Here is a 70,929-nt window from a genome sequence, read left to right on the forward strand (position 1 = left end):
GTTGGCATCAATCACCAAAAAGGGGGAGATTGAAAGGGAATTAGGCTTACACCTAGTTCCTAAATAATTTTGGTGGTTGAATTGCCCAACACAAATCTTTGGACTAACTAGTTTGCCCAAGTGTATAGATTATACAGGTGTAAAAGGTTCACACTCAGCCAATAAAAAGACCAAGTTTTGGATTCAATAAAGGAGCAAAGGGGCAACCGAGGGCACCCCTGGTCTGGCGCACCGGACTGTCCGGTGCGCCACCGGACAGTGAACAGTACCTGTCCGGTGCACCAGGGGACTCAGACTCAAACTCTTCACCTTCGGGATTTCTCGGAAGCCGGCGCGCTATAATTCACCGGACTGTCCGGTGTGCCAGCGGAGCAACGGCTCCCTGCGGCGCCAACGGCTCCCTGCGGAGCATTTAATGCGCGCACAGCGCGCGCAGAAGTCAGAATCGCCCATGCCGGTGCACCGGACATCAAACAGTGCATGTCCGGTGTGCACCGGACACCCAGGCGGGCCCACAAGTCAGAAGCTCCAACGGTCAGAATCCAACGGCAGTGATGACGTGGCAGGGGCACCGGACTGTCCGGTGTGCACCGGACTGTCCGGTGCGCCATCGCGCAGACACCTCCAGCCAACGGTCAAGTTTGGTGGTTGGGGCTATAAATACCCCAACCACCCCACCATTCATTGCATCCAAGTTTTCTACTTCTCAACTACTACAAGAGCTCTAGCATTCAATTCTAGACACACTAAAGAGATCAAATCCTCTCCAATTCCACACTAAGCCCTAGTGACTAGTGAGAGTGATTTGCCGTGTTCATTTGAGCTCTTGCGCTTGGATTGCTTCTTTTCTTTCTCACTTGTTCTTGAGATCACAACTCCATTGTAATCAAGGCAAGAGGCACCAATTGTGTGGTGGCCCTTGCGGGGAAGTTTTGTTCCCGGCTTTGATTTGAGAAGAGAAGCTCACTCGGTCCGAGGGACCGTTTGAGAGAGGGAAGGGTTGAAAGAGACCCGGCCTTTGTGGCCTCCTCAACGGGGAGTAGGTTTGCAAGAACCGAACCTCGGTAAAACAAATCTCCGTGTCTCACTTGCTTATTCGCTTGGGATTTGTTTTGCACCCTCTCTCTCGGACTCGTTTATATTTCTAACGCTAACCCGACTTGTAGTTGTGTTTATATTTGTAAATTTCAGCTTCGCCCTATTCACCCCCCCCTCTAGGCGACTATCACACAGAGGATATAGAAAGGATGGCGCATGCATTAGGAAAAACACACATGCCTAGTTTTTTATCACATAAATTAGGCGCCAAAACAATTGCGCCAAACACATCGGCAACAAATGGGTTTCCCCAGCCATATTCTGGTATGCCGATGGACTCATATCCAGGACGACCGTCACCACCATCTTCGCTAAACGGTGAGTCAACTCTGAGCATGGCCGGATCGTCCGCACACAATCGCGGACCGTCCGGCCCTCCGTCAGACCGTCCGGCACACTACGCCGGACAGTCCGGAGTTACACAGAGCCCACCACAAGGGTCACAGGTGTTGCCTGACGTGACCGGACAGTCCGAGGATAGTACTGGACCGTCCGATCCATCCACAGACCGTCCGACTGCGCAGGTCGGACCGTCCGGAGCACCAGAAGTCACCTGTGATCCGCCTAGTGCGGAAGGCCGACATAAATATAACCGACCACCCAAGCCCCAAGAACCAAAAAAGTCACACGTCCCTGAGCTTGTTTGGCCCACTAAGGCCAAACCTTCTGTTCGCTCTCACCCGCACTCGACACAAAAGGAAAAGGTTAAGTTCACATTTAATATTACTAAATGTGATAAAATATTTGATGAGTTGCTTAAACATGGTAATATTAAATTGTCACAGGTAATTCCTCCGGTTGAACAATTAAAAGGGTGTGTTTATTGCAAATGGCATGGCTCCTTTCTCCATAACACCAATGATTGTGTCGTCTTCCGTCGGCAAATACAATCGGCTATAAACGAAGGCCGGTTGAGGTTTCAAAAAGAGGGGAAAATTGACAGGCCACATGTTCCTGTCACCACATTAGAGCCAACGAGCAAAAAGGCCATAATTCGGCCTTGTGCGGCCGATAAAAGTAAAAATAAAAATATCGTCATTGGTGATCCTCGCACACCAAATATTTCACGCAGAATGGTTACTCTGAAGGCTCCGGACAAAAGAAAGACCGGAGGCACCGGGGGGCAAGCACGATCGGACACCCGATCACGGTCACCTGTCCTGCGTACGCCAGACGATCCGGGTACTAAGGCCGAACAGTCCGAGACAGGCGCGGACAGTCCGGCTATGATGGCCGAACGGTCCGCAGATGGTCAGAAGCAGCAACCTCAGACCATCGGACCACAACGTTCCAACACAAGTGTTAGGAAACAAAACACTACTAAGATGTCTGGACGACTCAGTAGAGTCGGCCCTACTTTTGGTCAGTTGCTTGCCAAATATATGAAGAAGGCCGTTCCACACAACCGGCCAATAAAACAAACGAAGTCAAAAGGGCGACCTATGCGAAAGCAAAAGCCGACTAAACAGACCCAAAGGGTAGCACAACCAAGATCGCCTTGTCATCCTCCTCTAGGGATAGCATGGTGTGTCCCGTTCTATCCATCGCCGATGTGTTGTCCTGCTCATGTGTGGGGTGGTACGCTGATGAATTCGTATTACTGGCCCAATCTGTTTGCTTATTTGGGCTGAGGGGCACCACAAGTTTTTGCCTATTGACAGGTTGATCAGGTAGACATGGCCGAAGAAGATGCGATCCGAAACGACCTCTGTGTATTAAAGTCACATCAAGTATTTATATTATCTGATCGCAAGAGCCGATGACTTGCATCGAGCTGAGTCCTTACTTCGGGAACAAAACCTCATGAGGTCAATTGTTTCCGAAGTTTTCGCTGATGCTTTTGGTTCGCCAAGCTCCACCAAAAAGGCAGGGGGCATATGTTGGACACCAAAATGAGCGGACGGTCCGGCCCATGGGTCCGGACGGTCCGCGTGTCCCGAGATTAGATTAACTCGGATGTTTATCCTTATCTCGTGCGTGGTTATCCATCTAATCACGTGGGAGTTTGTTGGCTATCTCTTAGGAAAAGGTCCACACCTCCTCCCCTATAAATATAAAGGGGTACGGCCGATTGAGAACCCCCAACAATCGAACCAATACCACTTCTATTTCGCATTTATTTTCAGCACAATTAGGAGTAGTTCTAGTCTAGTTCTAGTTTAGCCTCTCGATCCCCAAATTCTTCGCCTCTCTTCGACTCTACGCCGACTAGAGGAGTCTAGATCGGCCGGTCCGAGCCTAGACAACTCCTAGGATCTCTCCTCCCCGACGGGGTCCCTCCCGGGAGCGAGATCCAGGCGTCGCCGGCGACCTTCGCCGCCCCTGCGCACGCGCGGACCGTCCGGCCTGTAGGCGCGGACCGTCCGACCGTCAGGCAGGGAACGCCACCCCCTGTACCAGGTCGCGGACCGTCCGGCCCCTGGCCGTGGACTGTCCGCGCCTCTGCAGAGGGCACCGCCACCGGTTCTCACGCAGTGTTTGGCGCCCGAAAAAGGTGTCAACAATGATAAAAAATACTAGACAAGATTAGAGGGGTATCCATGAATTGTCTTATTGAAATATTGCACATGCCAAAAATACCTATCGAACCGTAGGATTTATCAATTAAATGTCCACGCGAACATAAATACACTACTATAATAGCTGTATCTCTTCATAACATCATATCTTATATATTTTAGCCTTTATATAGACAAAAAATACTTTTTTATACACTTATAATTTTTATTCTATATTCCTTTTCTTGTTAAAAATAATACAAATACAATAATATTAACGAGTATGTGTACATAATCTCTACTCGTAAAAGAACAAGCTCGTGTTGTGTGCATTGTGTGTCACACTGGAAGCGTCTTGATCTATAATCTATTTTTCTATATATCTTATCTAACAACTTATATAAGGGTCTGTTTGGATGCCTTGGTTTTTAAAAACTAGTTATGAAAACTAGGATAGTTTCAAACATACTAGTTTTGCTCCGGTTTATAGAAATTGGATTATTGGTTTCTTAAAAACTAAAAAGTCAGTTTCTCTTAGCTAAAACTAGTTTATAAAAATTGAGGTTGTTCCAAACATCATTAACAAATTTTTTTTATAAACCAATTTCTATAAATTGGATATAGAAACTAGATTCTTAGAAACTAGGTTGCTTCCAAACAGGGTCTAAAATAAGTCTTACCTCCTCCGCAACTATGTAACCACAACGAGCATTTCGTCTCCCTCGCTGTTGTTGTTATATATTAACCTCTAACTTACCATCTTTTGTTCTGCAATAGTGTAGGCGCATGAGTCAAATTTGATTTTTGGTTTAACCGGAAACGAACCAAACTTTTTCACTTAACATTGGAGCCGACTTTCCCCTCTTTACATATATCTTTTGGTTGTAATTACTAAAAACGAACTTCAAAAACCAAACCGAAAAAATCGGTTAATCGAAAAACCGAAAAATCGGTTAACCAATTACTAAAAACGAATTTCAAAAACCAAACGAACTTCAAAGACCAAGTTGAAACTAACTGACTGAGTTTGGAACTATTTTTTAATACTATGTGTTTTTCAACTCTTACAATTATCTATTTTATAATATTATTTCTTAGCCTTTATTTTTAACAGCCAGTGCTTTATTTTTTTTTGTGTACATATATTGGTATTGGTTCTTCCTGAGTTTTAATATTATTATATATGTTTAACTTTTTTAGCAAGGAGAAACATAAAAGCAAATATAAAGTAAATATAAGGTAGTTTATATAAGAAGGTTATTCTGGTCTATGTAAAGACTAAAAAATATAAGATATAATTTTATAAATAGGTATAGATATTATAACACCAACTTACTTGAAACTAAAAGGCTATGTTGATGTTGATGAAGGTATAGATATTATAACAAGGATTTTTAGATATATGTCATTATGAAAACCGAGAATTCTAAAGATGTCATTATAATTAGCTATATCCAGTGATTGTCATTATTAATTCTAAAGTCACGGAGTTAATAATGGCAACCACCGAGTATTACAAAATATAATGACATCTTTAGAATCTTCCGTTTTTATAATGTCATATATCTAAAAAAACCCTTATAACAATGATTCAATGTTAGTGTCAATATTTTATAAGTCCCAGGACTTGATGGTTATTTTATGAGAAATTTATAATTTTGTCACTCTCAGTTTTGGCTTCCTATTATTATGTTATATTGTGTCTATGACTGGTGAGACCATATGTTTTTATGATTTATGAGCCAATAGTATATTAGCGAAACTCATAAATGATAATGACAAAATTGTCAATGACTTATTTTATGGTACCCCAAGTATTGCCGTGTGCAATGTGCATTCTTCTATAAATATCTAACGAGAGAAAGGCCAAAAGGATAAAAATTTCATATAAAATCATATATAAATTGTTAGAAATCGGTTTATTTTCGTAGAAAAAATATAGAAAACAGGGGTGGGGAATGCGTTTCGAAAGGGACCTAAAAATCTAAAATTGTTGAAAAGAAGGGAAACCATCCGAAGTCCGAACAGCCGAACTTCATCAATTGCAGACTTGGCAGCTTTTTTTTTTTCTGCCTCTGCGTGCGGTCTCCCTGTGTCTGTGACCCTTCCCTCTCGCGTGGGCTCTCGGCCTCTCCCTATCGCGTGCCTATCGCTCTCTCTCGGCGTGCGTCAGCCAGGCAAACCGCCGGCGCCCTAGCTAGCCAGGTCTTTGTCCCTTCGCCAGGCCTTCATCGGGGACTAGCACACTGCACACGCACCCACTAGGTATGCGGATCCTTACTCTTCCATTCCTGTTTGTGCGAAACCGAGAACCCAAACACTAACTTGAGGTCTTGAGCTGCTAATTGTATTCGGATCTGATCAAATTACAAATCTATGCATGTACATTAGCTTCGTTTTTTTTTTGCAAAAGTTATTGGTTTGTACACCCACGTCCCTTGGCCGCCCCTGATCCAGGCCACTAGCATCTTTTGTTCCTTTTTTTTTAGAATTTTTCGCTAATATGTGCTGCCTCCTGATGAATCCTGATGGTGATGATAAGCTGTTGTTGCTGGTGATAATAATCCAGATGTCTGCGCCGAACGGTCCAGCGGCTTGTCCGATGGTGTACCCTGTCTACCTTACCGGGGCATTCCCCCAGCAAGCAGGGGATGACCAGGCTCAAGGTCCGGGGATATATGCCATACAACAGAACCAGTTAGCGGCTGCGATGGGAATGGGGTGCTATGCTCCAACCACACTCATTCCACTCGCTTACAATATCCCAACGTAAGTTGTTACCCTTTGGTACTGAACAATCTGCTACATCTGCCTATTTTGTACCATCATTGAATTGGTGAGATCTGCTTCCGTGCCATTGCAGTAGTCATCGTAGGTCACTTGATGCAAGCATTATATGCAGTCATAAAATTTTGCTGCTGAAAACCTTGGACACATTTGAGTGAGTGTAAGGAACTAGTGTAATAAGGGGTTCATATTCATAGTAGATTTGTTGAGATCAAGGTGCCTTTTTTCGTCGGGCCTTGGTAGAATTTTTTTTGAATAAAAACATGTTCAGCAGCTGTATACAGTATAATCTTATATCTTACTTCAAGGATGACAATATCCTTAGATATTCATTTGTATTATACTTTATACATACGTTTTAGGGTCTGCTATGAGCTAGCAGCAATCTCGGGTATCTAAAAAACAATGAATCAAATTTCGCTATAGTAGCTGTTTCCATGAATTATTTGACATGCACCTTATTTATTCATTACTGATTAACTCTCTTATTTACCTAGAGATGTTGTAACTTGTAGAACAGGAGCAAGGCAGAACAGAACATATAATGATGTTTACTTCAGTCCTGAAATGATAATATAATTTCCATCATTATGACAGCAGGGGCTTGCTATAACTGACTAGTTAGTAATGACTAATTTGATTGAGAATAGCACAACACAAACACCTTTAACTTTTACTTGAATGTTACCCAAGTGCTGCTTTTGATGCTGCCATGATGGAAGATAGAATGGAACTACAGCTAACATGTAAGACTTGGTTACATTTTTTGAGCAGTTTTAAAAAAGAAAGAACATTTGTTGCAAGAATGATGAAGCCCATGTAGTTTTCTACTATGCGCATTTGTTTTTATTCTGGTTTGGTCATTGGGGAGTGGGGATACTTGGGACTACTGCAAAGCATTATGGAGTTTTGAACTATCAAATTGCTTGCTTATATCTTCCCTTTTGTGCTTAAAGGGAAAGCGTCGGAGCTTCTGCTGGTGAAGAGAATGTACAGGATGCTAGGCAGCAAAATGGACCTCAAAGACAAGTTGTTGTGAGGAGGTTTCACTTTGCTTTTCAGCTTGACTTGGCCCTGATCATCAAACTAGCCGCTGTTGTGTTTCTCTTTAGCCAGGAAGGCTCAAAACAAAGGCTGTTTCTTCTGATACTGTTTGCCTCATTTATTTACTTGTGAGTACTTTGCTCAAATCGTCTCCAAAATAACTAATGCTATTTCACAGTTTACTCTTCATCGTTTGTATAGCCTATATATGGTGCTGCTAGATAACCTCGTGGTTTTGTATCCTGCAGATATCAAACCGGAGCTATTACACCTTTTCTAAGACGGCTTCAGCGGGCAGGAGGTGCAGCTGCTCATCCACCACAGGCTCCTGCTCGGGTCGAGAACCGTGCTCCTCTGCCTGCCCAGAATGATGGCAATGAGCAGCCCAATGGTAGCTTCCATATACTGCTCTCTGTATTGCCTGTGCTCTGTGCATAGTTGTTCATTATATTGCAATACCAATTTCACTTTTTAGTCTGGAAATTGGGTTGCACCATCAAGTTCCTAATATCAAAGACACATTGGAAAATATTTGGTAGCAACTTTGGAGCACAAAACAAGAAAGGAGATGACGCCTTGCCCCTAACAAACCGGCGTGGCCGGTTTCCCTGCCTAGAACTACCATGCTGGATCACCAACCGGCCAGGCTGTCTTCCCTGTTTTAGCCTGGCCACCCCCTTTATTGGTCCTATACCAGCTCGAGAAAACTGGCTCCTGCTGACTCTGAAACAATCTGGTTTTCAAAATGATTTTGGATCTATTTTGATGTGAAAAACTTGGAGAACATGTTTTGGACTTGTTTCCTTCTAGTATAAGACCACCCTCTATATATGGGAGGATCATGACCGGTTCAGCATCAGAACTTTTAGTTGTCAAGACACAACACATACCCTGTTTTGCCTTTCTCTCTATTCTTGTGTTTGTCACGCCTTCCGGTAAGATTTAGTGGCGTTCTAGGTGGTTGTACCGACCCTAGGACAACCTCCATGTGTTCCTCCCTGATGTGTCTTTCTAGGAGGTATTCGAGAGTCTACCAAACAAAGAATGGACTTAACATCGGTGTAACCAGCCCCTATATCGGTTTCGTCAATCCGCTATGTTCTTGGCTTCTTGCTGCGATCAATGTTGTTTGCATCCTCAGGTGTGTTAGCCCTTGCTGATGTGTGGCCCAATTCGGTGTCAACATAGTTTTTGGCGACTCTGCCGGTGAAGAAGAATAAGAATAAGATCCAATTTGCTAGCAACATGTCGGATGATGATAAGACTAAGGAGTAAGGGGTTACACCAATCCTTTTGATCCAAAGAATATCAACCATCCGACTTCAATCGATCTGAGGTCGATTGATGAGCTTCCCATTGATCTTCCTCAAAAGACCGAGGCCAAGTTTGATGTCGATTTATTAGTGTTTCTTGCAAGTTGCACCAAGGATTGACGAGACAAGGTCACTCAATTCCATGAACCTGTCTTTGGTGATTCAAATGCATCTTTTATCTAGGCAAAATTTGATGATGTGGTAGATGATTCTTACCTTACTCATGTTGATTATGCTAAGCTGTTGCAGGATCAGTGGACTATCTCTAGTAATAATTTTAAACTCTAAAGTTACTTTTTTGAGTTGGTGTATGGACAAGAAGTGTTACCCATCAAGATAAATTTAGATGCATATAGGCATGGTAAACAAAATGACTTATCCGTTGTTGTGTATCATGATTTGCTAATGGATAATATTGATGAAGTGACCGACAAAAGAATTAAAGCTCAAGGATATGGAGAAGGACAAGGATCAAGTTGCTAGGGCATATAAGAAGAAAGTTAAAAGCAACCCATGTAAGTTGGGGATTTCATATAGAAGACTATACTACCAACTTGAACGAAGAAATGAAAAGTAATAAGTTTGGCAAGTGGTCACTGAGTTGAAAAGGTCCTTATAAAGTGATCAAAGTGATATTTAGAAATTCATATTTGTTGTAGACATTGCAAGGTGAAAATCTTCCAAGGGAAATCAATGGGAGGTATTTGAAAACATATTTCCTAAGTGTTCGACAAGAATCCTAAACTGCTCTTGAACAATAGCCTAAACAATGGTCGATGCATGTGTCGTCCATTAAACAAATATGGTCAATGTATACATTGTTCTTAGATGCTACATAGTCGATGACTTGGACATCGTTGCTATTTAGCGCTTTTATTGTTTTTAGGTTCATATATTATTCACCTAAAAACATAGGGGCGTATGTTGACACACAAAAATGTGTCGGTATGAAAATTGGTTTGCACAAGTTCCTAATAACAAGGACACACTAGAAAATATTGGGTGCACTAAATTTAGACAAAACAAAACAAGAAAGGAGATGACACACAACCCTGCTAGAACCGGCTAGGCCGTTTTCCATGTTCCATCATGTTTGCCCCCCTCGCCCCCTGTACCAGCCTCTATGGAAACGGGCCAAACCGGTTTTCCTGTTGAGTTCGAATCAATTTAGTTTCCAAATTGATTTAGATCTATTTTAACGCGAAAAACTTGGAGAACATATTTTGGACTTGTTTCCTTTTGGGATAAGACTGCCTTCTATATATATGCGAGGATAAAGACCGATTGAGCATCCTAAATTTTAGTTGTCAAAAACACATCACATACCCTCTTTTGCCTTACTTTCTCTCTATCTTATTGTTTGTCATGTTGTCCGGTGAGATTTGACGGCGTTTTAGGCGGTCTTACCAACTCTAGGACAACCTCCACGTGCTCCTCCCCGACTGGTCTTTCTAGGAGGTATTTGGTAGTCTACCACGAAAAAACGGGCTTAACATCAGCCTAACCGATCCCTTGGTCAGTTTTGACTATCCGTTGTGTTTTCGCTACGATTAAGGTTGTTTGCAACCTTAGTTGTGGTAGTCCTCGTTGATGTGTGGCCTAATTCAATGTTAAGACCTTTTTCACTAACATCTGCTCTTATGGGAGGTTCATGTTAGAGTATATCAGGCAATTCCGGATATGATTAGTCTATGATTGATTGTAATCTCGGGATAACCTATATTAGGTAACTCCGGATATGGTTAGTCTATGATTGATTGTAATTCCAGGATAACCTTCCTTATCTCTAGGATAGGCTACTTGCTCTCAAAGTCATGTACTTCTATATATTCACTCTAGAAGCTAATGCAAATCATCCCACCATTCCACACATTATACAAAATCTCTCATTCCTTCAGTTCATATAAACGTCAGTAGTCCTTGCATGAAATAAAATTGTAAATGGCAGTGATTAGCATCAACGAATGAGACATGCTCTAGGTGTCTAATGTCTATCCTGTTGATTTCTGTTTTGATGGAATGGTGCTTCATGCTTTAACAGTCAGGTTGTTTTCTGCTTTTGATTTGACTACAAGTACCAATAATGGCTCATGTTTCTCCTTTTTCTAAGGAAATGTTGATGCACGAATGTTCTAATATCTAATCACTTCTGCTGTTGGGGAAACGCTTGCAGGCCCTGCAAACCCTGACCAAGCTGCGGAGAACCACGAACAAGATGCTGCAGCTGGTAACGAGAATCCGCAAGAGGCAGAGGTAGAAGGCAATCGGCGCAACTGGCTTGGAGGTGTCTTGAAAGAGGTCCAGCTGGTTGTTGTAGGGTTTGTCGCATCGCTTCTTCCTGGTTTTCAGCACAATGACTAGCCCTCGTGTCGTCACCGTGGAATAAGCTACCAGCAGTGAAATAGTTATGGTGACATACTGACATAGGGGAAATAATTATATGAAGCAGCTGAAAGGTTTCTATTATGCATCTTTGCTGTTAATATTGTTTTGTTTCATGTTCAAATACTTTTTGAACCAATCCTGTCCTTCTTCCAGCAATACTTGCAGCTCACATGTAAATGTAAAGACTAGCCTGACACCCCCATCAATTGAACTATTGTTTCGTTGCAGAAATATTTGATGCTTGCACCTGAATACAGTATCAGTATTCAGAACCTGTTGTAAAATGTCTGAAATGTGATGTGAAAGTTTTTCAGGGCTCCAAACTTGATTTATAATGTGATTCACATCCAGAAGGATTCTCCTTTGTACTAAGGGTGTGTTTGGTTAGATGTATAAGAAGGAATGGAACAAGGCGGTCACAGTTTCTATAGCGTTTGGAACTTTGGATGAGAGTCACGTGTAGTCGAGGTAAACAACGGAGTAATTTTTTGGCAGCGGTGTGATCCCAAAAAATTAAGGGGGCGGTGTCTCCCGTCTCATACTACTTTGACCTCAAACCAAACATATAAGAGTACTAGAAAAATCATGGCAAGAGAGAAATACATCAATTGTTATTTTTCTCGGTTGATTTTTTCGATCTTACCCAGTTGCCCTCATAAATGAATCAACTCAGTATAAGTGTGCGAGCATACTCAGCACAGAAAACTTTTCCCTCAATCTCCAATTTCGAATTCCAGAAGGATTTGAGTTTCCAAGCTGGTCCTAAATAAACCAAATAGCAGTGTGCTGGGAAGACAGTGGAAGGGCTGGGGCAGTGGGACCTGAACATCGAGACCAGGCAGCTCATGACGCTTCTCTATCATCTACTTGAAGCATCGTGTGGTCAGTCTTGGATCTCTTCGCAGCAAAGGACTCGTGCAGGAACTCGTAGGATTTGTTTCCTATAAAGTAAAATTTTCCATGTATCCCTTTGAACCGTGCTTTGGCAGTCAGAACCGAGAACTTGAGGGCAAATACAAGACCATGATCTCAGATTTTCCTATTGAATGACCATTCCTTGTAAAAACAAAGCTTGATGTACATGGTAAAACGCCGCAGCTAAAAATGTGGGTAGAAGAAACTATGAAAGCAACACGAGGCTAAAGGAGTAGCAATGACCAGTTGTGGTATATCCGAAGCCACTGTGTTGCTGCAGCGAAAGCCGAAAGCCTTCTCCTCACCAACTGCTATCCTGTTAATTAATCTCCTATTATGTTCCTAACCAATGTACAAGGATTTCTATAACAAAATATTCCCTGTAGCCTCTAAGCGTCACCTAGAAGCTCAAATAAGTGTGTAATTCGCGAACAAGGTCAAGAGATTGTTTATGGATTCAGGGTAGAACTTCCTCGCAAACAGGTAGCATGGCCTCTTTGCTCCATTCCATAGGCAGGGGTTCTCTGTGACCACTTTCTGCAGAGCAACGGCAAAACATTTAAGCATACTTGTGGTTTTTTATCCATCGCTGGGACAGAAACAGGAAAAGGAGGGAGGTACTACCTTGCCATCACTAGTGACATGGTGGCTCACGTCGATTGACTGCAGCACAGATCAAAAAGGGGTTACGACTAGAAAAGGGTGCCGTAGGCAAATAACCACCAGGAAAATAGACGTAATATGAGCAGGCGAACACATACTGCTATATTCTTCAGAAGCTCCAAATTAACGTGCTTTGCCCGGTAAGCTTTTGGATGCCACTTCCCTTCAGACCAGTCAACATGGGTTACAGACCAATTAGCAATTCCATCTGGGTCCATCATCTGGTTGATACAAAAATGCAAATTTGCAATGTCAACAGGGCTGCGGCGGCATTATAGAGATGAAAGGTCATTGTGTACTGACACGGAATACTGTTGGCAAATAATGTTCGTCAGCGTAGCAGTTGCGACCATCTTCCATCCCAGGCTGCAAGGAGAACAAACAAAAAAACATTGATATGGACACATGTTATGTAGCAGAGAATACATCAACTGTAATTTCTAAATTAGTTTAAAAAGAACAAAATGAATAGAGACTAATACAAGGACACATCTATCTTTTAGATCAAAAAATAGTCAGAACAGAATTTTTTTGCGGTATACTCTGTCAATTCCAAAATATAGGTGTGGTTTGATTTGGCACAATTTCAAAACCTTTAAATGTTCTTTTTTTTTGCACCGCAAAAGGACAAACATGCATTTGGCTTTGATCCTATACTGCATAAAGAAGGTAGTAAATAGAAGACAATCTCACCCTGCAATGAAGCTTGAACTTAGTATAGTAAAGACTATCTGCAATAATCATCAACGCATGTTGGCGTTTGACTGAGAACCACTGAAATAGTTGAAGTCAAAACAAACTCCCATCAGAATGATCGCAGATTTAAAATAATTAAGCAAGATGATTGCAAGATTACCTGTGAACCCTTTCTAAAATCAGTCTCTGTGACCTCAGGCAACATATTTTGTGAATATCTAAAATTTCCATGTGGTCCAGGATCATAAAAGCTGATCAAGGAAACAAAATATGATGTAAGCTGAAGGAATAACAGCCCAACTCAAAACCCAATGTAAAACTAGAACCAAGAGCAATTAGGTAGACTCCAATTATAGTTAGAGATGAATTTGAGATAAAGAAACAAACTTACCAGTCAATAAAACTGAGATTTGCACCCATCAGGTAGTCATATACATAATCAAAACTGTGCAAAGGTACACAGCTGCAAACACGCAAAAAAAAAGTAAAGACCTGAAAGAACAAATTGTGAAATAAAATGGGATGAAAGCAAAACCATGATATGTACCTATCAGATAGCAAAACAAAATGCTGATTGTCAATATCTTGTAGAGCATTTGCCATCAACCTCCTCTCAGCATCAACCATAGAAATTTTACCCCAAGTTACCTGCAATGGGAATAAAATCATTCAGGTTATCACTCATTTAGATTCTGATGAGTTCTTACAAGTATCAGTCATATAGGAAAGAACTTTGTCAAAAACATAGTGCTGAAATTAATCTGTTTTTTTTCACACAGCTTACTCTTCCATGTGTAGAACAAAAGAGACCAGACTAGGAGGAACTAGATGATACTGTTAATAAGAAAAGGCACACAGAATCAAGTCAAAGAGGACTTGAACTTGGGATAGTGGGTGTGTACACCACCTCCCACAACTGAGCTCAGTTCTTCTTCATGTGGAATTAGGGCAATTACCTTTTCACTGTGTATCTCTCGACCAACAAATATGGGACTGACATGTTCAGGCTTCTCCCTTGAGGCATGAATATATATGGTATACCTTCCTTCATGGCCCTACAGAAATAACAGGCGGTCATGGAGACTTTGAGCTAAAGATGATGACACAATGGATTATGACATTCCTTCAAAGATTAACAGGCCTTGGCAATACCCATATTGTACCTTTAAACAAAATGCTCATGGCGTATCATTAAATTATAGTTGTTACAACATGAAGTTAGAATAAATGATCCTAAATAGTAATGTAATATGTCTGGACAATAAAATTCTTACAACATCATACAAAGGGTAGCTTCAGGCTGTAGTAGTTATGTAGGACTTCAAATAAGAACAGAGTTGAACCAAAACATAAGATCAATCATGCTTGTTATCTTGAACTATTGTTAAATTCTAAAATTACATCCTTCCTGAAGTATCAAATACGGATTTCTTTTCTCGAACACGCAGGAAAGCCGCACGTCATTGTATTAAGAAAGGAGAAAAGTATAGCTACAAAGCCAGTTGTTTGCAGGGAAAAAAGAGCGAAACAAATCAACCTACACAACCAGCAGCAGAGCAGTACAAAGACACATGCACCACAAGCAAATGAGTAACGACCACACACAAACACATGACACACACGCACTTGTCAAGGTCTAGTTGTATTAAAAAGCAAAATATTATACAAGATGAATTTTGAATCTCAGAGGTGGTTCTACTGAAAGCCTAGTTGTATGGCATATGCAAAGGCCAATATCAGTCATGAAAGCCAATACTGAATTCACATTGCAGGAGCTATGATAAAATGCATGAATCTACCAACAGAACAAACCGGGGATGTTTACCTCAAAGAACTTTTCCCATAATCTTTCAAATGGCAATGTCCCCGGAGTCAAGAACATGAAAGCTATTTTTGAATTCTTGGATAGAACAGGAGGTGTTGTTAGGATCTGCCTAAAAACAACACGCGAGGCCCTCTCCTCATCGGTCAATTCCCTGGCTGGTTCCGCAGGAAGCCAATCCCTCACAGAAGAAGTGTAATGCGGGGGAGGATACAGATAAGCCCAGACTAGCGCGATGGAGATAAAAGCTGCAACGGCAGGGATCCACGCACGTCTTTTTGGAGCTGATCTCGGACGTGGAAGTGGAACGGCCTTCATATCCTTAACGCCTAACTGCCAAACTTGATGCAGCTTCATCTATTTAGGTCCTGTTTGAAAGCAACATTGTTTTTTAAGAAACCAGTTTTTATTTTTTAGCTAAATGAGACTAGCTTCTTGGTTTTTAATAAACTGAAAATTTAATTTCTATAAACGTAGACATAGACCGGTATATTTAGAACCACATCAATTTTCATAAACCGGTTTCTTAAAAATCTGAAAATATAATTCCTATAAACTGAGACATAAACCGGTATGTTTGAAACCACATCAATTTTCATAAACCAGTTTCTTAAAAACTGGTGCTTCCAAACATGCCATTAAACTTCACAGCTCTCATTACTCTCGGACTCCACCAGCTGTCAGTGAAAATGGCCGGCAGATAATTTCCTCTCGCTTATACACGTCTGTCTGCAATAGTATAACAGTTTGGTTGATCAAAATAGCAGTAACAAGCTAAGGTTATGTACAAAGCAGGGGACGGACCCAATATAAAACACGCGGTGAGTTTTGCAGAGGAATCGAAGTTAGTGGGGAAATTCAGTTAACATGCATTTGCAATTAAATTAAATCAGATCCGAATATCCGATCACCCGAATACGACTACAAGTTTACATTAGGGTTTGGGTGGGTGCTCGGTTCCGCGCAGCATGAAAGGACGAGGAGGGTAGGCATACCTGGTGGGTGGGCGAAGGGCCTGGGCAGACGGCGGCGGCGGCGCGCGCCAATTCGTCGCTGGCAGGAAGAAATGCCACGCGAAAGAGAGAGAGCGGGTGGAGAACAGCAGAGGGAATCAGGAATCAAGTCGTGCCAAGGACCAATGCATCGATTGATTTATGCGTGGCTGGGGATGGGAAGGGGACGTTGCCGGCGCGGCGGCAAGTGACCCACGACCGCGACGAGGAAGGAAAACGGAAAGAGAGGCGAGGAAAGCGACGATGCGGTTTGTTTGTTTTGATACACCGCAGAGGGCGCGCCAAATGTGTGTTGTTGCCTTTCCCTCGTTTCGTTCCGAAAGTTTTAATTTGGCAATGCGTGTTCAGTAGATGGGTTGTCAGTTCCTCCGCTCCTGTTTTTGGATGTCTACCTGCTTAATCCAACATTCTCCAAGGTTTATTTAATCAAACTTCTATGTACTATAACGTCGCCACGACGCCGACGCTTATCCCACATGCACTTTCAAGGTTTTATAATTTTTACGTCCAGTTTTTTTCTTAGAGTAATCAAATAAAATAATTTAATTGTGACGCAAATATGCTAATTATGAGGTGCAATTTTTTCGTAAAACTGAAATGGTGTCTCAGGTTGTAGGTCATGCTATACTCGTTGATCATTAATTGAGCCCCGTTAGTGTTTTTTTTTCAAAAATAAGTGTAAGCGAAATTGATTACAATAGAAACATGTAGACGCCAATTCAAAAAACATTTTAGTTATTTAAAAAATAAAGAATAACATGTTTATAGTACATATAAATACGTGTTCACATAAAAAGGAGATGCAAATTGAAACTAGAAATATCATGCGAAAAGAATAAATATAAGGTTCATATCAACTAAAAGACGAAACATACAAAAATTTGTATATGAACCAAAAATGTTATTACTCCATCTGTTCCAAATCATTACTTTACGTTAGCTCTTTGATTTTATATCTATATTCAAAACACATGGAGTTCATCAATCTATACTACTTATTAAGGCAGTAAGGGGTAGGTTGTCCATTCTCTGTTCTGCCTTTCCGATTCCCACAGTCCATTCTCATTCCCAACAGCTCAGTCTCTCGCACACAACCCATTCCAATTCCCACTTTCCAGCAAGTGCACACAGCACATTCTCATTCCCAGCCCATTCCTCGGACCACACGCTCATTCCCAGCCCATTCCTCGCACCACACGCTCATTCCCAGCCCATTCCTCGCACCACACGCACACGCTTCCTGCGGCAACAAAAAAATTGCAGCTAGGAGGATTCGAACCCTGGCCACGCTGCTTATAGTGTACAGCCTCAAACCAACACGCTACACACGCCTTTTGACTTATATCAATGTTTTTTCTTCACTTTCTTCTGCTCTCGCGTCCAGCCTCCAGTACTCCTCTCCTCACGCCACATACCTTACCTCGACGGTCTCCTCTCAGGCTCTCATGCGACACGAGAGGCCAAAGAAACCACCCGAACCAGCTCCACGATCTCTATGTTCTGCCAGCTAGAGGTGTCATGGATGGAGATAAATGCGGAGGTCCGAGCACGCGCAGATGAGGGAGATGACATCAGCGTGATTCAATCTGTGAAGAGGAGGGATAATAACGAGGTGGAGCTCCGACAAGGTGTAGATTGCCGATGCCCACTCCGACGAGGTGGAGATTGTCGACGCCCACGCCATCGAGGTGGAGCTGCGCCGCGACACCTACGCCGATGAGAACGTCGATGTCGGCGATAACGAGGGTGGGATTGCTTCGGAACGCCGACCACCTCTCCTATCCTGCTCCTCTCATCTCCCCTCATCCTCTACCTTGATGGATATGGTACATCTTGAAGGTAAGCTGTACTGCTCTCCTATCATACTACTGTACTCTGAATTTTAATTATAACTCTATGGCACCTATCGACTTGGATATCAGCATTATGTCCCCATCCGTACGCATATCTCCCTAACAAATGTCAAAAAATTCAAAAACAGTTTCCATGACCTACAACAGCAATAAGAGAATCTAAAATAGTCGTGGCACATTCTAGAAGAGGATCAAAGCAATATAGTTCTACAAAAGTTAAAACATCAAATAATAACTATGGTTGCATGACAATAGAAACCAACATGCAAAAATAAAAATTGTGTAAATTTCTAAAACTCAAGCTTATTTTTTAGGATTTAAATTCTCATCTAGCAATATCTATCATAACAGCACACAGGAGGTCCGTGAATCTACTGGGTTGTAAATGCTAAGCTCACTTTCCTCGGGATAGAACACTTAAATACCAAATCTCTTTCATCTTATGCATGCTATTACAAGCAGATCTGAACTATCTTCGCATAACTTGACTCCTGCATCGCCCTAAAAGGTAACATGCATATTTGTGTTCATTTATTCCACTGTGTGTTCATGATTCAAATTGACTGCCTTGTTTTACATTACCTTCATTTAGATGCTATGATTGTTGGAGTGAACAATTTTTTGTCATTTTTTATCTTCGTATGAGTCGTACCTGTTTCCTATCGTGTTATATGCTAAGCTCACTTGGCTGTAATCACTTGCCTTACAGCTTCCATATAACTACAGTCTAAGACCCTCTGCTCCCCCTAATCCCTAATATTAGTTTGCAAGCAAGGAAAAGTTTTGTGCCAGAGTTGTTGTTTGGTTGTTCAGTACAAAGCAAAAAAAGTATACTTGCATAATTTTGTTCTCTTTTAGTTGGTTGATTACTTATTGAAATCATTCAGTTGTAGGTGTACTGAAGCTGTTGCGCTATCAACAATTCTTCTTGTGACCGTTGCTTCTTACCAATTCATCGATATGAGGTATGGACTATTTCAACATTGGTACTGATGCATAGTTATCCTATTCATGCTGCTCATTTTGCATGAACCGAAAAAACACTATTTGTTTTGCTCATGTGTATTGAATAACAATAACCTGCTATATATTGTAAGACATACATAATTAGAATGTGGATAGGAGCATTCAACTATCAATGAAGCAAAAGTGCAATACTCACTCCCTAGCCTCATCAAGATGTTCACTGTCTTCATCATAAAATAGTGCAACAGACCCACTCCCAGAAAAGAACTAGATCAAGAGCACACCACGCCTTACTGCTTTTTGTGTCGGCCTAACTGAGTTCAATGCAGAAACTTGCTCTTATGACCTCACTATAGTGCCTAACTTAGTTTAATGTAGAAACTAGCTCTTATGACCTAGCAGAAACTTGCTACTGAAATTGCATTTTGTAGATTTCTCTACCACTTGAAGCCTGCTAGAATCAAATAGGCATTTGATTTCAGTAAAGTTGCTATAACCAACAGGCGTTAGCAGGGTAATATGTAGTGTTACTAAAGTTAAAACAGTGCCTCCATGTTCTGCCTTTCCCATTCCCCCGTCCACTATTCCCTGTTCTTTCCCTTTTTTGTCATTCTCATTCCTTATTCCGCCTTTCTCATTCCCCCTCCCCGCAAAGTCTATTCTCATTCTCACGTACATCCCACACCTAGCTCAAATTAAATTAAAAAACACAAATGGCCTCCAGGGGATTCGAACTCGCGACACCTCAAGCAAATGTGCTTGTAGCTACCACTACACCACATGTGTGTTTATGTCTACATCTATTACAGTAAAAACATCTACTACATCTCTCCCGAAGCCTACCTGCTACCCTTGCACAATGTGTAGTAGTAGTAGATAATTATCACCGAGATTCTTGAATTATATTTTGGATGGAGGGAGTAGTATTTAAAGAAGAGCCTAGCTTGCAATTTATTTTGTTTGAATAATGTTTCCAACTTAAATTTCTTTTTTTGCATGTGTGAAATTTATTCTCCGTAATATTTTTCCATGGATCTGACTTGTGAGTCATTTTCATAAACCAACGCTAAAGATGAATCCATGTTTCTTACTTGGAAACTCCGAACAAACACCACTAGCAGGAGGCGCTCGCGTTGGCATCGCTCATCGATGACGAGAAGAAGCTTGGCGACTGTCAGTTGGACCTTTGGAAGCAGTCCTACGTGGCCGCATACGCCGCTGTGTTTGGCAAGCTCCAGCGCAGCCGCCGCTTGGACGCGGTCCAGAGCGGCTGCACCACGCTGTCCATCATCAAAAGGGGACCTCATGGTCGTCGCCAACGCCGACGACTCTCGGGTTGTTCTAGGCACCGCATCCGACGATGGCGCCATTATGTCATCCAGCACATCATCCACCTGAAGCCCAACCTGCCACGTAAGTCACTACTGTCCGGCCAAATTCTTGTGCGCTGGGACGATGACTGTCGGGGACCATAATTAGGGGTACCCTCAAGACGCCTAATTCTCAGCTGGTAACCCCCATCAGCATAAAGCTGCAAAGGCCTGATGGGTACGATTAAGTCAGGGATCAGTCCACACGAGTGACTCGATCACGCTTCACCCGAGCCTAGCCTCGGCCAAGGGCAGCCGACCACGAGAGACTTCCGTCTCGCCCGAGGCCCCCCTTTTTTCGGCGGACACATCACCGGCTCGCCCGAGGCCTTGGCTTCGCTCAGAAGCAACCCTGACTAAATCGCCACACCGACTGACCAAGTTGCAGGAGCATTTAACGCAAAGGTGGCCTGACACCTTTATCCTGACACGCGCCCCCCCGGCAGAGCCGAAGTGACCGCCGTCACTCCACCGCTCCACTGACCAGTCTGACAGAAGGACAGCGCCGCCTGCGCCACTCTGACTGCGGTGCCACTCGACAGAGTGAGTCTGACAGACAGTCAGGCCTTGCCAAAGGCGCCACGGCGAACTCCGCTCCGCCCGACCCCAGGGCTCGGACCCGGGCTAAGACCCGGAAGACGGCGAACTCCGCTCCGCCCGACCCCAGGGCTCGGACTCGGGCTAAGACCCGGAAGACGGCGAACTCCGCTCCGCCCGACCCTAGGGCTCGGACTCGGGCTAAGACCCGGAAGACGGCGAACTCCGCTCCGCCCGACCCCAGGGCTCGGACTCGGGCTAAGACCCGGAAGACGGCGAACTCCGCTCCGCCCGACCCAGGGCTCGGACTCGGGCTAAGACCCGGAAGACGGCGAACTCCGCTCCGCCCGACCCCAGGGCTCGGACTCGGGCTCGGCCCTGGAAGACGACGAACTCCGCCTCGCCCGACCCCAGGGCTCGGACTCCGCCCTGGCCTCTGCCGAACGACTTCCGCCTCGCCCGACCCAGGGGCTCGGACTCGGCCTCGGCAACAGAAGACAGACTCAACCTCGGCTTCGGAGGAGCCCCCACGTCACCCTGCCTAGGGCACAGACCCGCCACGTCAACAGGGAGCGCCATCATCGTCCTACCCCGAATCGACTCGGGTCACGGAGAACAAGACCGACGTCCCATCCGGCCAGCTCCGCCGGGTGGGCAATGATGGCGCTCCACAAGCTCTGTGACGACGGCGGCCCCCAGCTCTCTTACGGAAGCAGGGCGACGTCAGCAAGGATTCGACCACTCCAACAGCTGTCCCTCCGCCAGGCTCCGTCGCACCTCCGACAGCCACGACATCACGCCAGCAAGGTGCCATGACCTCTCCGGCTGCCACATTGGCATGTACCTAGGGCGCTAGCTCTCTCTCCGCTAGACACGTAGCACTCTGCTACACCCCCCATTGTACACCTGGATCCTCTCCTTACGACTATAAAAGGGAGGACCAGGGCCTTCTTAGAGAAGGTTGGCCGCGCGGGACCGAGGACGAGACAGGCGCTCTCTTGGGGCCGCTCGCTTCCCTCACCCGCGTGGACGCTTGTAACCCCCCTACTGCAAGCGCACCCGACCTGGGCGCGGGACGAACACGAAGGCCGCGGGACTTCCACCTCTCTCACGCTCGACTCCGGCCACCTCGCCTCTCCCCCCTTCGCGCTCGCCCACGCGCTCGACCCATCTGGGCTGGGGCACGCAGCACACTCACTCGTCGGCTTTGGGACCCCCCTGTCTCGAAACGCCGACAGTTGGCGCGCCAGGTAGGGGCCTGCTGCGTGCTGACGAACAGCTCCCTGTCAAGCTCCAGATGGGCAGTCTCCAGCAACCTCTCCGGCCCGGGGGCGGTGCTTCGTTTCGGGACTCTTGAGTTCATGTCCTTCGACAGCAGCTACGACATGATACTTCTTCCACCGCCGCGCGACGACGACAATGGCGGCCGACAACCCGCCCGCCGGCGGCGGAATCGACGACATCTTCCCCGCGTGGTGGAAGAGCAACGTTCGAGCTCGCTCCGTTCTCTCCCCCGCCAACGAAGGAGGAGGCGGGGCCATCGAGGCCAAGCGGGAGGCCGCGCTTCGTTGGTCGTCGAGCGAATCGACGCCCCCGACGCCCCGACGGAAGGCACGCCGGACGTCGACCTCACGTTCAAGACGAAGGCAAGCACCGTCCCCCCGCGACACGCTGACCCCGAGCAAGAAGACGACGCCGGCGTGCTCGCGGAAAGCCTGCAGGACGTCGCCCTCGTACCTGAGACGACGGTGCAACCAGTCCCCGATGTGACTACGTCGCTCCTCGTCGACCAAAAGGTACCGACTAACTCCCATCTTACGTCATTTCGACTCGGCCTCAACCCGCCAAACGACCTCGCTTTGGCGGGCGCTCTCATTGAGGCGAGTGCAACCCCACTGGGGTTTCGTATGCGGTCGCCTTGGGACCGGCTGACGGACGTCTCGACCTACGGGCCCTCTGGGTCCGAGGAAGATGACGATCCCAGCGTCTGTTGGGATTTCTCCGGACTTGGCAACCCCAGTGCCATGCGGGACTTCATGACCGCATGTGACTACTGCCTATCCGACTGTTCCGACAGAAGCCGCAGCCTTGGCGACGAGAGCTGCGGCCCAAGCCGCGAATGTTTCCACATCGAGCTAGGGGATCCCTCCAAAGGCAACCATCTCGGCATGCCGGAGGACGGTGATCTTCCTAGGCCGGTGCCTCGCGCCGACATCCCACGGGAGCTAGCTGTGGTCCCCGCTCCGGCGGGGGGTTACGACCCACAACTCGAGCAAGTCCCCGAGGCGCAGGCCGGGCTCAACGAGGGAACAGGAGCGCTTGAGCCGATCCGTCGGGACGTCGGGCAGGTATGGGCGGGCCAACCCCTGCCCGGAGAAATACGTGACCTGCCCCAAGGTCTCCAGCACCGCGTCGCCAACGATGTCAGGGTCAGGCCGCCGCCCGCATCCAGCGGGGTTGGTCAGAACCTGGCAGCCGCAGCGATGCTCCTCCGCGCGATGCCGGAGTCATCAACCACCGAGGGTCGGCGAATCCAGGGAGAGCTCAAGAATCTCCTGGAAGGCGCTGCGGCCCGACGGGCCGAGAGCACTGCCTCCCGAAGGCAGGGATATCCCTCGGAACCTCACGACGCGACTTCCCGATTCATGCGGGAAGCCTCGGTCTACACCGGGCGCACGCGCAACACCGCGCCTGCGGCCCCGGGCCACCTCGGCAACGAGCACCATCGACGCGACCGTCGGGCCCACCTCGACGAAAGGGTGCGCCGAGGCTACCACCCCAGGCGTGGGGGGCGCTACGACAGCGGGGAGGATCGGAGTCCCTCGCCCGAACCACCCGGTCCGCAGGCCTTCAGTCGGGCCCTCCGACGGGCGCCATTCCCGACCCGGTTCCGACCCCCGACTACTATCACGAAGTACTCGGGGGAAACGAGACCAGAACTGTGGCTCGCGGACTACCGCCTTGCCTGCCAACTGGGTGGGACGGACGACGACAACCTCATCATCCGTAACCTCCCCCTGTTCCTCTCCGACACTGCTCGTGCCTGGTTGGAGCACCTGCCTCCGGGGCAGATCTCCAACTGGGACGACTTGGTCCAAGCCTTTGCTGGCAATTTCCAGGGCACATACGTGCGCCCCGGGAATTCCTGGGACCTTCGAAGCTGCCGGCAACAGCCGGGGGAGTCGCTCCGGGACTACATCCGGCGATTCTCGAAGCAGCGCACCGAGCTGCCCAACATCACCGACTCGGATGTCATCGGCGCGTTCCTCGCCGGCACCACTTGCCGCGACCTGGTGAGCAAGCTGGGTCGCAAGACCCCCACCAGGGCGAGCGAGCTGATGGACATCGCCACCAAGTTCGCCTCTGGCCAGGAGGCGGTCGAGGCTATCTTCCGAAAGGACAAGCAGCCCCAGGGCCGCCCATCGGAAGAGGCTCCCGAGGCGTCTGCTCCGCGCGGCGCCAAGAAGAAAGGCAAGAAGAAGTCGCAATCGAAACGCGACGCCGCTGACGCGGACCTTGTCGCCGCCGCCGAGTACAAGAACCCTCGGAAGCCCCCCGGAGGTGCAAACCTCTTCGACAAGATGCTCAAGGAGCCGTGCCCCTACCATCAGGGGCCCGTCAAGCACACCCTCGAGGAGTGCGTTATGCTTCGGCGTCACTTCCACAGGGTCGGGCCACCCGCCGAGGGTGGCAGGGCCCGCGACGACGACAAGAACGAAGATCACCAAGCAGGAGAGTTCCCCGAGGTCCGCGACTGCTTCATGATCTATGGAGGGCATGCGGCGAACGCCTCGGCTCGGCATCGCAAGCAAGAGCGCCGGGAGGTCTGCTCGGTGAAGGTGGCGGCGCCAGTCTACCTAGACTGGTCCGACAAGCCCATCACCTTCGACCAGGCCGACCACCCCGACCATGCGCCGAGCCCGGGGAAATACCCGCTCGTCGTCGACCCCGTTGTCGGCAATGTCAGGCTCACCAAGGTCCTGATGGATGGGGGCAGCTGCCTCAACATCATCTACGCCGAGACCCTCAAGCTCCTGCGCGTCGATCTGTCCTCCGTCCGAGCAGGCGCTGCGCCCTTCCACGGGATCATCCCTGGGAAGCGCGTCCAGCCCCTCGGGCGACTCGACCTCCCCGTCTGCTTCGGGACGCCCTCCAACTTCCGAAGAGAGACCCTGACGTTCGAGGTGGTCGGGTTCCGAGGAACCTACCACGCCGTGCTAGGGAGGCCATGCTACGCGAAGTTCATGGTCGTCCCCAACTACACCTACCTGAAGCTCAAGACGCCGGGCCCCAATGGGGTCATCACCGTCGGCCCCACGTACAAACACGCGTTCGAATGCGACGTGGAGTGCGTGGAGTACGCCGAGGCCCTCGCCGAGTCCGAGGCCCTCATCGCCGACCTGGAGAACCTCTCCAAGGAGGTGCCAGACGTGAAGCGCCATGCCGGCAACTTCGAGCCAGCAGAGACGGTTAAGGTCGTCCCTCTTGACCCCAGTGGCGACACCACCAAGCAGATCCGGATCGGTTCCAGGCTCAACCCCAAATAGGAAGCACTGCCGCGACCCGAAGATGGAGGCCTACTGCGACGAGGTTCGGCGCCTGGAAGACAAGTTCTTCGGGCTCGAGCTCAACCACATCGCTCGGCGCTACAACGAAACCGCAGACGAGCTGGCTAAAATAGCCTCGGGGCGAACGACGGTCCCCCCGGACGTCTTCTCCCGGGATCTGCATCAACCCTCTGTCAAGATCGACGACGCGCCCGAGCCCGAGGTACCCTCGGCTCAGCCCGAGGCACCCTCGGCACAGCCCGAGGTACCCTCGGCCCCCGAGGGCGAGGCACTGGACGTCGAGGAAGAGCAGAGCGGGGCCACGCCAGATCGAGATTGGCAGGCCCCGTACCTGCAATATCTCCGTCGAGGAGAGCTACCCCCCGACCAAGTCGAGGCTCGGCGGGTAGCGCGACGCGCCAAGTCGTTCGTCCTGTTGGGCGATGAAGAGGAGCTCTACCATCGCAGCCCCTCGGGCATCCTCCAGCGATGCATCTCCATCGCCGAAGGTCGGGAACTGCTGCAAGAAATACACTCGGGGGCTTGCGGCCATCACGCAGCGCCCCGAGCCCTTGTCGGGAATGCTTTCCGACAAGGCTTCTACTGGCCAACGGCGGTGACTGACGCCACTAGAATTGTCCGCACCTGCGAAGGGTGCCAATTCTATGCAAAGCAGACCCACCTGCCCGCTCAGGCTCTGCAGACAATACCCATCACCTGGCCCTTCGCTGTATGGGGTCTGGACCTCGTCGGTCCCTTGCAGAAGGCGCCCGGGGGCTACACGCACCTGCTGGTCGCCATCGACAAATTCTCCAAGTGGATCGAGGTCCGACCTCTGAACAGCATCAGGTCCGAGCACGCGGTGGCGTTCTTCACCAACATCATCCATCGCTTCGGGGTCCCAAACTCCATCATCACCGACAACGGCACCCAGTTCACCGGCAAAAAATTCTTGGATTTTTGCGAGGATCACCATATACGGGTGGACTGGGCCGCCGTGGCTCATCCCATGTCGAATGGGCAAGTAGAGCGTGCCAACGGCATGATTCTACAAGGGCTCAAGCCTCGGATCTACAACGACCTCAACAAGTTCGGCAAGCGGTGGATGAAGGAACTCCCCTCGGTGGTCTGGAGCCTAAGGACGACGCCGAGTCGTGCCACGGGTTTCACGCCATTTTTCCTGGTCTACGGGGCTGAAGCTATCTTGCCCACTGACCTGGAATACGGCTCCCCGAGGACGAGGGCCTACACCGATCAAAGCAACCAAGCTAGCCGAGAAGAATCGCTGGACCAGCTGGAGGAAGCTCGGGACAGGGCCTTACTACACTCGGCGCGGTACCAGCAGTCCCTGCGACGCTACCACGCCCGAGGGGTCCGGTCCCGAGACCTCCAGGTGGGCGATCTGGTGCTTCGGCTGCGGCAAGACGCCCGAGGGAGGCACAAGCTCACGCCCCCCTGGGAAGGGCCATTCGTCATCGCCAAAGTTCTGAAGCCCGGAACATACAAGCTGGCCAACAATCAAGGCGAGATCTACGGCAACGCTTGGAACATCAAACAGCTACGTCGCTTCTACCCTTAAGATGTTTCCAAGTTGTTCATATACCTCGCACCTACGCAAAGTTTAGTCGTCAAGGAAGGGTCGGCCTAGCCTCGGCAAAGCCCGACCCTCCCTCGGGGGCTAAAAGGGGGGAGACCCCCTCTGCATCGAATTTTTCCTCGAAAAAGGATCTCTTTTTAGCAGGATTACTTTCGTGCTTCTTGACTACTTCGGAAAGCGGATCCTGGAAACGACGGAGTACACGTAAGCAGCCAAGGCTGACCGAGCCGAGGGACTCCTACGCCTCCGGGATACGGATACCTCACTCATCACCTTCTGCGATAAGTGACTCGCGCTCGGATAAAGCGACTCCGTGAACCGAACAAGTCTTCACGTTCGGAAGCTCTCCTGCCGAAGCAGTCCTTCAAGCTTTCTCGACTAAGTCGAGGACAGGGCCTCATGAACGGGTGAAAGTACGCGTAAGCGGCAAGGCCGACCGAGCCGAGGGATTCCCACGCCTCTGGGATACGGATACCTCACTCGTCCCTTCCGCGAGAAGCAACTCTCGCTCACACAAACATCCCTGTTACCGACAGAGTCCAGATGCTCGAAACAAGAGGAAAGAAGACGCAGCTTCGCGAGCACGGCGAGGGTGTGTTTTCTGGCCTCGGCGGCCGCAGAAGGCACACGCTACAAGACGATCTGATCCTGCAGGCTCGGGTCTTCACGCTGAAGGGAGCCGTAGCACCCTCGGCATCGACGACGTCTTCAGCAAAGTCCGACCAGGCCTCGGACGGCGACGCGGTCCAGGAACTCCTCCGGGAATCCGGCCCGAGCAGGCGGCTCGGCCGGTTACCCCTGGGGCCTCGGCCAACCGGCCTCCAAGGGCGCCAGCCCGACCCGAGGCCTCGGCTGATCGACTTTGGCGTCGGCTCTGCTGACGGACAACACGGCTAGGCTCCGACCAACCAGGTTCCCATTCTCGAGCCAACTCCGCCTCTGTTCATACTGATATCGCTACCCCTGGCCTCGGCTCATCGAAGGGCGGCCGAGGGGCCTCTTTAACTAAGCTAGAGGAGCCCCAGACAACAAGGCCGATCGGGCCGAGGTATTCCTACGCCTCCGGGATACGGATACCTCACTCGTCACCTTGACACGGGGCGACTCATGCTTGGTAAAGCGGTTCAGATAATCAACAGGCGAGACTTAGCGCTCGAAAATGAGGAAAAAACATGTCTCCGTGCCGAAATTACATACATGTTCAGGCCCCGACAGCCGCAATGAACAAACTCCCCGACATTCGAGATGCCATTACAAACGGAACTCCGGTTCCCCCTCCGCAGGTACGAACGACCCCACTCCATGGGGAAGGCCTGCGGAGCAACAGAAGACTGACGAGCGGCTCGCCGCCGCCCGTTCTGACTACGACGACAGTGGACCGGCGTTGCTGCGATCTTGCCCTCGCCCCCGCCGACGCTCGAGGGGCGAGGACAAGTACGCCGGCGCGATGGCCCGGGGCGCGGGTGGTGGCAGTGATCCCGTCGGCGACGAGGACTTCTCGAGCCGCCTCCGCCTCGGCGCCGATGGCAGGGGACACCAGCCCCCCGGCAGATCCCCACTCAAATCCTCCCGGACAAGTGGGGCACCGGCCTCTGCGCGAGGGCGCCGTCCCAGTGCAAAAGCAGGACCACCCCAGAACACGAACGCCGCCCTAACGGCGCGCGGCATCGTGGGTGGTCCTCCCGTGCACGCGGCGCGGCGGTCGCCCTCCGGCAGGAGGGGCCGCCGGAAGCCCGGCCGACGACTCCGACACGCTGGAGGTGACGACGCCCGCCGTCGATCAGCCCCACGTTGTCTAAGTCTGCGCCGTCCGCAGGGCCAGCGAGCGCCTCCACCCCCGAACGCCGCGGAAAAGGGTGACCCGCGGACCCGCGCGGGAGGTAGGGCGCCGGCTCAGCGTGGCCCCCACCTCAGCGAGGATGATGAACATCCTTGAAGCTGAGGGTGGGACCAAGATCGCAGCCCGGCTTGCTCTTCCCCACCCAGAAACTGGTGGTCACCATCCTGGGTGATCGCCGGTGTAGGGGTGCGGCCGGGCCGGCTGATGAAAATCCTTGAAGCCGAACGATGGCTGAAAGGTACCAACTCCCATGGAGTTGCGTTCCTCCAACGAGGAGGCGGAAAGGCGGCGGATACCCCCCATCCGGGGGCTTGGAAGATGAAAAGACACGACGCATAAGGGAGGAAGAAGACATGGTTGCCTTCTGAAAGGAGTCTCCCTCCTTTTAAAGGCAACTCTCCCTACGTGCGCCCCCAGACGCCGCGGGCTGAGTCTTCTCCAATACGCTCCAAGGCCCTCCCCTGCGACTCGGGGGCTGGGTCCCGCATGTCATGCAAACCAGCTCAGGGCAGAAGAAGCCAAACCGCCGCGCGTGGTGCGCACGACCGTCCAGCGGTTACGAGCGACCCCCCACTTTTGCCCAGACCAACGGGCGGAAGGGGCGGGCAGCCATGCAGGCGGCATGCAACCGCGCCAGGTGGACGCGCTTCTCCGACTTCTGACACGCCAGCTTGGAAGCCCAGGCCCACGCGTCAAGCAACCGGCGCGCCAGTTGCTGCATGCAAGCAACCGCACCGCCACTTGTGCCACCGTCGCGCCTCTTCGGTTGCGGAGCCTATGCCGCGACTCGAGGCGACCCAGCAGCGCCAGCCTGGCGCGTTGGTCAAAGCGACCGAAAGTGGGCCGGCAGTAATGGCGGTGGCAGGCAGGCGGGCGCAGCAGACACGTCGTCAGCCAGGCTCACGTCTCATCCTGGGACAGCAAGAGAGCCTCCTCCCACGGCGTGAAGACGGTGCACCCGTGACCCGTTCCTCGAACGGATCGCGCACGCACAACGGCCGCCACGCCAACCACTCGCCCTGTCGCATTAACTCCGCGGCGGGACAGGCGGCGCCTCTGACAGGAGGAGCGCGCGACGCTTCACCTTTGCTGTAATAACCGCGTCAGAAAAGGTACGCCACGTCGTTCGATTTCGTATCCTTTTCCTTTTTCCTCTTTCTCTATCTCTTGCAACAGGGACCAGGAAAGGGGGATGCCCCGAAAAGGATCCTTCTCCGCGAAGGAACCGGGCTCCGAGCCCCCCTACTGATAAGGGGTTCGAAGACTGGCCCTCCGAAGGGTTCAACAGTCGCCTCAGATCGCGTGGGCCCGACACCCACTACTGGTCACGGGTTCGAAGGCCAGCCCCCCGAAGGGTTCCATGGCCGCCTCAGGCTACTCGGGCTCCGCGCCCATTACTGATCAGGGGTTCGAAGGCTGGCCCCCGAAGGGTTCACAGTCGCCTCAGACACCGAGCGAGGGATGACCAGGGGTACGTTCGATACATAACCGAGGCTCAGGCTGCGCTCCCGAGGTACCCTAGGACATTTCCGAGACCAGCGGGAACGATCTTGTAACGGAATCCCATCGGAGGGAGGCATCGAGCCCTCGGACCCCGTCGCTAGGGGACCGGGTCCGGCAAATCACCCGCAGGTACTTTTGGGCGTGCCTCTGGGCCCCTAGCCGACCCCCAACGAACGGGGCACGGACGTCCACTCGGATTACCCGCTTGCAGCTCACCGGAGACACCATGTTCGGTGCCCATCGAGGGTAACATGGCGCACTCCCCCCCTCCTCCTTGCGGAAAGGCAACGTAGGGGCGTATGTAAAAAGTCGAGTTTGTCCCTGATCGTCCTCTCGCCCTGTGCAGAGGCTCGGGGGCTGCTCTCGCAAAAACCGGCTCCGGCCAAACCGTTGACAACGTCAACATACCAGCCCGAGAGCTTGGGCCCCGACCGTGCACCCGGGCTACGGCCAGTTCGCATGAGGGAACGACCAGACCAGCCGAAGCATTACGCGAGGTATTAAGACCTCGAAGGAGTGTAACCACTCCTCCGAGGCCTCGGGGGCTACACCCGGCGGGTGCGCTCGCGCGCACCCACCGGGACAAAATGCAACCGAGAAAGGCTGGTCCCCTTGCAAAAAAGTGCGACGAAAGCCTCCAAGCGAGTGCTAACACTCCCTTCGAGGCTCGGGGGCTACTGTCGGGGACCATAATTAGGGGTACCCTCAAGACGCCTAATTCTCAGCTGGTAACCCCCATCAGCATAAAGCTGCAAAGGTCTTATGGGTACGATTAAGTCAGGGATCAGTCCACACGAGTGACTCGATCACGCTTCACCCGAGCCTAGCCTCGGCCAAGGGCAGCCGACCTCGAGAGACTTCCGTCTCGCCCGAGGCCCCCCTTTTTTCGGCGGACACATCACCGGCTCGCCCGAGGCCTTGGCTTCGCTCAGAAGCAACCCTGACTAAATCGCCACACCGACTGACCAAGTTACAGGAGCATTTAACGCAAAGGTGGCCTGACACCTTTATCCTGACACGCGCCCCCCCGGCAGAGCCGAAGTGACCGCCGTCACTCCACCGCTCCACTGACCAGTCTGACAGAAGGACAGCGCCGCCTGCGCCACTCCGACTGCGGTGCCACTCGACAGAGTGAGTTTGACAGGCAGTCAGGCCTTGCCAAAGGTGCCACGGCGAACTCCGCTCCGCCCGACCCCAGGGCTCGGACCCGGGCTAAGACCCGGAAGACGGCAAACTCCGCTCCGCCCGACCCCAGGGCTCGGACTCGGGCTAAGACCCGGAAGACGGCGAACTCCGCTCCGCCCGACCCTAGGGCTCGGACTCGGGCTAAGACCCGGAAGACGGCGAACTCCGCTCCGCCCGACCCCAGGGCTCGGACTCGGGCTAAGACCCGGAAGACGGCGAACTCCGCTCCGCCCGACCCAGGGCTCGGACTCGGGCTAAGACCCGGAAGACGGCGAACTCCGCTCCGCCCGACCCCAGGGCTCGGACTCGGGCTCGGCCCCGGAAGACGACGAACTCCGCCTCGCCCGACCCCAGGGCTCGGACTCCGCCCTGGCCTCTGCCGAACGACTTCCGCCTCGCCCGACCCAGGGGCTCGGACTCGGCCTCGGCAACAGAAGACAGACTCAACCTCGGCTTCGGAGGAGCCCCCACGTCACCCTGCCTAGGGCACAGACCCGCCACGTCAACAGGGAGCGCCATCATCGTCCTACCCCGAATCGACTCGGGTCACGGAGAACAAGACCGACGTCCCATCCGGCCAGCTCCACCGGGTGGGCAATGATGGCGCTCCACAAGCTCTGTGACGACGGCGGCCCCCAGCTCTCTTACGGAAGCAGGGCGACGTCAGCAAGGATTCGACCACTCCAACAGCTGTCCCTCCGCCAGGCTCCGTCGCACCTCCGACAGCCACGACATCACGCCAGCAAGGTGCCATGACCTCTCCGGCTGCCACATTGGCATGTACCTAGGGCGCTAGCTCTCTCTCCGCTAGACACGTAGCACTCTGCTACACCCCCCATTGTACACCTGGATCCTCTCCTTACGACTATAAAAGGGAGGACCAGGGCCTTCTTAGAGAAGGTTGGCCGCGCGGGACCGAGGACGAGACAGGCGCTCTCTTGGGGCCGCTCGCTTCCCTCACCCGCGTGGACGCTTGTAACCCCCCTACTGCAAGCGCACCCGACCTGGGCGCGGGACGAACACGAAGGCCGCGGGACTTCCACCTCTCTCACGCTCGACTCCGGCCACCTCGCCTCTCCCCCCTTCGCGCTCGCCCACGCGCTCGACCCATCTGGGCTGGGGCACGCAGCACACTCACTCGTCGGCTTTGGGACCCCCCTGTCTCGAAACGCCGACAATGACCGTTGCTGACGTTGTGTGAGTGTCCTCGAACAAGATGTATGTCGAGGAGTAGCACATCCGGTGGTGCAACGACCAGGTGTACTACCTCGCTGATGAGCCCAGGATGCATTTCGTTTGGCAGCCCAGCCAAGAGTCATCGTTACTCGCCATGTCGCGCGCGTTCGGCGACTACTATATCAAGGACTGTGGCGTCATCTTGGCACTAGAGGTGACGCAGAGGAGGACCAACAACAATGACCACTCGCCATCGTCGGGGTAGCTTTTGTGTTGGTCTGTATTTAATTCTCTTCGCAAACACATACACTTGCCTTTTTATTTAAGCAAGCGTGTATGATGGTGCGTGTCTGATGACTGATGATGTACGAGAAAACTTCTACCGGTAGGTGTGGCACGTGCTCTCCAATGATGAGACCATGCAAATCGTGGCATATATCGAAGTCTGCATGATACTGATGGTTGCAATGTAGTAGTGAAACATCTAAATTAAAATAACAAAATTTATGTATGGTTAGGATCACAAATGGATTATGAAACATCTTCTTATAACAATATAGGACACAATTTGTATATAAGTTATTATGATATTATATATTCCGTTGCAACGCACGGGCACTCACCTAGTTATTATATGAACTGGTTAAAAGTCTAAAACGAGTATTAATTTGGGACAAAGGAAGTATTTAAAAAGTAAAAAGTAAAAGTTTGGATTTCAACTTTTACAAAATATATTAGTATGCACTAAGGATAAGATAAGTTTCAAATTTCATAAACGATCGAAATATATATTTATTTAAATTAGTTCTCATGATGTTTTTATCTATTAGTTGGTTTTCATCATTTATTGTATCGAAATACTGAGGGGTTTCTTTTATTAAATTGCATGTACCAACCAGTCGAACCCGAAAGCTTAAACTGATAGGAATATGTGACCAATTTACTTATATTATATTCCAACATTTTCTCTCATGTCGAGTCTCTCTTGGGTCTCCGACGTGAAATAGGAGCGAACAACAATTATTTTATTTAATTGCATTAGTTAGGATTCGAACTCGAGGTCTCTAGTTCTGATACCATATTAAATTACATGCACCAACCAATTCAATCTAAAAACTTTATATTATCGGTTTGGTAACCAGAAGATTGGCGGGATATAAGGATAAGAAGAGTATTTCTCTCCGTAGATTCTCTCTAATTCTTTGATCATCTAATCAGCTTAAGTGTGTCTCCCTTCCTCTCTCTCTCTATACTATGGTTCAGGTCACCACCAAGATTTATATTAGCCCTACGTGTTGAGAAAACCACCAAAGACTGGATATTATAAACCATGTTCTCTTCTTAAGTCAAGAGAACAATTCATCCACCCAACAAAAGAATACGTAGGATATTAGGATACTGTATTCTAAACCTCTATAAAAATCTGTTGTGATGAGGTTCGGTACAAGAAATTAGACTATGTCCATTCTCCAATAGCGTTCTATATAGATATATTTCGTCTTTTACGAGATTTCCTCCTCTGTATGTCGTTCGGTCGTGCTGAAGAGAGAAATTCTGCCCGTTGAATCGGCAAAAAATGGAAATCCTGTGAATTCAATCGGCGCGATGAAAATATTACTAGTTGAATTGGACGGCATGACTACTGTATTATATCCAGAACAGTAGTGGATCCAGAAATAGATAAAAATAGGGTCTGAATTATGTATGGAGAGACTAAACATGGCCCCACAATCTATGTGATAGGTTGCCTATATAGAAGTAAACAGGCTCTCCATACGCTTTGACTGGATACAAGATTGTGATTGGTTGTTTGTATGTAAGGATACCGACCTGCATGTGCACGTACAGGCTAGGCCAATATTTCACCACCCATCTGCACGCACAGAGACGGAGGCGCGTGTGAGACCGGACCACGGGAGCCACTCAACCAATCACGCCAAATGTGAATTAACGGAACCGCTATGGAAAGGATGCACGAATTACATGGACATGTAGCTTGTTACCATGCATCAGCAATTATGGAGCTTTCTTCCCATGACTATGCTAAAATTACTATAAAATAGTATAGAGTAACAACTTTGTTAAGATATAAAACTAAAGTTCTAATAGAAAAAGGGGCTAAAATAAAAAAAACATCACTGCAACGTCGCTTGCGTGGCGTCTGAAAAAGACAAGTGGTGTCACCTCGGGTTCGACTGCGCAGATGTAAAACAAAGAACAAATATACGTGTATATGTAGCGCGGCCTAACGGCTACTCATATAGAGGGTATGTTTACTTTAAAGATCATCTTTATGATATGACAGATTAACTAGCCGGGCAGAAATGACAGAAACATAAAAGATCGGAGTTATGAGAAGACACGAGCTGCTGGACCGGGGCTGCCGAGGCTGCAGCACCGGCAGCCTCGGTCCTGGTTCCGCCCCTGATCCAGACAACTAATTTTTAAGGGAATGGATCGATAGAAAAAAAAAACTAAAAAGGCCATTCATCGTGCCCGCGTCTTTTTCATGTACAACCACCCAACAAACAGCGCGGGAAAGCGGGGCCGCAAGCACAGGCGCGGCAGTGCCGTCGGCCCACCAAACGCACCGTTGGCCCGACCATTCCGCATCTCCTCCTAGGCGGAAGGCAGCCCACGGCCCATATTACCCAGAGTAGACGAACGACCGGCTCGGCTCGCGTATTATCCATTGCGTCCCAGGGTTGAACACGCGCGGAGACCTGGGGCTGGCTGATGTCGACGACGGACGACATTTCCAAAAGGTCCGAGAAGATGATGAGCTTGCATGCTAAAGGTAGCTAGCCATGGACGAATCTGTGGTCTGCTGCATTCCATGCTCATTTAACCATTGTACTACTAGTAAACATACTGTAACAGCTACTACTAATCATACTGCATTCCATGTTCATGCCGCTTTCTTCGTAGCGTTCCATGACAGATGAGCCCGGTCTTAAACATACTACTGCTTTCCTCGGCCGCAATTGCTGTGGTGGACTGTCACTACTCATACAAGTCTTGAGGCCTGGCAGCTCAAGTTACTGCAGTGCAGTGAAAGCTGAAAAAGGCGAGGGAGGGTCGGTCAATGCAAGCGCAGACATGACAGGTGAGGTTAGTGGCGGCCATCGCTTTTGCGCTCCACCAGCTCTTGCGCTTTTTCCTGTGCAATGCAAGTAGAGCGAACAGAACACTACTGACGTCTGACGGAGAGACGCAGCATGCGCATGCCCGCGGACCAGCCACACGCACGCGCTTGCAAGTCGTCGGCTCCTCGCATTCAGCTGTAGGAAAACTGCATGCATTTTCGACTAGGGAGAAAGATCAAACGCACATGCTGGGCAATGCACTTTGACGAGCGACTCAACTGAATAAAGCATGCATGTTGGCCTCTAGCATGGTTGCCTGCGTGGTTGCAGCATTCTCCAAAGCCAGTGCATAGTTGGCCTCTAGCATCTGCTGGCCACCAATTTCTATTGCGTTTCAAAAAAAAAGTAGAGTTGTAAGTGTTACCATTATATCTATCGATCAACCTTCTCAGGCACACGCAACATTTCCCGTGCAACTCTCATGTGTGCGGTACTGTGGTTGGAAAGAGACTTAAGTCACATGTTTTCTGCTGAAAATTCAGTAGCGAAAACGAACGCACACATCAGCCGGAGAAACTTGCTACAACGCCATATCGAAACCGCCCCTGCATATTCAGCTTTCAGTTTTGACCCATCATTTGCGCTCGTGCGCAGCAACCGTTTGCTTAACGTTGCGTTGGACACATATATTTCCGGGAGAAGAATATTACTCCATCCGTTCATAGATATATGATACCGTTGATTTTTATAGAAAACATTGTCTACTCGTTCTATTAAAAAATAATGAGTTACCATTATTTTTTTATTTGTTTTATCACTTAAGTTAATTTGTGCTTGACTTAAAATTTTACATTTCTGAATAAGACGAGTGATCAAAGTTTTCGAAAAAAAATCAATGATGTCATATATTTATGAACTGATGTAGTAGTATCGCAATGAGATCTTCTATATATAATACCTCTGTAGAAAAAAAAAATGCAACTTAATCCTAAATAATCTACAAACTATTTTTCAGTCAGGTCAAGTTTACAAATTATAGAACCAACTAGGTACATCATGGAAGTTGGAACTACGTTTATTTAGTACTTTATTTATTTTAAGTTATAAGATATTTTAATTTTTCGAAGATATATTAGTTTTATTATATATCTATACATAGTAGTATAGTACTGTGTGGTCGGAGAAACTAAAAATAAAGTGGTTCGTCCCAATCCCAATCAAAAAAAGAACAGAGACGAACGGACGATGTGATGGGTGTCCACATTTTCAAAGTCCGGCCAGCAGATTGACCGTTGGTTGGAGACCACTCCTAGTATACTAGCTTGCTAGGGTTTGACTGTACCAACTAATAACTAGTTTAACCGCCGGTGCATGTTATGCCGTCTCCAATTTCGATGCTTTGGCCATCCGGATGACATCGAATGATTTTGTCTATGTTTTTGTTTTGACTAAAGTTTAGTTGGAGACCACTCTTTGTCTATGATTTTGTTCTGACTAAAGTTTAGTTCGCATGACATCGAATGTTTATACAGTAACAGACTTATATAAAATATTTAAAATAAAACAGAATCATAAAAGGAAAAAATAACAGAAGAAAATATATCAACCGGAGCTGAAGATACATGTCCAAACGTGGGTTGGAGGACCTCTAATCCCAGTTCTGCAGTTCATATCACCAATCAAGACTAAAGATCTTTTACAGTTCTGATTAATTCATCCAAAACTGAAAACATGAATCTTTAGTGTCAGACTTATAGCCCGGATTAAAAAATTCAGAACTAAACAAATTTCTCAATCAAAATCATAGAATATGGTTGTGTACTAGCGTTTGCATGCAGCGTGCACCGGCCACCGGCCGGCCTAGCAGATGATAGTCATGAAACTTAGACCAGGCAAGAATCTCAGCTAGCGTAGGACGGACGAACAAGTACCGGTGCCTCGTGTTAATGACGATGATACATTGCTACGGCTCAAATAATATAAATTAGCAGCTGCATCACCGATTAACTATCTTGGGGCTGGGGCATGTACTCACAACTAAAAGACCGCATGATAAATTTTTTGTTTCGTCTTTTTTTCCCCATTTTCCCCTGACAAGCTTTTATGTGAAGATAGAGTCTACAAGGTTTAAGATCTAGGAAGTGACATTTCTCCTATCACAATGACTTGGCAGTTATGTGTTCACTTTGTTTTTTGGACGATTTTTATCAAAGCAATTCTCACAATAAAAGACAGACGTTTGGTAGACTGGAACAACTTCTATTGACCAGAATCTGCACGTAAGCTGAAACAAACATGACCGATATAAGGGCATGTAAAATCCCATTTAGAGTCCTATTTAAGAAACTGGTTTATAAAAACTGAGGTGGTTCTATACATACCAGTTTATATCTCAGTTTATAGAAACTGGATTTCTAGCTAGCCTCTCCTATCTAAAGCCCGTTTATGAAAACTGAGTTGGTTTCAAACACCGTAAACCAGATTTTTCTATAAACCAGTTTCTAAAACCTAAAGATAAAATTTGGATTCCCAAAAACTAGGTTGCTTCTAAATAGGGCCTTAGAGTCTATTTGGTTCACCTGTAGATTTCTAAAAAATCTGATTCTAGTTGTAAGTGATGAGAAACCCGCTGCGAGTTGATGGTTATGGGAAAACTAAAATATGTTTTGGGTAAAACAAATATCAACGGTAGATTCTGTAAGAGCAAGTATAATAACAGAGTGTAAGAAGGCTAAATGCAGAGTTGTAGGAGAGAGCAGATGAGAGATAAGTAAAACATGTTGTTAACTTATAGCCGACTAAAACACGAGAACCAAGAAAGTTTATGAAAGAGACAAGTGAGGTTAAACGTTAACAACAAAGAGCTAACTATTATACATGTGGCCTAAGAGTTAACAACAAAGACCCGTCTGACAGGACTGCTGGCCTTAGGACTCGCTCCTCGCTCCCTGCTTTGGGACACCTTCGGTGCCGCCACGTGTCAGAGGATGAAAATGCCCAGGGACTACTATCGTGGGTTCCGGACCCCTGCAGGTGGGACCAGAACCCCACGTATGTTGTCCGGGCCCCTATGGGCGGGTCCTAGACCTCCATGTGTACCATCCAGACACGACACGAGGGTCCTGAACCTCACCATCTGGCATTCAAACCCTGTCCAGGGGGAGCAAGACTTCAAGCCAGCACACACTCTTGGTCCCTGCTCTACGCTCGGGGTAGGGTCTGGTGCTGCCACGTGGTTCATGGGCACATGGCATAAGCCTCCGGCTGAAAGTAAGGTCGCTATTCACATTCTGAGCGACTAAGGCGTGCCTTGCTGCGCACTGGGCATGTGCATGCTTTTGTCAAGTTGCACATGCCTAAATGTCTGCTCCCCGTGTTACCGAGGCGGGCGGTCGTGTCGCATCGCCGTGCACATAGCTCACACGGTAACTGACGTCTTACTGAGGTAGCGTTTGTGTCTCAGCGTCGCGCGCATGGCCAGTGCCATGATGAGTAACCATTGGCTCGAGCACTGCACCCATTGTAGCGCCAGCAGCTCGCGTCTATCGCATTAACTTCTACCCATGTCAGCATGGCCCGCCTCTGCATACATCAGCGTACCAGACTTCCCTCCTTAGTTGTATCGAGCCGGCAGACAGGGTGGAGACACGCCGAGTCGGAAGATCCGCACAACGACCGAGGAAGAAGATCTCTGTCCGCCGCAGTTTTTAAGGCTCCATGTTGTACATATTTAATACTAGACTAGCAAGTTGCCTGTGCTTTGCTACGATTTTTATATCATATAATAAATAGGTATTAAGGTACGTGTGGTCTGGTGGTAACTGCGCAGACAGGGTCGAGTCCTGGGCAGGCGTAATAGGTGGCTGCGCGGGCGGTGTGGTCAAAAGTGCAGTAGATGAGAGAACGTTGTGCGGTCGCTGGACGTGGGAAGCCCTGCTAGCACCAGGTGGCCACATTAGACTTTTAATACGATAGTGTAGATTGCAGGACCCACGTGTCGGGGTTCAACACTCTTGTGCATGTTGTCCTTGGACTATAAAGGGGAGGACACATGATTTACAGTGGTGGATCTCATTCACACTCACTCAGACTCAAGTTCTCAGCAATGCAACTCACAAGTGGATGTAGGGTATTACGCTCGTCGACCCGAACCACTCTAAATTCTTGTGTGTTCTTGCATGTCCTCAGACTAACCCTAGTCGATCACTTTGCTCTTAGAATTAGGCGGATGTATTCCGCTACCTGGCTAGAGTTTATTTACCTCCGAAAGCATCGTTGCACATCTCAAGCGGTTAACTAGTTTTTAAATTCCACCGTGGGATCTCAAAAAGTTTAAGGTGTGTTTGGTTGTGGGACAGCTAGGACGGGATCGTCCCCTGACGTCCTCTCTCGTCCCTCCAATTTTGAGGGACAACAGGGGACAACACAGGATAGTACTGTCTCAACCCTTGACCCAGAATCAAACAACATAATTTGAGGGATCGTCCCATCCCATCCCGTCCTGTCATTGCAACCAAACGCACCCTAATAGTACTTCGTTGAATGTTGCATTGGCTATGTACCGAAAAGTTTAACAGTACTTTGTTGAGCGTTGCATTGGCTATGTACCGAATAGTCAGTCTGGTCTTCTTCTTCTTTTAACATTCTCAATAGGCTGTCTTCAACAGATCGTGTTTACAATCGTACGAAACACTATTTTAAATTTGAAATAGAAAATTAGATAGGAAATATGATGGATAAACTGTTGGAGACAACATTACAAACTAAAATCAAAGGTCTGTTGGGATGCGAGTTTACAAACAAAGAAGAACCAGCAGCTACCGAAACAACATAGGTACCAGTAAAAACCAGCTTGCCAAACCATGGTCACCCTAGGAAACATCTGTTAGATAACTCCTTCCACCTTCATAATCCTGGATAGTTCCACGTTCTGCTCTGCAAACTGTCCGTGTCACGTTTAATTTCCGTCCATAGATTAAATGTCTCGATCGGCAAGGCCGGCTACCAAACAAAGATAATTCAGAGGCACGTACGGTGCTGTACCCGCCAGCAGGGATCATCGTGATGCCAATGAGGAATCCACATGACCTGCATGCTGTCGACCAGGAGAAACCCTCTGTTCAAACTCCAACTGGTTATTGTGTCTATCATAGTTTACAGAGTATAGTACTCGAACAGCATGCTAATGGTATTAGTTAGATCTGGATGTATTCATTTATGGCATCCACGCATGTCTCGTGGCTGATATGGTTAAGAGAGTGCTAGAGTAATCAGATATATGCAAATTATTATGCTTGAGAGTCGCCATATATGACACTCCTATATATGTTAGTATTGGAAAAAAAACAGAAACTTTGTAGGGATGACCAGGTCAGAATGAATACTACTGATGTATGTAGCAACATTATGAAGTGGAAAGTACTTCCACTTGCGCTTGACCAGCGATAACAGTTGGGTTTAGCGACGATAGATAGATGCTCTGGTTAGTGCCGATCTCACCGGAGCGTATATAGCTTAAGTCTGTCATCACGTGCCTCACCACAAATTGCGAGTAATTTATGACAAAAAAAACAGCCCGGAAATGGAGCCAAATGTGGCTGCACATTGTATTGCTTAATTGGTTTGGTTGCCGGTCATCATCACAGACTGAAAACACATGGCCAAGATGTACCTGCATTGTTTAGGTGCTGATGTATGTTTGCTAAAAAGATGACCGGCTTCGATTTAGTGTTGATTAACATTATCATGAATTATGAATTGTGGTGTGTGCAACATATGTTTGATGATTACTTTGCTAGTTTGCTTGAAAACTGGTCGTTCTTCGTCACATAAGTGTGATTATTATCAGTATTCTTTAGTGGTTTGCTCGTAATTTTTTTTGTTCTTCGCTATGTAAGTATGATATCTTTCTGTTTTCTCATCCGTGGCGATCCGATTAATTAGCTTTAGGGGGTGTTTGAATGCACTAGAGATAATAGTTAGTGGCTAAAATTAGATAGAGATATCCAAACATCCTAGCTAATAGTTCAGCTATTAGCTATTTTTTAGTACATTAGCTACTAGTTAGCTAACTATTTGTTAGCTAGCTAATTCTACTAGTATATTTTTAGCTAACTAACTATTAGCTCTAGTGCATTCAAACACCCTCTTAGTTGATGTCTGATCTAATTTGGCGTTACCAATTAGTAACTGGGGCAGCCACATGTCAAGTTGACATCAACCCATGCAAGTGTCGATCATGCTTTCGCCTAAAAAAAGTAACTGTCGATCATTGCATGTTCTCTCTATGAACTATAGATTGGGTTGTCTCCCACGACCATATACTGGACATGGTTTTACGGGAGACACATAACGAGAGGATTTTTTTAACGAAACTAAAAAACATAGAGTTGCTATTTGAAAGTCTTAACCATTACATTAGAGGCCATTTTGGGCCGAGGTTATTTATCATTCAGTGTTAGCTTATGTACTCCTACTAGGTGAGTGCCCGTGCGTTGCAACGGGAACATAAAAATATGTGTTATAATGTTGCAGAGGTATGCACATCATGTCCCTTTTTTCCCACAGGACTACAGGACCTCACTTCTGTGTCTTGGTGACTACAGAGCAGCGGCGACTCCAGTGCAAACGTCAAGAGTCTCGAGGAAGAAACGGCGGCGAAGATCGAGCAACTCACCCAGTAGGCCGCAAGCATCTCCCTGACCGCCATGGTGGGTCCCCGGCGAGGCGAGGCAACCCGAGCGAACCCCGGATCCGAATATGCGGGGACGACAGGGGTGGGGGAAGGGGCACCGAGGACCTGCGCGGAGGAGGGCAAGGATGGCGAGGTGTGCGGGCGAGCGTGGGGCGAGGATGGCGTGGATGGTAGAGGAGTGGGGGCATGGTGTTGCCTTATGGATGGTGGGAGCGAGGATGGCGGAGAGCAAGCGGGGCGAGGATGGTGGGATCTGCCGTGGAGGCAATCCCTGGATTGCGTCCTTCCATCAATAGAGAGCGGGGTTGACGGAGGCTGGGGCGAGTACCACGGGATCAACGGAGCACGGGCGAGAGGGTGTCGGGGTGTAGACGCCTACACTGCAGACTTATAGAGTAGTAGAGATATGCTTCAATCATTGTGGAGATATGCTTCAATCATTATAGAGGATCGACGTTGATGGCGGCTCGGCGTCGCGTGGATGGCGGGGAGCAGAGGAGCGGTGGGTGGGCAGAGGGAACCGGCAGAACAAGCACCTGTGGACGCCTACACTACACAATTAAGTAGTAGTAGAGATAAGGGAAACCTGGAGGCTGGAGTATAATTATTTGGAAAAACAATAGCCAAAATAAGGCAGGAAGTAAACTAATTCCTGAAAACCAACAATCAGTCACAATGACCAAAGATTAACACAAAGTGCAAGCAGTAAGACAAAATGAACTGAAAGGGTTGGTTGGTGTGGAGCAGGACTGGTTTGTGTGCTTGGATGGGAGGCAAAACAGAAGGCAGTAGAACAGTTGGATAAGAGATTGGGGAAGTTGCTACAGTAGGGAATGAATTTTGCTGTGGTTGGTTTGCTACCGTTGTCGCTGCAGCCAGCGTTGGTGGCTGTCCTGGAGGTGTTAGATGTAACATCGGATGGACTGTTCTGTCAGTTGCTTCTCGCTTAGCTCCATCTCTTTTATTTTGTCTTGAGAAAAGGACTACTCCACCCCTGCGCCTTCGATCATTCAGATACTGAGTTTCCACTGTCGTTTCAGCATACTGATGAAAATGTTCCACCTGGACAAACAAGAATGTTCATCATAAACGAACATGCCAAGATGTGTAGTTTCCAAACAGGGACATTCCCCATTTACAATATATTAGAGGGGAGAAAACATAATGCACATGAGGGATTTAACTTCATGTTTGCAATTCTGATACGCAGCAGGTCACATTTTTTTATAATTGCAAATAGGAAGTTAAAACGATGGACATAAGCTAGCAACTCTGGGAAAGGAGACTATGAGTGAACTTAGCATTCCCAGCAGACAAGTTTGAAGAAGTTGATTTGTGAACTTAGCATTCCCAGCAGACAAGTAGCTATGATGGTTATCATCCATTATGTGTAATTACACATAACATTTGACAGAGACTCCAAAGATTCAGCAAAGGCCTTGCCATCCTTCATTTGGGCAAGTTGTTCTAGTTCTAGAATCAATTTGCAGCAGCAGCCAAGATCATCCTCAAACATGGCAACTGTGTGTTGCACAAAAGGAGAAGGCCGCCTGGTAGCTCTATAACAATGAAACCTTGGTGACATGGTCAAGTGCTGATGGAAATCAGAGTTTGCACTTTCAGCACTTAGACAAACCTGATTTCTTTGATAACAATCATTAAGCTCTCAATGGAATTCCTCTCTCTCTATCTATCTCTCTCTCTATTCATGATGGTAGAGATAGGTATAGCCGCCTGCTATAGGAAGAAAACAAATCTGGTTATGACAAACAGTCTCAAAATCATAAGTGTTACTTTGCAGGAATTTTATAGAAATTGTATAAATATTTTATAGGAACCGCTTTATTTTTTTACAAGTGAAGAACAAATGAAACGGGAAATAGAGCCTGCAAACCAAGCCGTGCCTTCTTATTGTTAGCATAGATTAAGGTCATAATACACATTGTTGAACACCTCATGGCATGCTCCAAGATCCTAAAATGGACTCCAAGGCAATGTCTGCATTTGCCAAATCAAATGGGGCTTCTAAAAGAGAATGCCAAACACCTATCTCTCCAGTTTGACTGAAGCTTCTGAAACAAAAATGCGGCGAGCATACCTCGTCTTGTTTTGGATATATGTTGTAGAAACAAAACAAGTTGTGTGTGAGTCAAGTGAGTGAACAAGTAGACGCACCTCAGGCTTGCAGGCCTTGCAAAGCACGCCAAGGGAGTTGGCGAGCGCGGAGGCGTCCTCCGCAGCACCGCGGTTGTTGTGGCTGCTCTCCGACGGCAGGACGTGATGTTAGCACTTTAGCAGAATGTGCCACGTGTTAAACCCACGAGGAAAGATAAGAGAATGTCATCATACCGGTCCTTTGAGATCTTCTTCAGAAAGAAAACTTAGTTGATCAAAAGCATCTTCCAAAAGCCGACTTCTTATTTTGAACCGTTGTCTTGTCAATGCAGAATGTGATGTTGATTGTCTAGAAAACGTTAATTGGGATTGCTCGCAGAAAGTGAAAAAAAGTTCAAGACATTGTTTTAGAAGATGTATCAATCTTATTTGGGAATATCTCAGCTGACAAAAGTTTAATGAATGCAAATTTGTCAACATTCATACATGCTTCTCAAAAAAAATAGAAGAACACTGCAGAGCTTTAGGCTATAAGTGAATTTATGCCACACACTCGTGGAGCAAATAAATCCTACATCATTGAACCAAAAGAAAATATTCAACAGCAACAGGTGTAAAGTGTTTTTTTTTATTTTGTGTTATCTCAGATGTTTGTTTCCTCAATCCTCACAAATGGTACGGAGTTTACTCCTGAATTTTACTATCTGTGCATTCTTTTCACCACTTTATTTAAGCTGCTAGCTATGGTTTTCAAGCAATTTGTACTATTTGAACCAGTACGCACCTGTCTTATTCAGCACTAATTACACAATAGATTAGCAATAGCTTACAGTGAATATTTTGACTCGACTCGTAAATGGAGCCAAAAAAGGAGCAAGCTTTATGATCTCTGATGCTCGAGTATTACCAAGTATTGCCTGAAAAACATATGCATAGTCATAGATGATGAAAGACATTTCAATTAATCCAAAAAAGCATAGGCATCCATACTTGAGACACAAAATTTTCGCTCGTAGCTTCTTGAGAATAGAAATCACTTGCAACATTGAATGGTAGTCGATTGTTCCAGTCTTGCAACTGCAATGAGGTAAGCTATTATATGACAGTTTGGGTGGAAGTGCTTCATCAGAAACAAAGTAAGCTGAAACAAAACAGCAACAGTTACTTTCGTAAAGAAAAATATGTTTGGAATATTACCAGAAAAAACTATTATATGTATTGACATAAAAAACCACAAGTGGAATTTGACCATCCTGTATTCCTATATTACTGAAGGCATTTATAAAGTTTAAAGAAATCATAATTTCAGGTGAGCCTTTTTTCAATGTTAGTACAGTATCATGGACTCATTAGCATGTACTGTAGCTAAACAAGATGCAAGATCATAAACTGTGTATGCACTCATCGCTGAACCTGAGCTGAAGCGCCCCCAAGTTTAATTATTCCAACGGTTTTGTTAGGATCCCCTCCAAGCCTTCCAAGAGCATAATTTGCCGCAACCCAAGCATATACACCTTTATCCGAGCCTGTAAAAGAAGAACCACCAAGTGTAACAGCTAATGATACAAAAGGCACTTTTAAACACCATACCCCCCCCTCGCCAAAAAAAACAAACAACGAAATTTTATGCTTGCTAGTTACTAATTTGCACTGCGTAGATTGTTATAAATTGCTGCATGCTGTCATTTTGATTCTAGTTTTTTTCTTACTCAACAAACAGAAGTGTCATCTAGGAATACCCTAAAGCTGCATCTCCGCTACATATTTCTGCTAGTCATTTCTAAATCCATCGACTCACATCTAATGCAGATTTGCAACAACAAACCCGCAACAATTGGCACTCTCTTTACATACACAACACACCTGGAATCAGTTAGCATTTCCAATTCATTGCATTATTGATCGTCTAATTTAAAAAACCCAATTTACTTGCCACAATGCAATCAGACCGAGCATTTTAGAGCTTAAGCATCCAATCCCCTATCCATAGTGCAATCAGCGACCGAGCATTTTACAGCTAAAGTATAGTGACTTGCCCGAGGTGGCAGAAAATGACAAGGGACAAGCAGTACCTGGGATCACCTTGGCCCACGCGTCCTCGAACCGGAACCCAGAGGCTCGTAGAACATCCCTGCAAGACGCTAAGATCGCCTCCTGGGCGCGCTCCTCGAGCAGGCGCAGCCCTGCGATGGCCATGAGCCGCACCTCCGCCTCCCTAACGGCGCCACCAATCTTATCCCTCGCGAAATCTAACAGAGGCTTCAGGGACTCCCCGACGGATTATGCGGCGGTCACGGCGCGACGGACGGGATTGCAGCAGGGGGGGGGGCTCGAGATTGTTGGTAGCCGCGGTGAACGGATTGCGTCGCCCCCCTCCAAATCCTTCCGCGAATCGCGCCGTGGCTACGATTCCGGAGGTCGGGCGGGCGGAGGTGGCGGGCGGTTTGCGGCGAGGAATCCGGAGGTCGGGCGGGCGGGAGCGGGGGCAGTCTACGCTGAGCGGCGTGGGCGGACTGGGGGGAGGCGGGGGGAGGCGGAGGCTCGCGACGTGGGCGGACTGGGGGGAGGCGGGGGCACGCACGGGGGGAGGCGGGGGCACTTTAGCTGTGGACGCTGACACTCCCTTCTTAATAGAGTAGTAAAGATAAAGATTAAGTGCGTTCTAAATTACAGTGATGCTATCTATTAAAATCTAAGTGTATATCAAAAGAAAAGTTAAAACGCTCTATTATTTAAAAAAAGGAGAGGGTATGCTTTCAAACTGTATTACAGTAGCTCACCGATCGATAAACAGCGAGGAACAACCCGAATTCTTAGAGCAGAGAGCATATATACGAGTAACAACAAAAAGCGCAAAGGTGGAAGAGAATCCGCCGAACTCCGCCTACAAACGACTACAAATGATTGGGTTGTTCTGCCTCCCGTCGTGGTCGCAACTCGCACCAACCTAATGCAAATGATGACCTCGATCGCGAACAAAATCCATCACCACTACCAGCAACTCCGGTCCTTTGATAGAAAAGAAGAACAAGATGTGGCGACGATCTGACGACGCAACGAACACGAACCGTACCCCGTTTAACCACCAGCACGGCAGCACAGCAGCAATAATATATATGGCGGTGTTCAGACTCGATCTCTACCGATCGGTCATGCATGCGGTACGTTTCGTACGCGCGACAACACGATCGGCAGCGCCGGTGCCGGTGCCGGTGCAGTGCATGCAGGAGTAGGCCGGCGCACTAGTAAAAAAGGCTCAAAGCCTGCGGCACCCATATATTTTTACAGACGGATCCAGTTATCCACCGACTGTGCTATTTCTAGTGGCGGTTCCTTAAGAAAACCGCCAGTAGAAATCCATGATTTGTAGTGGCGGTTTTCTTAAGGAACCGCCAGTAGAAATACGATTTCTAGTGGCGGTTTTCTTAAGGAACCGCCACTAGAAATCATTTTTATCCTTAATTTTTCGAGTTTTTCAAACGACCTCGTATGATAAAACCACTAAAATAAAAGTTGTAGATCTCTAAAAGTTATGAAACTTTGTAGTTGACAACTTTTTTATTTGAACTCATTTCGGTTCTCAAAAATTGAATCTAAGTATGGCAAATTTAAAATTCAAATTTTGCAAACTACCTCGGATGAAAAAAGTGTCAAAATAAAAGTTGTAGAACTTCAAAAGTTATTTATCTTTGTAGTTGACAACTTTTTTATTTGAATTCGTTTAGGGTCTCAAATAAGCAATTTACACTCAAATGGTTGTAATATGTGGAGAAAACAACTACAAACTAGACACAAGTCATGTCATAGACGGAGTGGTAGTGGAGGGTACGCGCGAGGGTGAGGTCTACGGTTCGATTCCTCACAACCGCGTAGCGCGCGAAAAATGCCGCGACTTGCGACTTCGCGTCGGGTGGGGTGGTCCTAATACAAATAAATTTTTTTACTATTTTTAAAATCTGTTTTATATTTTCTGGAAACGATTTGCACTGGCGGTTTTATTACGTCGACCGCCAGTGCAAATCGATTTTCACTGGCGGTTTTATTACGTCGACCGCCAGTGAAAATCGATTTTCACTGGCGGTCTTCAGTTACCCGCCTGTAAAAATGGTGATTTCTACTGACCTCTAGCACTGGCGGTTACGAAAAACGCCACTGTAAATATGTTTAGGACCGTCAGTATAGAGCTTATCTGTACTAGTGGCGGAGCGGGAAGATAGGAAGGACGACCGACGCGGCGACGCCGCCGTAAAAGATGCCGGAATCTGGTGGGCAGAATTATATAGGTAAAAAAAACGCCGAATGCAGGTCAACGCTGCCACTGCCAACCGCCAGAAATGATTAGGGCAAGGCAATCACAGGCAACAGCTGGTTGGCTAATTAAGCTTAGGAAATTAGTGCCAGGGTAATGCTTGGCCTGGCTTGGCTGGTGCATTATTAAGTGTGCTCATCACATGTATAGCTAGCTAGTATAGTAGCTTCTTTCACCTGCCATGTTCATGTTCATCAGTTCATGTCCGGATCCTGACCCGGCTTCTTCTCTTTCAATGCGCGCATCCAGCAGTAAATCCAGAGGTGAAAAAATATATATGGAGGACAGGAGCAGGAGGAAGAGGAAGGGGGAGGCGTAGTACGATGGAGCGAGAGCGACGCATGTGCGTGCAGACGCAGACGCAGACGCAGGTATCGCTGGATCTCCTGGCCGCCCAAACCGCAGAGGGTCTGACTGCATGACACGCCCAACCTGCTGTACTGTACAACATGTGTTGCAGTTGCAGCACAATGGGGGAGGAGGAAACTGTTGGTCAACTGGCGTTTCTCGGAGCAAGGGCCGCCGTTGCTTGTTGGCAACAAAGGCTCTGGAGGTCGGCAGCGTCGCTTCGTTTGACTGAATATTTCACCTCATGTGATGGTAGATTTTACGGTGGTCTTTGGTCTCTTGGATTCATTTTCCTTTCCGAACCGCCGTCAGAAAAGCAACGGGTTTTGGATATCTTTTTGCGCATTCGCAGACCGACGCAAAAGCCCGCGTTTTGTCCAGAGACGAGACGGCATGGTGCGAAAAATCTTTTTTAGATAATGGGAAAAGGGTTCCCGGCCTACATCAAAGATGACAGCCGTCCAACAATCACAAGTACTGACATAAAAAACGAAAGAAGCCACAAGCGGCAAACAAACCCAAGCGCAGTTGGGACCTGGAAAACTAGCTATTAGTTAGCCTGTTTCTAAAGCTCCAACCGTGCATTGCGAAGATTTGCATCGTAGTGGCTTCCAGCACCCTGCAAGCATCTTTAATCCTTATGGTGTCCTCCTCACGCTTTTGGAGTAGTCCCCAGAAACGACACCAGTAGGTTCCTCGAAAGAGTACCTGCAAGTAAGTTTGAATAGGATTCTTGTCAAAAACCACATCATTTCGACTAAGCCACAGTGCCCAACAGATAGCTATGGCTCCAACATATATCTTTGCCTTTGTGTCTTTATTGAACCCCTGCAACCAAGAAGACCCCATATCCTGCAAGCTAGTTGGTTCTCTAATACCAAAGGTAAAGTAGATCGATCGCCAAAGAAATCTAGCATAGTGGCAGTCGAAAAAAAGATGTGGGATGGTTTCATCATGGGAACAGAACACACACTTTTTTGACCCATTCCATTTCCTTTTGATTAAGTTATCCTTTGTCAAAATCACCCCTCGTGTTAAGAACCAACAGAAGATCTTAATTTTCAATGGGATCCTAAGTTTCCAGATGAGAGTTTCCTGCCGAGGTATTTCCCTCTCTATCAATGCAGCATACATAGACTGGGAGGAAAACTTCCCGTTTTGATGCAAGCTCCATCTGAAAGTATCTTTCGAAGGGTTTAAAGAGAGCCCCGCTACCCGATTTACTAGCGCATACCAACTCCCCAAGTTCTCCCCCTGAAGACCCCTGCGAAAGGAGACATTCAACGGGACAGACCCGAGCACCGTGGCAACTGTAGTATGTTTATACCGGACAATGTTATACAGACTTGGGTATTTGTATTGAAGTGTAAAGTTCCCCAACCACTTATCTTCCCAAAATCTGGTTGCATGCCCGTTGTTAACTTTGAACATACCATTAGCTAGAAAAAGGTCTTTGACTTTCATCAATCCAGACCAAAAATGTGAATCTCCTGGTTTCCTAACAACCTGCCCAAAGGTTTTGTTACCTAAGTATTTCTTTCTTAAAATCTGTTGCCACATCCCATCCTCATTTAACAACCTAAACAACCATTTACTTAGTAAACACTTATTCTGAATATCGATGTTCTTAATCCCCAAACCTCCAAAAACCTTGGGTTGGCATAGAATATTCCACTTAGCCAATCTGTATTTTTTCTTTTGTTGATCAGATTGCCAAAAAAATCTAGACCTCAGATAATCCAATTTTTTTAAAACCTCCCTAGGTATTTCAAAGAAGGACAACATATACAATGGAAGACTCGTAAGGACCGAATTAATAAGGACCAGCCGTCCTCCATAAGACAAATGTTTGCCCTTCCAGCTACCCAATTTCTTTTCTATACGTTCGAGCAGGGTGGCCCAATCAGCATTACTAAGCTTCCTAACGTGCATAGGTATGCCTAGGTATCTGAACGGGTAAGTCCCTGTCTTACATCCGAAAAGTTGGGAGTATAAATGTTCACTTTCTTTAGCCGCACCAAAGCAGAAGATTTCACTTTTATGGAAGTTAATTTTAAGGCCTGACAATTGCTCAAAAGCACATAAGATGAGCTTGAGATTACAGGCTTTCTCATAATCATGATCCATAAAAAGAATAGTATCATCTGCATACTGAAGGACAGAGAGGCCATCGTCCACCAGATGAGGCACGACACCACTAATCTGACCCTCTCTCTTTGCCCTATTGATTAAAATAGCAAGCATATCCACTACTATATTAAATAGAACCGGCGAGAGAGGGTCACCTTGCCGTAGCCCCTTCTTAGTTTGGAAGTTATTGCCTAGCTGTCCATTCAGTTTAATGTTAACATGGCCTTTTTGAGTAAAACTACTAATCCAATCACACCATTTTTCTGAAAATCCTTTCATCTGTAAAGATTGTCTCACAAACGACCATCTAATCTTATCATAAGCTTTTTCAAAGTCAATTTTAAACACAACACCACTCAGTTTTTTCCTATGCAGCTCATGAATGGTCTCGTGGAGTACCACTATCCCTTCCATGATATTGCGTCCTGGAAGAAACGTTGTTTGGGTTGGACTAATGACTTTATGAGCTATATTTAACAGTCTATTCATGGCAGTCTTCGTGAAGATTTTGAAGCTCACGTTCAACAAGCATATAGGTCTGTACTGTTCTATCCTTATTGCCTCAGCCAACTTTGGGATTAGAATGATCGTCCCAAAATTGAGGCTGTGCAGCGGTAGAGAGCCCCTATTGAAGTCCTCGAACAGAGCCATCAAATCCACCTTGATCGTTTCCCAGAATACCTGATAAAATTCTGCTGGAAAGCCGTCGGGACCAGGCGCTTTGTTATGTTCCATCTGGAATATCGCATACTTAACTTCGTCAATGGTAAAGTCTGCGGTAAGACTAGTATTTTCCTCCTCAGTGATTTGCGGTATATCCTCTATCCGTCTATCATCCAAGTGGACATTGGATTCATCTGCAGGACCAAAGAGGGATTTATAGTAAGATGTGATATGCTTTTTAAGCTCATCATCTCCACTAATTATCCGAACTCCATCCTGTAGTTTATAAATCCTAGTCTTCCTATGTTTACCATTCGCGACCAGATGGAAATATTTAGTGTTCGCATCCCCTTCCAGCAAACCTTTAGTTTTTGCTCTCTGGTACCACTTAACCTCTTCTTCTCGTAACATGGCCGCGAGCCTATTACGAAGAAAACTGCGCATGTCTACTTCTTGTGTAGAAAGAAGACATGTTTCAGCTTTCTTATCAAGGGTGTCAAGTTTTTGGAGAATTTCTTTCTTTTCCTTCTTATTTGATCCACTCGTGTTTTTTGCCCAACCTCTCAAGTATTGTCTTAACTTCCTTATTTTTCGCTGCCATCTCTCAATGGCAGTATCTCCACCATACTCCTTTGACCAAATTTGAGTGACCATCTCCCAGAATCCCTCCCGCAACAGCCATCCAAGTTCGAACTTGAATTCAGGCTGTGCGGAGGAAGCAAGGTTGTCGCCACTATTTAAAATTAAAGGGGTATGGTCTGAGATATCTCTAGAGTGAGCAACTACTGTGGACCTAGGAAACTTTAATTCCCATTCTGTGGAGACAAGAATACGATCTAGCTTTTCATATGTGGGAATAGATCTTGAATTAGCCCAAGTGAACTGTCTTCCGGACAGTTCGAGCTCTCTCAAAGTCAAGCCATCTATTACCGCATTGAATAGAAAAGGCCATCTCGCATTAAAATTGTCGTTATTCTTCTCTGATGAGTTCCTGAGAATATTAAAGTCTCCCCCAATGAGGATTGGGTTGGTAACATGGCTCACCATATTAACCAGTTCGGCTAAAAAATTCTCCTTAAGGTTATCCTGTGCCGGACCATATACGCACACAAGAGACCATTTGAACCCATCATCTTTGTTACGAAGAAGAAATTTGACATAAAAGTCTCCCTCATCTATCGAACCTATATCATACACATTGAGATCAATACCCATAAGTATACCTCCTGACCGCCCCCTTGGTTCCTTGCAATGCCAGATGAACTCTCTACCAGCACAAAGGTTTTTAAGGAACGTATCCGAAAAAACATTCTTGCCGGTTTCCGAAAGCGCAATGAAACTAAGGTTGAATTCCTTAGTTAGATCAGCCACAAAGCGATGTTTTTTCGGGTCTTTAAACCCATCACAATTCCAAAAGACTCCCTTCATTATGACCTTTTTTTATTTTTCCTCACTTTCCTACTCTTTCCCATCTTCATTCCTCTACCATATGCAGTTTTAACAGAGGATGATGGACAACCTGACTCTTGCCAATATGGGTTATTAACAAGGTCTACATCCATCACTTCCTCCGTTATTTATCCACATAGGTTATGAAGAATGAACTTATCAATATCATCCTCTCTACTAGAGTCCAAAGATTCACTATCCGATACATCCGTTACACCCTCAACCTTTTTAGCAGCTGGTCTAGAATTCTGTTCCTTGTCTAACAAAACTACCGAATCAGATACCTCCCTATCATTTTTGCCTAAACCAATACCAATGTTGCTAAGATTTAAAACAGCCTCAGAAACGGGAATGTTAAAGATACTATATAAATTAATATCAGCCAACATGCTTTGCGTACCTCCGTTGCGTTCTGCCTTCAAGCGTTCGGCCCTTGCCAACGCGTGCTCGTCCGACGTGCTTGGCCTCCTCTTGCGCCCTGCAGCCAAGGTCTGGACACACTCCGGAATCGCCGCTAGCTGCTGGACCGTGGCTGCCTTAGTCCCCTGTGATTCAGAGCTTGTTGCCATCGCTGCCTTCTCTTCAAAAACAGCCAGCCTATTCTCCTCATCACATTGCAAGGCTTGACCATCATCCACCGGATCAGCATCCATCACTTGCTCATGCTCCCCGACATCATTACTGCCTTTCTTCTCCTCTCCATCTCTCCCTTCCTCACCCGACATTTTGAATTGCTCATTCCCTTCCTTGGCATTATTTTGCTTGCTGTTGTCACCGTTACCCTGGTCGTCACCGCCAAGATCAGAGACCATAGGTGTTGGATCATCATCCAGAGGGCCTTGTTCCACCCAATAGTGCACCTCGTAAATTATCTTGTTAATTTCCACATCACCTGCGAATGGAATTGCCTCTGGATCAATGACAGCCACCAACATTCTACAGATCCCATGCTTGCGGAAAAAAGGCATGTCCACTTCAACCGTGACCCCAAGTGTCGAACCCACTCCCCAAATGTGTTGGTAAGTGCAAAGCTGAGCCGGCAGTCCATCAAACTGCACCCACACATCCGTCAGCCTTGCCTTGACCCGTCCTTCCGCCATGCTAGTGCTAGCTATGAATTCCAGCACTGCCTTCTGTGATTTAGCACGAACCGGCCCCCACTCCACCATACGCTGCAGTTCCGAGGCTGATGGAAAGGTGGTTCTGTAGGAACTAGCCGAAACTTGTTCCACCTTCCAAGGAGCAGACCCGGGAAGCAAGCGATCCAGCTCACGGTTAACATTCTCCAAGCTGATCAGTCCCTCCGACACTTGTATCATTGCTGTCCTAGCATCTTGCTTCGTCTTCACCAGCTTCTTGTTCGAGGGAATGTGGAAGAAGCCGCCCTTGTTGATGCCAAAGCCGGCCGGAACCGCATAAACCTTCGGAGCGTTGAACACCGGGCATTTGTGCTTTATGTGCGTATCAGTGCCACATACTTCACAAAACAGCGCCGCCGAACACTCACTCATGACATGTCCCTTGCCGTAGCACCTATGGCAGTAGCTCTTGTTGTTCTTAGGCGCATCCACAAAACCCTCCTTCTCTTGATCGGACTTTTTCTTCTCTTCCACAACAGCAGGTTTCGGGTGTACCTTCTTCCCATCACTAGGTACCGGCATCACAGGTTGTTGAGCAGCAGAAGGTTGAGCAACACCCCCTCCCTTGTCGGCATTCATACCCTGGAGAGCTGAGAGTGCTTGCTGTAGCAACGCCGCTGCCATTCCTGCCTGATCCCCAGCAGTGCCAATACTTCCACCTGCAACCGGACCAGTCCCCGTTGTGCCATCCATGCCCGATGCCGGAGTCATCGTACCAGGGCCAGCTGGGTTGGGTCTCGCCGCGCCACGGCCTCCAACCGGGCCGTGCATTCCGCGCCCGTGTCCTGCCCGCGACCAGGTCCTCCCCCGGTTCTGGGCGTAGCCACGGCCGCCACCGTATCCTGGACGGAATTGTCCTGAGCCGTTGTACTGGAATCCCTGCCTCGGTGCAGCCCTCCCTGCGCCAGGCACGACAGGTCGCCCTCCCTGCACTCCTTGCTGGGAGTCCCCGCGGTTCTCCATGGGTAGCTGCGGCACCTTGGTTGAGTCCGCGTAGGATTGGGACCCTAAAGCCAGACGTTTCGTCTTTGGCGCTCGGTGGTAGAGAGGAAGCGACGCGTGTGTTCTGTCAAAAAGAACCACAAGACCGGCGGGCGGCTTGTATGGTTCGTTCTGGACTGCACAACGCCACAGCACGTCTCCACTCTGGCCCACCGACGCATTACTTTCTCTCAGGCCAGGCCCACCTATGCATGCTGCTGCAGCAGCCTGTTTCGATGAAGAAGACGATGCGTTGGATCGCTCCGTTCGTCTCCCACGCCTCGTATTCTCCATTCTCGGTCTGCTCAACTGAGGGTGCCGCCTCATGGTCTCCGATGGACCAGATCTCGTCGCCGTGGTTCTCTTCCGGCCGCCATGGAATTTGCCCGCCTTGGCCATTAACAAGGCATCCCCAAGGGTTAGCTTAGGAGACCTTCGAGGCTTTGGCAATGGGCCGTTCCATGGCCGGACACATTTACCAACCGGCGTAACCGAGGATCTTTCCAAAGAAGCTACCTTCTCCGGCAATGGTGCCTCCACTGAGGACTCCCCTGGTGCAATAGAATTTGAGGCTTGCGACGACCAGACTGAAAGTGCTCGTGTAGAGACGCCATCGTCGCTTGATGTGTCGTCCTCCCCACACGAATCTTCCTCTGATTCATCCGTACTCAACATCCAGAACTTGCCCCAGGGGCCCTTGCCCTTGATGGTGTCTCTAGCACTCTCACTTACCTTAAGGTCCAGACCGGAGAGCATTGCCGACCAGCCAGGGGCCAGCGTGAGCCTTCGCGATCTGAACTGCACTGGCCCCATCTACATGAGGTCGCGGACGAACTAGCCGTCCGCCGTCGCCGCCGTCGTTACCGGCAGCCGGTCGCCGACACTCGCCGACGCTCGCCGGTTACCGCAGGCCGCCGTCTTCCTCTCGCCCCGCCACCACATGGTGCGAAAAATCTATGCAGTGCCTCCAACACATCAACCAAGAGAGAGAACACCGCTAGTTTCTTGTTGAAAAGTTATTAGATCTTATCCATCATTTCATCTATATAGTCACCAAAATACTGTTTTCTACTGTAAATTGCATTGTTCGTAAGATTAAGATTGAATTTAGGTATAGCCGTACGGTGATAGTAAGCTGTTGTAGATAGCCTTAGACCATGTCTAGTAGATCAGGCAACATTGTCTTTTATCGTAGAGTGAAGTCTAAAATAGAAGATAAGATAGATGATAAAATATAAAAGCTGCTATAATAACCTCGTTACTCTACACAAACCATATATACCTATTCCGTTCGTTCTACGATTTACTATATTGCACAAGTTTGGCTAAGTTTTCTTAAATATATCTATTTAACAGTTGTGATTTGAAACAGATGCAATATCAAGATGTTAAGTGTATTTTATTTGAGTAGTTTGATTTTTTTTTTTTGCATCATTGTGTATTTTGTATAAAAACGGTTAAGGTCAAAAGAATTAGTTTATAATAGGTTTAAAGGAACTATAGGCACTCTCTAAATTAATGTCTGGAGATAAGTAAAGGGACTTTGTCTGAAACCCACACAAATCCTTTCAATGGATCTTCAGAGCCTAACTAGGGCATAAAACGAGCAACCTAATAAGCATTGAAACATATTTTCAAATTTAAAGCTATGTACATAAGCTGTAGAATTTTGTAAAGGTACCCAAACACACTAAAAAACCTGATCAGAACATATTCAGGCAATTAAACAAACTATATTGACGCAAAGCTAGTATTTTGGTCGAGGTCCGACTGCAACCCGTAAGAAATATATGCACTCCGTGGGAGTTTTATGAGAATTTCATTCTCAATAAATAAATGATATGGGATGACAGACCATGCAATTTACTGATCAAAGATACGTGGGAGCTTTATTGGAGATGGCAGAGTTATGTATGGATGAACTATAGATACACTGTGTTTTAGATGGCAACGCGATGAACGTTGCCATAACAGACTTAGAAACAATACAATGAAATATATCATTCAAACTGGCTTAATTAGTGGCAGATCAAAAGGAAGTTTAGAAACGCAAACAATTATTATTACGTAAAAATATTTATTTAGAAAAAAGTAGTGTTTTTTTGGAAGAAAATCTTTTACACTTCGCTATGTCTAAGTGGTTATAAGGTCGTTGTAAGGTCGGTCCACCACTATCCAACACAAACATGTACAACTCTTGTTGGTATGCATAGCAGGAAATGGGACAATTAGGGCGTCTCCAATGTTAAAAGTAATTATCTGTTAAGAAACACACACGAAGATGTATAAGGGTGTGTTTGATTCGTCTAACTAAAGTTAGTTCTTATCGTATCGAATGTTAAATGATAATTACATAGTTAAAGACTAAAAGACGAACAAATTTATTAAATCTAACTATGCATACATTTAATATTTGTATTGATATTCAACCAGTTGATTTGACACAAATTAAACTTTAGTCAGAAAAACCAAACACTCCCTAAATATACAACATATCCAATGGTTCAACTATAACTCGTTCTTCAAGTTTAACATGGTCCACACGTCATAGATCTTTACTACTTCTTTAATCAAGGGAGTTCTAGTTACCCTAAGTCAAACCATTATGGGCGTAAGCAAAGTTTTTTTTTACATAGGAGCATCATATCAAATGTGCTTCATTGGATACACTATAAAAACGGTCTAAATGATATTTATTCGGTAATCAATTTATTAGTCGTTCTTCTTTGATTGCGAATAAACAGAATATAGAATCTGCCTTATAAATTTATATTCTTGTTTTTAACATTGAACCTATAAAGATTCCTAAAAGGTAAACCTCAAATTCATTCTATATTTTCTCAAATGATAGATATAAAATTCGGTATAGATTCATAAATAAATTTGATATTTTTTCATTTTTTGTTGTTGTAGAGAGCAAATAATACATAAAACAGTTTATGCAATATTTCATTTTTATTTGTAAATATGTGATTGATAACATAAGAAAAGATGAATATTAAACTTTATATATATCTATTTTAAAATATTAATTTTGCCCTGTTCGGATAACATTTTCATCCCTAGAAAAGTATTTTCATGATTTACTGCTATGATGTGGTAGATATTAATAATTTCGGTTACAAATTTTATTAGATTTAGGACATCGTTATGTCTCGGGGTTTGAAATAACCGCAAAAATCATACCTGAGAAAATGAAGAGAGGAGAGCTTGCTTGACCAATTAGGTAGTGTTTGGCTGAAGAGCCAAGTAGAATGGAACCGTTCTGTCCTAATTTTATTGTTGTTTGGTTACAAAGGAACTAGAACGGAATGGCTCCAATTAGGGAATATTCTCCTCAGATCCGGAACCATTCCGCTCCAAAAAATCAACCGGACGGAGCCGCTCCGTTCCCATCCCGTTCTCACAGTCACGCTCCGTTCCATTCACTCTGCAACCAAACAAAAAACAGAGCCGCTCTGTTCTAGATTACCAAACACAGAACAAAGTGACTCTGTTCCTAGAATCAAGGATGGAACGGCTCCGTTCTACTTGGCTTCTCAACCAAACACTACCTAAACTCATCGACAGTTCGGTTGAATCAGTAGAACTTTACTTTAAGATGATCGACATGGAGAAGAAATTTAGTAATTTACAGATAAAAACATTAAAGTGGGGCCCACTCGAGAAAGAGTAAGCTGGACCGGTGGGGCCCATGCTCCTATGCCTTTAAAATCCCCTCGATGAGCGCCGCAGAGCTCCACCACACGCCCCATCGACACAAACTCGTTGAGAGCGCCTCAAAACCACCAGAAAAATTCCCCAGATCGTCCCCAGCACGAAAAAGCGCAGATGGAGCATTCCGGCGCCAAGAAGTCGAACAAGATCACCGAGGTCGTGCGGATGCAGCAGATGCTGAAGAAGTGGCGCAAGCTCTCGGTCACCCCCAAGGAGCCAAGCTCGCCCACCTCCGGCGGCGGCGGAGGCAATGCCGGCGAGAGCAAGACCAGGAAGTTCCTGAAGCGTACGCTCTCCTTCACGGACGGGCCGCCCTCGGGGTCCCCTCCGCCGCCGCCCAAGGGCCACCTCGCCGTGTGCGTGGGCCCCGCGATGCAGAGGTTCGTGATCCCGATGGAGTACCTGAAGCACCGCGCCTTCGCGGCCCTGCTGCGGGAGGCCGAGGAGGAGTTCGGGTTCCAGCAGGAGGGCGTGCTCCGCATCCCCTGCGAGGTCCCCGTCTTCGAGTCCATCCTCAAGGCCGTCGAGAAGAACAAGAAGGACGCCGCCTTCTGTTACTGCGGCGTCGAGTACGCCGCCGACGAGGTCGGGCGCGGCACGCCTAACAACCCGCTCTGCAGATAGGTGGAGCTCAAGAACCAAACGGAAATGCTTTCTTATATTTCCCCCCATTGTAACGTGTTGCGGTGAGGGATGAGTCGATAGTATCTCCCCCCGCGGATTAGAATTACTGCTCCGATTTTTATCTCTGCTGAACTGAGCTGATCTGGACTGGGTAATGTAACAGCCATGGATGCAACGAATCATGGAAAAATTGATGTGGAAACGAAGGGTTTTCTGTGTTCTATTGAAAGGCAATGAGGAGGAGCTACCTCCAACTGAAATATTCGATTTTTTTTCTTCTTTCCGTTTGTCCTTTGTCATCCTTGATTTGCAGTAATTGTTCCTCCATCTTATGTAGTGCATCACGGTTGTTTATAAAGAATCTTGACAAGTTGAGCATACTATAAAATATAATGTACGTTATGTACTTCATCAGTACATTTATGTAGTACTTTAATTGTAATTCTGCATAGTTTAATGGATTCTGGAATATCAGCTATTGTTTAAAGTGATAACCAACTGTTGCCGTTTTTTGTTCCGAGGCGAAGAATGAGGTATTCATTAGCATCAATCAAGACTTACCTGAGCGAAGAAATGAACAAAAGCTCTGATACTGATACGCTGCAAACCGGCAGCAAGTTGCTTGATGTAGAAACACAGGTTTTTCTTCTTCTTCAGGATTTCGATCTATTTCTAAAGAAACTCTTGAGAAGTTCTTGCTCCTCAGTTCTCATGCACCATTGCTTGGCAGTTGGCACTCTACTTCCCTTGTATGCCACTGTCCCATAGGGGATGAAAAAGATTTTGTTTTTCATCTCTTCTGCACCATGCATTGCTGTGTAATCTGTTACTACGACGGCAGTGGTATACAAAAGGGAAAAATTGAAGTACTAGTGACATATAAGGAATGGTGCATAAGAAATTTACTCAAGGCGATTGGCACACTATCTTCACTTAAAAAATGAAAAAAAAAAGAACTTTGTGAGCACAAGAGATCTGAGAAAATTCACTCTTGTCAAAGTATGATTGTTTTTCTTCCTCTCTAAAACCCTTAGGAGATCTAAGTTTGATGCCAGTTTGACCTTCTTTCGTTTCATTTTACTGGTACCAATTATTAAATGGTCCAGCCCTGCATATCCTTGAGAGTTTATCTGTACTAACTATGCGCTTTTTCAGGTCAATGTTTTGTCTGCTGTTTTCCTCCTTCCTTGTTGGCTTGAACCCAAAGGAAAAGCGAAGTGCCTTTTTCTCAATTAAAAGGAACGGCCCCAAGTGATTTCATCCGTCAGAAAATGAGTCCTTGAGATCGTGAAGAGACCTCCCTCCATGCCACTCCAAGAAAAAAAGTACAGCTTCAAACGATCAGTCGCTCTTATATCTTCGCATCTCAAAAAGGTCCATCAGCTGGTCCAGCAATCCATCTGAATAACTCCTTTGGCAGCTAGGGGAGGGTAACCCAGGGGAGTGAGCACCCAGGGGCCATAATCCCTGTTATCCAGATTCCCTGGGTTAGGAATGCCGGACGGGGCTACCTTTCTCTGCTGCTCTTTGGCAGCCAGCAGGGGACTCTACACCACTCGGCCAGCAGGGAACTCTTTCAGCCAACAAAGAACTCCACACTGCTCATGTGTGCAGTGTACATATAACCAATGTGTGCAGCTACTTTACAAGACCAATGTCAAACATAGTCTCACAATAAAACATAGCCCATGTGTACACAAATATAGTCTCAGTACATCATAATAAAACATAGTCTCATAAAAAAACATAGTCATAATAAAACATGTGTGCACAAACATAGTCTCAGTGCATCATAATAAAACATAGTCTCATAATAAAACATAGTCTCAGTGTACACGACCAATGTCAAACATAGTCTCAGTGCATAATAATAAAACATATAGTTTCAACATACACGACCTAAAAGCAAACGCCATCTTGATGTTTCAGTTCTTCTGGCGACCACTTGTTGATGAAAATCCCTTGTGTATCACCTGTTGATGAGAAAACTTAGACAAATGTATATATATTCAATTCCTCTATATTCAGTTCAATATCCAATTTGGAGACCCTCTGTATTTGGGGACATGAAAGCCTTTATATTTAGTTCAATATTCAGTAATAAAGAGAAGACATTGCTGAACTGAATTCAGATGTTTATGAAGCACCTGGTTAAACATCTGTAATAAAGAGAAGGTATTGCTTGAACTAAATTCAGATTGTCAACATACTCTGAAAACTGAATTGGATCAGCACATCTGTAATAAAGAGAAGACATTGCTGAACTGGAACAAAGGTGTGGATTTAGATGTTTATGAAGCACTTGCTTATGTAAACATAAATAGCTGAACTCAAATAGCGGCATATTTTACTAGAAACAAAATTGAAATAGCAGATTTAAGCAATTAAACAATAGAGGTAACTAAATAGCAGATTTTACTAGCAAAAAAACTGAAATAGCAGATTTAAGCAAGTAAAAAATGTTGTAGAAATTGAGTGATTTATATAACTACCTGCTTGTGAATCTCGTCCCTAAGCCACAACAATCGGACACATTGTTGGTAACTAAATAGCAGTCCTCGCAGCTACCTGCTTGTAGAAATTTCTCTAATTTTTTGTGCACCACTACGACAAGAAGTGTGTACTGGCCTCTTTTCAGAATAAAGGGAAGCATATATAGCTGGAACTAACACAAAAAATAACTCATCATCATCATCCTCCTCCTGTTTCAAATGTTTCCTTATCAACTCAATTTTAGAACCTATTTGTTAGTATCCCTAAAACAAGAGAACATGTCTGAGAAATATAACAAGAAGTGTGTACGTTTCTACAAGAAATATGACAAGAAATATGTCCTTTTTTCCTACAAAAACATAATTATTTTTTAGAGCCGTGTATGTTTCTACATAAATTAACCTTTGCTTTGTTGCACCAATCTACTGCTTCCGTATAATTATTAAAAATCCACAGTGAACCGCAGTGTGCACAATCAATTATTAAAAATTTGAATACAATGAACCGCAGTGTGCACAATCAAATATTAAAAATCTGAATAGTACATTCTCCATCTACTGCTTCCGTACTAGAATAATTATCGCTACAATACTTATATCAGCCCAATCTCTAGATGATTCACTCCCTGGTCAGCGATGTTTACCTGGTCGGCGATGTAGCAGCGGCTGGTCCACGCACGGTGCTGCGTCCACGGAAGCCACGGGCGGCGTCTGGTCCACGGAAGCCACGGGCGGTGTCTGGTCCACGCGCGGTGCTGCGCTTGGTCGGCGATGTAGTGGGTGAGTGAGGTGGAGGTGGACGGAAGCCACGGGCAGCGGACGGAGGCGGCAAGGTGCCTGTAGGCGAAGGCGGCGGCCTGGGTGTCTTGGAGAGGCGAGACCGCGAGAGGCGAGGGTTTCCAGCCCGACCTCGTGAGGCTAGGCCAGATAGCCCCTTCCTCTCCCGTGGATTCGGCCGGGATAATGGGCTGCCAAGCGCAATTTTATTTTGCTCGGGGAAAATTGGGCCCGAGGTTATTTTATCTCGGGATTGGGCCGGGATCCCGCCGGGTTACCGGGTTACCAAAGGAGGCCTAAGGTGCCGCTTCCGCCTCCCAATGCAAGCGCACCTCACCGGCGGCCTACTACGCCTAGTCGCTAGTACTACGTTGAAATTCGGGTTCGGAAACACAAGGTCGATCAGCCCGAGGCGCATCGATGCCGACCCCCCCGCTGAAGTCCAACCCCAATTCGGTAGTAGTTCCTTTTAATTTTGAGCTGAAGCTTCAGTCCAAATCAATTATCCAGTGGAATTGCCAACACTCAAACCAACTGGCCTGCCTCAAAATATTCGCACGTGCATCTGAATGAGCTAGATGATTCTGCCCCGAAAAAAAAGAGGAGAGGAATGGCTTGTGCCGGGTCGATTATGGGCCTGTTTCGTTCAGCTTTTTTTTAACCAGCTTTTCTGAAAATCTGACTGTGGAGAGAATCTGGCTGTGGGAAAAATCTGAGTATTATTACGATTACGTGTGGAGGAAGATAAAGTTGTTCATAGGACTCAAGATCTAGAAAGTGACGGATTTCTAATATTATAACGACTCAGCCGATTATGTGTTTATGTTGATTTTGGATTGTTTTTGTCCCAACGAATTTTATAGAAGCTAGCTGAAAAGCTGAGCATTTGGTAGTCCGTAGCAGCTTTTGGTGGCCAGAAGCTGCCAGAAGCCGAAACAAAACAGGACCTATATCACTCAGCAAGACTGAATGACAGAGGTGAAGCTGTCAAAGAGTTGTGAACATTCAGATCCGTGAATTGAATTCTCCTCATTATTGTCCGGCGCCGCCATCTTCGACTTCGACCGTTACGCATCTGGAAACTGAAATCTCTTGGATTGTACCTATTCATGCCGATCCCCATGCATGAGCCTTTGGAGCAGCAAAGAAGCAGCCATACATGTGAGCCGCGCGAGCATGTGCTCTGCACGTTGCCAAGTGCCAAAGCAAGCGACGGATCGAGAGCGTCCCCGTAGGCTGGGGGCCTGGGGGGCGGGCGGGCAGACTTGTTGTTTTTATTGCGGCCATGGATGGTTCGCCGGCCATTGCCCAGGTGGCCAGGTACCCGCAAGGACGTATACGTACTTGCAGATGCGCCTTGCGCTGCGTCTGCGTTGGGTTGGATTGGATCCCACGGAACGGAACCATTGAATCGCATTTACCAAGGCAGCAGCACAGTGCATCCACCCGCAAACTACCGGTGGTTGCCGGCTGCCGCTGCTTGTTTTTATTTCGGCAGTCGGGTCGCCGCATGTGGGATCCACGCGACTGTCGATGAGGAGAACCGACCGGGCCGGCCTATGCGGTCGTAGTCGTAGACAATAGGATAGACAAGAGAGTCATCTGCTCTACCTCCTGTGCTGTGCTGTGTGCCTGCCTGAATATATATGCATTGCTCGGCAGCAGAACAAAGACGATGAGAAAGCGTCTTGGTTTTTTCGTGCAGAGAAAAAAACTAGTATATGAACTTTGAAAAACGAAGTTTGATTTGTGGGACGTAACTGACGTGTGAAACAGACGTCCTGTTCTTTTCACTGGAAAATTCCAACGGAGTTGGAGCTGCATGGAAGTAAATGAGTAAACGGTCTCCTGCCATGGGTCTATTCAATTCAGATTAAAGTTGGCTGTTTAGACTGCTACAGCTATAGTCTGTAGAAGCATATGTTTTTTGTCACGGGACTAAAGTAACTAGTACTGAATGGAGCACGAAGGAAGCTTGATCGAGTCAACTTTGCAGCTTCCCCTCAAAGTATGAGATTCTTTTTTTCTTTTTGGAATACTAGTACATGTTTGAATTCTGAAGAATTCAAAGGCAGAAAGTTAGACCTACTAGCACATTTGGTTGTTTCCTGTGCAGCTGCTGATAATTAATTCGAATCAAGCAACGGTGGATCATCATCTTCAGTTGCCAGGCAAATGATCGTCATGCTTCGTCTGTCTGAAAAAAGAAGCTTTTTGGTGTATCATGAGTTCATGGCATTGCAAGCAAGGGTGGTGGAGACCACGTACAGCAGCAACAAACCAGCACCCCGATTCATGTATCATGCGTTGCCATGCAGACGCATGTGACAAGGCGCCTCGATTCGAAGGCAGCATACAGCTCGCATTACTTGGTCTGCCTCTGCCCTACGGATGCATGGCCAGGGAGATCTCGTTCATGTGCAGCTGTTTGCAACTGCCGGCCGATAACACAAGAGCATCACGAGCTTATTATGTGCCTGTTTGTTTTGGCTTCTGCCAGCTTCTGGCCACCAAAAGCTGCTGCGGACTGTCAAACGCTCAGCTTTTCAGTCAGCTTCTATAAAATTCGTTAGGACAAAAACCATCTAAAATTAACATAAACACATAATCGGTTGAGTCGTTGTAATAGTAGGAATCCGTCACTTTCTAGATCCTGAGCCTTATGAACAACTTTATCTTACTCCACACGTAATCGTAATGATACTCAGATTCTTCTTACAGCCAGATTCTCCCCATAGCCAGATTTTCAGAAAAGCTGGCTAGAAAAAAGCTGAACCAAACAGCCCCTATGCAAGCGCTATTGTCACTCATTTGCACGTGATGAGATATGGAGGAGGATTTTGCTCGTGTTTTGCTCCCAACTCGTGTCGGAGGTACATGTGTCTTGAGTTGCCGCTTACAGAACCAAGATGAACAACTGACGAGCGAGCGAGCGAGATCACAAACGAATTAGGCACACATGGTTCTACCAAAGAAAGAAGATGTGGGATCACATGACCTAAATCCTATGCACGTTTTGTGCCCAAGTTTCATGTGCGGAAAAGGAAGAAGAACAAGAAGAAGGATTGGTCCCGATACTGACCATGTTAGATTCTGAGAGGGTATCAAAGGTTTCAGAACGTGTTCGGTGTATGGCATGACTGCTATGTCTCTGCAAATGGAATACAAGTATTGATCACGACCGGAGTTTCCATGGTCGCTGTTTTGTTTTGTTTTTTCGCTAGCAATAATGTCTTGAGTAGAAAAAGAAGCACAAGCCACGCACAAGGTGACAAGGACCGATATCGTTCATGTGACAAAATCCTAGCTCATGTTTTTTCTGCATCTTTTCTGTCGCAGGGATGCCTACTAAAACCCTGTAGCTAGCCTATGCCCAACCCACGGCAGACAAAGACGGCTTAGCAGGACGATACGCTATCAGAATCACCACATCAGACTGCCCGAGAAACGGAGACGGATGAGTCGTCTGACAGATCTGCACTTCATTCGCCGCCGCTGCAGACTCATGAACACACACATGGATTCATTTCAGACGTTGTGGCCATGCCAATTGCCATCCATGTGAGACAGAGGCATGCCAGAGGTTTTGGCTCCACGTTTTGCTGTCCTGTGCAGGACCCTCCCTTTGAGTAATAACTAATTTCCTATATATTAAAGCCGGTAGAAAACGGCCCCAGTTAGGCTATCCACGTCGTTAAGAATCTGTGCACCGCTCGATTTCGAATCAACGTTTCATGTGTGTTGTTGTAACAGTTGTGGAGCGGGACAGAAAAGGACACGTCGTTCGCCTCTAGATAATTCCAGTAGATACTTCTCCATCGGCTGCATCTCACTTTCTTTCTCTCTGCGTTCGCCATGCTCTCGCTTTCCTTCTCTCTGCTTTGCTTTTGTGTCGTCGATGTCGAAAACTCCTTCCAGACCAAGCTTCGTCTGCTGTCGGCTTGCACCAGTCCTCACGGCCCACGTCGAGGGAGACGAAGGGATAGGAGGCGGAGGCGGAGGTTGCAAAAAATGGCCGGGAGCATGCAGGCGGTGGACCCAGCGGGCCGGATAAGCGCGTTGCTCGCATTGCGCCAGCTCCTCGCCATGCTCTAGCCGCTGGCCCTGCTCCGCCCTTTCATTGGCGCGCGTGGCCGGGGCGTCCGATGTTGCGGCCTCCGTGTTGGGGCTAGCGGGAAAAGGGGAAGGCGGCGGCGTCAGCGGTTCTACGGGTGCCGGCCGTCTCGCCCATGGTCGCCACACGAAGGAAGATAGCCACGCGCCGGACGCAGGAGGCCAGGCGGGTGTACGATCTGATCCCCAGGTAGTGAACATGTTCCATCTCTTGCTATTTTGTTCCTCTCTGCTAGTTGTTAGGTCTATTGTTTATGACATTATCGTCACTCATCAGGTTTCTATGTGATGTGTTCTACTTCTACACTGTACATTTTCTACCTTTTTTATGTTCTACTAGGCTGTTCAGGTGACCAGTACTATTAACTAAATAAACTCTATGGTTAGTAGCTTCCTGACAGCCTTGCTTGAATTCCAAGCGATGTTGTTTTGTTTACTTTAGTTGCTTACTTACAAAATAAGATATACAGGCCCCCTACTCCTTTTGCTACGTAGGATGCAGACCTGGACATGCCATGCGCCCATGCCTTCTTGGTGGTTGGTTTGTTCTTCAGATGTAGAAAGCTACCCGAAATCCATTGAACTTTGGCAGTCTTTTTCATGGTTTCCTGCTCCTATTTCTATGGCGGCCTCGTCTTGTTTGTCAGTCAAGCAACAACCATGTGGCACAGATTAATAATTCAATTCAAGGAAATATAAGTACTGTTGTATGCCATTCTCCAGTCAATTCTATAGCACGGAGGGTGCTTGGTTCGTTTATCCGAAATTTGTCAGGCTCAGCTCAGGCTCCGCTCGAAGCACTGATGACCTACATGATGATTGGTGCCACACGCCATGCCACAACCTTTGTGTTTGTCCTTCCTGCTTCCTTATTTGTTACATTTGGATCTTTGTTATTGTTGTTTACAGATGATCCAATATTTTAAAACATTGCACGGATTGTTGGATTTTTGTTTCAGGTCTCCACGGATTGTTGGATTGGTCTTGGCCTCTTCAGTATTCTTGCAGCATGCATGTGGGTAGTATCATGGAACTGGTATGTAATAACCAAAAAGATGTTAGCAATTCCTAAACTATCTAGACACATTGGTTATTTTCATGCTTTTATGTCTAATCAAAACTACAACGGTGACCTTTCATTGGTTCTTAACTATGTTTACTTGCCCAAAGAAAAACAAAAACTCTTGTGTTGTGTGGTATTAGCCGGTAGCTTTAGAAAGTCATTGTGAACTTTCTTCGAATGTATCATTATTTTATGGTCATTAAAACCAATATTTTATTACTTTGGTAAATGTGTATATCCACTTAGTTCTATATATATATATAATGTTCCTATGTCTATAATAACAATCTTTTAAATGTGTAGCCACAATGGTCAAAAACTCGCACAAGGCGTGAGTAATCTATTTACACGTAAAAAAATTCAAACCATTATAGCTTTTTTACTGTAACTACGTCATTTATTTATATGCCAAAAAAAACTTCAACCCAGGCACACTTCACGTTTCATTTGGTGTGTGCTTTTGCTGCTTTTTCCTTACACATAAAAGTGTTCTTCTCTGATATCTGTAGTTGTAGATAGATTATTGTTTTATAACTTTCTGTTAGTTATTGTTCTATCACGACCTGTTACCTATCTAATGTCCTGCCACAACATCGCCATTAATGTGTTTTTCAGACTTAAGTTATGAGGTGTTTGTTCTTTTTATATGTAAATCCTAAAAATTTTGACTCCAAAGTCATCCATTACATTATTTTACTAAATCTATATCTTTAACTTTTGTGTCACTCTGCATTTTTTAAGATTCAAAAAACATGTTCTGTTTTACAGTTTCATTTCTTGTTAATAATATGGTATTGTATTTCCTTCTATAGTGCTCAAACGTAATGATGTTTATCCTTCTTTGATAAATATAGACGATCATAAGTACCAATCCATGATGCTTTATCCTTAAACTCCTCCACAAACTCATCTTTTCTAATAAAAAGTTGGAAAGGACGAGTTAGAATTTCATGTACAGTCCCAGTGCAGCAGTAAAACTCTCCGGATCGTAAGTATAGTTTGTAGTAACCTCTACAATTTCTTTACATTCGGATTTTGATCCATAACCTTTGTAATCAATTTGACTGAATCATTTATCCCTAAGATCCTATGATTAAACAACCTTCATCGATTATAGAATCCCAAGGAGCATGCCAAATTTGTAGGCAAATTTTAAATCAACAGTGTTGGCAAGGAATGATAATTTATAGTTCATTTGAAATACTACATTAAATCTTATTAATTGCGGTTACAACAAACTAAAGCCCTACTCCTAATCTTTGCATGTAACAAAAACTACATGTATTCTATGTAATATAAGAGCACCCCTACAATGCGGCTACTTCAATGAACAATTTGTAAATGCATTTAAATGTACTCACTCAAATAGTCTTATTTTCAAAATTGAGTTTTCCATTTTTCATAGTCCTATTTGAGTTGTGATTCCAAATCTGATATAAATGGTTGTTTATGTCCCCGTGCAAAGTAACCCATCTACAAAAAAAGACTGGTGCGTGTTTATGGAAACATCAATACCGAGGAGTTTTCGCAAAAAAACAAGGAGTGTTTCATGATGTAATTAATTAGATGATAAGAAAGAGGTCTTCTCCTTGGTCATTGTACCAAGGTGAAATAGAACTATAAGTGAATGGAGGGAGTATGTAACATTCTGAATTCACCATGTAATATTTGAACAAAATAAAAAACAACAGAACCCAATCAATTAGTAACTTAGTACTAACAGCTACTTTTTTATTCTTTGTCAAATCTAATTTATCTCAGCCTCATATATGGATAGATCATATTATGGATCACTAAATCAAGAATGGCTGCATTGTCATGCCATATTCTGGTACGAAGAGAGAGTTCGTAGCAACCATCATGTCAGATCCATTGTTTAGAACAAATGTTGCAAAGGTACTAAAGTATCTTTACCCATCTATAAATCTAGACCGGAATCACTGGCTACACTTGCAAAATTTAATGGTGATTCTAGAAAATTTATTCAAAATATAAGACAATACAATTGTATCTTCGCTTTTACCTCATTGGGAGCACACACTGATGGTCGAGGTCCTCCATTGTTTAAGATTTGTGGCTACCAGTTATACTCTGTTTTTCCAATGTAACTACCTTCTTCATTTAAAAATTGATATGTGACATCTATCTATAAATGTATGCTTTGAGCGCAGAACCTAAACTTATTTTGTCGTGTTGTTTTGAGCATAAAAAAATAATATAATTTATAAAATTAAATAGAGCTAACTTAAATGTGTGACAAAGTGCGCCCAAGGGCGCGCCCCATCTACTAGTAACTAACTACACATGTCCAGAGACCAGAGAGAGAGAGAGATTGAAGACGACGAAATGTAGGAGATTATCAGACGTTCTTGTTTCCGTCTTTTTTGTCTATAACTAACAACAACGACTAACATGCAAGCA

The 70,929-nt window shown here is 46.6% G+C and overlaps 4 protein-coding genes and 1 pseudogene across 16 annotated transcripts in view; 3 read left to right on the forward strand and 2 right to left on the reverse strand.

Moving 5' to 3' along the window:
• The first annotated feature begins 5,643 nt into the window (after window positions 1-5,643).
• On the forward strand, window positions 5,644-11,353 carry LOC100274956 (uncharacterized). The gene is made up of 5 exons (NM_001149192.2): window positions 5,644-5,861; window positions 6,166-6,365; window positions 7,340-7,555; window positions 7,676-7,818; window positions 10,914-11,353. Exons 2-5 carry the CDS (start codon window positions 6,166-6,168, stop codon window positions 11,099-11,101), a joined length of 747 nt encoding a protein of 248 aa, NP_001142664.2. The 5' UTR covers window positions 5,644-5,861; the 3' UTR covers window positions 11,102-11,353.
• Window positions 11,354-12,136: 783 nt separating this feature from the next.
• LOC100383814 (Core-2/I-branching beta-16-N-acetylglucosaminyltransferase family protein) lies at window positions 12,137-16,567 on the reverse strand. Of its 3 annotated transcripts, none has more exons than XM_008664007.3 (12): window positions 16,217-16,567; window positions 15,858-15,950; window positions 15,225-15,589; window positions 14,356-14,454; window positions 13,947-14,047; window positions 13,791-13,862; window positions 13,560-13,650; window positions 13,397-13,477; window positions 13,007-13,069; window positions 12,802-12,924; window positions 12,665-12,703; window positions 12,137-12,577 (listed from the first exon to the last, which is right to left on the reverse strand). In XM_008664007.3, exons 3-12 carry the CDS (start codon window positions 15,576-15,578, stop codon window positions 12,449-12,451), a joined length of 1,152 nt encoding a protein of 383 aa, XP_008662229.1. In that variant the 5' UTR covers window positions 15,579-15,589; window positions 15,858-15,950; window positions 16,217-16,567; the 3' UTR covers window positions 12,137-12,448. The 3 variants fall into 3 exon arrangements, with proteins under 3 accessions (XP_008662229.1, XP_008662231.1, NP_001169917.1); NM_001176446.2 differs by having other exon boundaries at window positions 12,205-12,577; window positions 15,883-15,950; window positions 16,217-16,465; XM_008664009.4 differs by lacking the exon at window positions 15,858-15,950.
• A 42,913-nt stretch (window positions 16,568-59,480) lies between these two features.
• LOC100284202 (SAUR20 - auxin-responsive SAUR family member) lies at window positions 59,481-60,324 on the forward strand. Its single transcript, NM_001157097.1, has one exon. It carries the CDS (start codon window positions 59,554-59,556, stop codon window positions 60,061-60,063), a length of 510 nt encoding a protein of 169 aa, NP_001150569.1. The 5' UTR covers window positions 59,481-59,553; the 3' UTR covers window positions 60,064-60,324.
• A 1,479-nt stretch (window positions 60,325-61,803) lies between these two features.
• LOC103642040 (nuclease HARBI1 pseudogene) lies at window positions 61,804-63,490 on the reverse strand (annotated as a pseudogene). Of its 3 annotated transcripts, NR_157398.1 has the most exons (4): window positions 63,200-63,490; window positions 62,556-62,722; window positions 62,211-62,300; window positions 61,877-62,036 (listed from the first exon to the last, which is right to left on the reverse strand). The product of NR_157398.1 is annotated as a nuclease HARBI1 pseudogene, transcript variant 2 (transcript). The 3 variants fall into 3 exon arrangements; NR_157399.1 differs by lacking the exon at window positions 62,556-62,722 and having other exon boundaries at window positions 61,804-62,036; window positions 63,200-63,439; NR_157397.1 differs by lacking the exons at window positions 62,211-62,300; window positions 62,556-62,722 and having other exon boundaries at window positions 61,857-62,036; window positions 63,200-63,454.
• Window positions 63,491-66,976: 3,486 nt separating this feature from the next.
• Window positions 66,977-70,929, forward strand: part of LOC100272301 (uncharacterized) — a 12,527-nt gene continuing 8,574 nt past the window's right edge. The window contains exons 1-3 of one of the 8 annotated variants that reach the window (XM_020544922.3): window positions 66,977-67,635; window positions 67,916-68,295; window positions 68,405-70,929. The exon at window positions 68,405-70,929 is cut by the window's right edge and continues 870 nt beyond it. Coding sequence is in view for 5 of the 8 variants with exons in the window: in XM_035962941.1 (XP_035818834.1) it covers window positions 68,280-68,295; window positions 68,405-68,481 (93 nt within the window). In the remaining 3 variants the exon portion in view is untranslated. The other 7 variants (XM_020544923.3, XM_035962941.1, XM_035962942.1 and 4 more) reach the window with 7 other exon arrangements.

This window comes from Zea mays, chromosome 10, assembly GCF_902167145.1.
Source record: "Zea mays cultivar B73 chromosome 10, Zm-B73-REFERENCE-NAM-5.0, whole genome shotgun sequence".
NCBI classification, from domain to species: Eukaryota; Viridiplantae; Streptophyta; class Magnoliopsida; order Poales; family Poaceae; genus Zea; species Zea mays.

Excerpts from the sequence above, each read along its gene's own strand:
- LOC100284202 (NM_001157097.1), top strand. The coding sequence starts at position 59,554 with ATGGAGCATTCCGGCGCCAAGAAGTCGAACAAGATCACCGAGGTCGTG.
- LOC100274956 (NM_001149192.2), top strand. The coding sequence starts at position 6,166 with ATGTCTGCGCCGAACGGTCCAGCGGCTTGTCCGATGGTGTACCCTGTC. Across the intron at positions 6,366-7,339 it reads CTCGCTTACAATATCCCAAC|GGAAAGCGTCGGAGCTTCTG; the intron begins GTAAGTTGTTAC and ends TTGTGCTTAAAG. Across the intron at positions 7,556-7,675 it reads TTTGCCTCATTTATTTACTT|ATATCAAACCGGAGCTATTA; the intron begins GTGAGTACTTTG and ends TGTATCCTGCAG.
- LOC100383814 (XM_008664009.4), bottom strand. The coding sequence starts at position 15,578 with ATGAAGCTGCATCAAGTTTGGCAGTTAGGCGTTAAGGATATGAAGGCC. Across the intron at positions 14,048-14,355 it reads GAGAGATACACAGTGAAAAG|GTAACTTGGGGTAAAATTTC; the intron begins GTAATTGCCCTA and ends TTCCCATTGCAG. Across the intron at positions 13,478-13,559 it reads ATTTTAGAAAGGGTTCACAG|TGGTTCTCAGTCAAACGCCA; the intron begins GTAATCTTGCAA and ends CAACTATTTCAG.